This window comes from Monodelphis domestica, chromosome 1 (genome assembly GCF_027887165.1).
Source record: "Monodelphis domestica isolate mMonDom1 chromosome 1, mMonDom1.pri, whole genome shotgun sequence".
Classification (NCBI taxonomy): domain Eukaryota; kingdom Metazoa; phylum Chordata; class Mammalia; order Didelphimorphia; family Didelphidae; genus Monodelphis; species Monodelphis domestica.
Window position 1 is genome coordinate 325033967 of NC_077227.1, and position 72089 is coordinate 325106055.

At 38.5% G+C, this 72089-nt stretch overlaps 1 protein-coding gene across 4 annotated transcripts; it reads left to right on the top strand.

Annotated features, from left to right (window-relative positions):
- Nucleotides 1-2225: 2225 nt before the first annotated feature.
- Nucleotides 2226-37750, top strand: WARS1 (tryptophanyl-tRNA synthetase 1). 4 transcript variants are annotated; one of them, XM_007473575.3, is made up of 11 exons: nucleotides 2226-2488; nucleotides 15340-15538; nucleotides 20111-20324; nucleotides 24174-24282; nucleotides 26331-26450; nucleotides 27352-27534; nucleotides 29280-29380; nucleotides 31789-31901; nucleotides 32729-32902; nucleotides 34639-34779; nucleotides 36835-37750. In XM_007473575.3, exons 2-11 carry the CDS (start codon nucleotides 15425-15427, stop codon nucleotides 36994-36996), a joined length of 1431 nt encoding a protein of 476 aa, XP_007473637.1. In that variant the 5' UTR covers nucleotides 2226-2488; nucleotides 15340-15424; the 3' UTR covers nucleotides 36997-37750. The 4 variants fall into 4 exon arrangements, with proteins under 4 accessions (XP_007473637.1, XP_056667246.1, XP_007473638.1 ...); XM_056811268.1 differs by having other exon boundaries at nucleotides 2261-3210; XM_007473576.3 differs by having other exon boundaries at nucleotides 2362-2506.
- Nucleotides 37751-72089: the final 34339 nt, after the last annotated feature.

Below are 72089 nucleotides of genomic sequence, written 5' to 3' on the forward strand. Positions count from 1 at the left end.
CATAGCCTGGAAGACCTGGATTCAAGTCCTGCCTCTAAAACATACTGGCTCTGTGACCTTGAATAAATCATATGATCTTTCAGTATTCTAGACAACAATATAAAGCTATAAATGGCAAAGAAGGTATAGCATTGATAGAGGGAGTTCCCTATGCCAATGAAATCACAGGTCCAGGCCCTCACCTATCCAAAAGCAACATTGGATTCAAAATACATTTTAATTGACACTTTGTTAAGAGACACTGTGATATAATGGATAGAGTATTGCCCCCCCTAGAGTTCAAATCTTCTCACTTAACAGATATGAACCTGAACAACTTGAAACTTCTCTCAGCTTCAGTTTACTCATCTATAAAATACGGCAATAATAACACCTACTACAGAGTGCTGTTGTACAGACCATAGGAGACATTTATAAAGTGTTTTGTAAAACTTAAAGCCCTATATATGTGCTAAGTTACTATTATTTACCCACGACCTTTTGTCTTTGCCCTATCATAAACCATTAACATTCAAGAGTCAAGATTTAAGGGTGTAGTCTGAAGTCATAGAACAGAAAGAAAATTGACAGGGGATTCAACCTATAATCTAGTTGTTAGGGGGTTTTGTTAATAAAATGAAATTTAATAGGGGTAAATGTAGTTCCAAAATAGGATTTTTAAAAAATCAACTTTGCAGTTACAATAGGGGGGAGGCATGATTAGATGACTGCTACAATGGAAAAAGTTTGGGATAATACTAAAATGAACAACACATCAATAAGACAAATAAAAGTTTAAAAAATTAACTATATAATATGGATTTAAAGCGAAAAATGTCCTTAAAGTTATCAGTCATTTTACAGAGAGGGAAACTGAGGTCTAGGAAAGTAAACTAATTTGAAAAAGGGCACAGGCAACAAGAGGCAGTCGTGATGCAAAACCAGCTCTTGATTCCTTTTTTTTTTTGCATTTTTTCCTATAGACTAATTCAGAGGCATGGAGTGTGGAACAAAGGAAACAAGATTTTTGCTATACCCTAAGCTAGACATCTAGAACATTGTGTTCAATTCCAACTACTGCATTTTATTAATGATATAGATAAAAAATTAAATTTATACTATTTGTGGGAGAAAGGGGTGGAAATTGCCAAGGGGAAGATAGAGTCGTGATGTAAGGAGAAATTTCTTAGCAATAACAGCTGCACAAAGGTAAAAAGGGCTGCTTTGAAGAAGTAGTGAGCTCCTACTCACTAAAGCTCTTTGATCAAAGGCTGGAAAACTTTCAGTTGAAATTGTTGCATAATGTATTCTCAGCCAGGTACATATTGGGCAAAATGGACTCTTTAACCAATGAGGTAATAGTCATATTCAAAAAATTAATGGGATTTAAGAACAGAGAAAGAAGTCTGGCTCAGGTCATTCAGCTGTTAAGTGACTCTGTGGGAAGAGCAGAAGAAAAAAGGTGGAAAAGAGGAAAGCTAAGGAGCAGATTAAGGGCAAAAGATAGGCATGGAAGTAGGGCAAAGACAAGAAGGCAACTAGTGGGAGATGAAACTAAGTCAAGGTGCAAGGAATGAAAGAGAGGAAGCAAGGGGAACACAGGAAGTAGGGAGGAAAGAAAAAGAATAAGAAGGAATGAGAACTGAGACAGGGAAAGGAAACAGGAGAAAATCGGAGAAAAGGAGGTCTAGGTAAGGGACAGAGTAGCATTTATATGTCACTATAAGATTTGCAAATGGTTTTACAATCACGATTGTTTCATCCGACCTTCACAATAAACCTGAGATAGCTATTGCTATCCTCATCCATTTTACAGATGAAAAAACTGAGGTTGAAAAAAGGGTCCGTGACTTGTGCTGGATCACACAACTATTAAGAGTCTGCGGGAGAATTTAAGCTGAAGTCTCCATGCTTATAAAGCCAGGTGACAGAAAAGAGGCCATTGAAAGAAAAGAAAGAAGCTTGAGGGCTCGGGGACAGGAGCTGAACAGGTAAGAGGAACTGGGGCGAGGATAAATGGTTGGGACGGGGACTGGAATGAGGGTCCAGGAAGCAAAGGACAAGGGGCCGGGGCGGGGAAGGGACCCACAGACCACGCCGCCACCCGCTTTCTCACCCTCACCTTAGCCCCTAGCCTCAGACCCAAGGCCCGTAGCCGGATCTCCACTCGCACCGGAAACGCTCTGTCCCAAGGACTCAGGACCCGGGTACAATCCTTACTCTCGAAAGTTGGTTCCGACTGTATACGAGGACGCACCCCACCCAGTTAAGAACCCGTAGATGAGGGAAGAGAGGGCAGGACCCTTCATAAGGCCGCAAAGCCTCTCTCCGGCCAACTAGGCCCCGCCTTGCCCCCACCACTCGCCAAGCCAATCGCCGGCCAAGCAACCCCGGAAACTGTTTCCGGCCGGACTGCAGTACCGCTGCACGCCCGACCCCGCTGTCACTGAGGCGGGTAGCGGCGGTGGCTGCTGCTGCGGTGCTTGGACCACGAGCCGGGAAGGACTGAGTGAGTCGGAGCGGGAAGGTATGGGGAGGCCGGCTGGAATCAAAGGCCGAAGCCACTTGGGTGGGATGCTGCTGGGATCTCTCCACAAGCCGGTCCCGCCAGGATCCCACGGGGAGAGAAAGAAGAGGACGATCCAGCCATGATCACTGCCCAACCCCCGGGGAGTGCCCCCCCCCCCCAGCCCGCCTCCTCTTGGCTGCAGTCCCGGCATTTACCCCCTCGTCCCTTGCCTCTTGCTCTTCCTGTCCCTGCAATTTCTTCCTCATCCTGTGGAATAATCGACGAAACGGGTTGTTGAAATGTCAGCTGTTGAGGTTCCTCCAGCTGTTAAGATTCCTTCTCTTAGCCACCTGGCCAAACCCTAGAATTTCATCATCTTGTAGCGTGATGTAGTGGAACAGGACTGGATTGGAGTCAGAGAACCTGGATTCAAATACTGGCTTTGCTATTGTTAACTTGGAAATAACAAAGAACTATTAAATAGTCAGGAAAAAACAAGTCTTTAATCAGGATAGGGATAAGTCCAATTTGGCCCTTTACTCAGAGTAGGGGCCACAACTTTTTCAGGGTGCAAACCCTGGACTCTGAGGATGTTATCCCTAGGGAGTGCCACAACGCTAGATGACGACTCCGAGGAACAAAAGAATTTGGGGAACCTATATACCACTCTAGATGACCTGGGAGCTTAAGAGTGCGAGGGACAGTTGATTGACTTTACAATGGTAAGAAAGGAAAATGAGGAGTTCCAGACAGGAATAACAGGAAAGGGGCTGATGCCCTACTATGGACACAAAAGGGAAAGATTCAGTCCAGGGCTAGGCTGCCTTGGTAATGGACCTTAGCCTAGGGGGAGAAACCGTTGGGATAAAAGGGATACTTAACAATGGATGGGATTAGCTGCTCCCACCCAAACTACCCGGATGTCCATTGTCTGGTGAAGTGGGACCTTCCCTCTGGGGGAAACCTCTCCTGTGACAAGGTCAAAACCTGGGGTTTCTACCCTCAAACTAAATAAACGGGATTTCTAGATTTCCATATTGACACTATTTACTATCTTGCGTCCTTCGTCACTTTCCAGAGCTGAAGTTTCCCCATCTATAAAACTTTGGGTGTTGAAGCTTCTTCAGCTCTAAATCGGTTTCCAGCCCTTCCTCTTTATCTCACCTCACTCCCTTCCCTGCCCAACATCTTCTCAATATCTTTATTTTTCCTTCCCTGCCCAGGCTGAAAGTTTCCACTGTCTTCAGTACAGAAGCAAATCATTAGATAGTGGGGTTTGGAGTCAGAAACGCTTGATTTGGAATTTTGTCTCAGACATTAGCAATAAGCAGAGTGCCTGGCTCATAGCAGTTACTTAATAAATGCTTCTTTGCCTAATCTTAAGCAAATCTGTTAACCTCTCTCATTTTCCTTACTATAAAGTATGTCAAAATGTGTTTAAATGTGTCAAAACCTGGAGTTTCTACCTCCAAACTAAATAAACTGGGGACTTCAAGATTCCAAGTGGACAAAGGGAAATAATATAATCTACCTCACTCATAAAGTGATTTACAAATTGTATTGGGCTATATAAATACCAGCTATTGTCATCAATTAACATTATCTTTATTATCGCTTTACCAAAGTCTGGAAATTCATCAGTTTCTTATCACTAGATGTTACTTATAGGTCCCTTCCAGCCCTTGATTCTATGACCTTCCATTCATCTGCCTACTCTCTTTTCTTTTTCTTTCACTTCCTTTTTCTTTGTTCTATTTCTATCAGCTATTTCATCTAGGAATTTTATCATTTTTCACTCATTGTACCCTGGAACTTCCTCATTATCTTCCTAGTCTTTATCTTCTTCCCCCCCCCCCACCCCTGGATCTCTAAGTTCAAATCCAGCCTCAGATACTTGATATCTGTATAACTCTTTACAAGTCACTTTCCTCAGCTGTAAAAATAGAAGTAATAACTACACCCATTTCACAGAGTTGTTGAAGATCAAAAGCTTAGTACAGTACCTGGCACATAGTAGGTGCAAATAAATACTTATTCTCTTCTCCTTACCTTTCTCTTTCATGAGGAAGACTTTCTAACAAATAGAATAGAACTGTTCAAGAATGGAATTACCCTTAGATTGTAATAAGTTTCTTATCACTAGTGGATTTTTCCATCAAATGCTACTTTAAGGAATATTGGAGGAGTTCAATTCTGACATAGATTAAATCTGAAACAAAGTGCCAGAGATACAAAGGGAAAAAATGACATTGTCCTTGCCTTTAAGGAGCTTGCATTCTACTGCAGAGATATAGCATTGAACAAAGATAAATTCAATACAAAGTAACTTTAGGAAGAAACAGATACTATCACCTGGTAAATCAGGAATGGTTTCATATGAGGTACAACCTAAACTGAGTCTTGAAGAAAGCTAGGGATTCTCAGGGATGGAGGCAGAAGATGGTGGATTCCAGGCAAACAAGGCAGCCTTAAGCAAAGGGACAGATCTTAGAGATGGCATGTTCTGGAGGCAAGGTGGTACAGTAGAAAGGGCATTAGCTTTGGAGGCAAGAAATTAGATTCAAATCCCATCTTTAACATTTACTATCTGTAATTTTGGGACAAGTCATCATACTTCTCCAACTTTTCAATTTCCTCATCGGTAAATTAAGAGTTGGACTAGAGGACTCTTCAACTAAACAAAAACAGGGCAGTAGATTTGACTTAATATCTCAAAACAGTTGTCTAAACCAGAGTTCATTATCTTTCCTCCATGAATCCTCCTTTTTTGAGGTCCTTTCCAACTCTAAATCTATGCTTCTTTATCAAGTTGGAGTTCTCCATAGTAGACCAGTTTATGTGTAACAGAATGAGTGAAGAAGTGTATAATAGAAAGTGTCTGGAAAAGAATGTGGAAGATCTATCATGGAGGTCTTTAAATGCCAAGCTGACAAGTTCATATTTTTATCCTGGGCTGTAGCAATAGGGAGCCACTAAATATTTTTCAATAGATGAGTGACAAGGTCAGGTCTATGCTTGGGAAGACTATTTTGTTACCTTATAGAGAGAATGGTTCATTGATGAGAAAGACTAGAAGCAGTAATATTTAAGAGACTGAAGCAGTGGGCTAGGGGAAATGTGATGAGGGCTTAAACATGGTTACAATTGAAGACATATGGATGATGAAGATATTGGAGAGGTATGATGGATGGATGGATGACTTGGCAACTGATTAGATGTAGGCAGGGATGAGGAAGACTGAGGAATTGATGATTCTAAATTCTAAAATTTTAAACCTGGGTAACTCAGAGGATAGTAGTACCCCTTACAGAAATAGAAAAGTTCAGAGGAGAAACTAGTTTGGGTAAATAACAAATTCTGTTTGGGAACATTTTAAATTAAGATAATAGGACATTTAGATAGAAACATCCAGCAGGCAGTTGTTAGTGTGGGACTGGAGTTCAGAAGACTTGGACTGAATATATAGATTTGAGAATCTCTGCATAAAGATGATAATTGACCCCTTGGGGATTGATGAGATCCTAATGGGAGGTGGAAGGAGGAAAGGAAATGAGAAGTAGAGCAGCATAGAATCTTGGGGCATGCCCAATCATTAGTGGGCAGGAGGGGAAATAATGATCCAATAAAGGAGACTGAAACAAAGCAGTCAGGCAAGAACCAAAAGTGCCCAGAGTCAAAGAAATCAAGAAAGCAGAAAATATCCTGGAGTTTAGAGTTGTCAACAGTGTCAAAAGCTGCAAAGAGAGATCAGATAAAATGGAGACTGAGAAAAAGCCATTGAATTTTTTTTTTGGTTAAGCCATTGGATTTATCAATTAAGAGATCATTGGTAACCATGAAGAAAGCAGTTGCGGTCCAGTAGTGAATAAAAGGAGAAAAGATAAAGGCAGATTATAAGTAGTTCTTTCTCTCATTTTGAGAAAGGAAGAAGGCAGGTTGAATGGAGGGTTTTTGAGGAAATTGGATAAGCTGGTAAACCAGGATAGCAGTCAGAGAAGGAACCAGAAGATAAAAGAAAGGCAAGGAATAATTGAGAGGGCAAGCTTCTAAAGGAGAGAGCCAGGAATAGAATCGAGTACAGACAGTCTCCATGCTATAAGCCTTATGGCATAAGGATGAGAAGGCTTGGCACTGGCAAGGAGAAGGAAAACCTCTTCCTGAGATTAAAGGAGGAAATAACAGTATAGTAAAGTAAAGTAAAACTTGTCCAGATATTGGGGTTATCCTTGGCATAAAGTAAGTGTATCTCTTCATGTAAGACAGAGTAGAAGGAAGGAAGAAGGAATATTCAAATATGGTTTAGACTAGATAGTCTCCGAGATTAGTTCTAACCATTGATGTTCTTTATTTTCTAATACTTCCCTCCCTTTCCACCTCTCCTTCCACCATTATATCTCCTTTCCTCTTACAAACCACTGGTAGGACGTTTCAGTGGTAGGGGTTAAAAAAAAAAACCACAGGGAGAAAGGCATAAGACCTAGATGATACTGGGTAAAAATAGCTTGCATTTCTTGCATTTAAGGTTTTATAAAGCTCTTCAATCCATAACAACCTAGTGAGCTAGGTAGTGCATTATTTTCAGCATTTTACAGATGAGAAAAATGAAGCTTAGAGAGGTTAAATATTGGTAACTTACTTGCTATATACTAGATCCTGAATTTTATGGTCTAATCCACACAAAAGTGTCATCATCCCTATTTCATCAGCCAATCTAGATCATAAGATTATTTATAAACAGGAAGGGCAGTGCATAGCTTTCATTTTTGTTCAGTGTTTCTCAGTAAGAGGGTGGTTTCCAGTAACTCTTCTGACCCAAGAAAGAGGAAGGCGTGGTTAAGAAGAGGCTTTAAATGAGGAACTTTGGAGGGAATTGGTAGAACATCTCCTGCTGTAGACTTGCATGTGCGGAATCCTCCCTTCTACCTGGGTTCGTATTAACATCTTTACTGGTCATTTTAGCTCTTTTTATTATATTATAATTACCTTTTACCAAAGTGTGAAAGAAGTTATAGAAGGAAGAATGATGATGGGGTGGGGAGTAGTCAGGAGACAGAGTATGTCTCTTACAGCATTAGATAAAAGAATTCTGTATGTTCTGCTAGGTTTTGTTGCTTGCTTAAAATTGTCCTCAATAAGGAGAATATAGAAATTAGCATAATAATATCACTGTGAATAAATATATGTTGTGTCTTTATTTCTAAGACTTTGGGGTAGCTTGGAATTTTACTTCATTTTTATGTGTTCTGATAACTTAGGAGAAAGAGATAGTATTTTAAGTTGAATTTTAGATATTTCAATGAACAGAAATCATTTATATCTCTCACCATCCCACCCCCAATTGTAACATATGCATATTCAAGCAAGATAAATTCCTGTATTAGACATATCCAAAAAAGATATCTCATTCTGCACCTTAAGGCTATGATCTCTCTATGGGAAAGTGACTAGATATTTATCACCATCATCACTCTGGAGTCATGGTCAGTCATTGCACTGATCAGAGTTCTTCTAGCTTTTAGAGTTGTTTGTTTTTATAGTATTGGATAGGGCAGAAGTTTCAGAGAGGATTATTTTATCTCAAAGGAAGAACTCCTAACTGTTATAATCATTTAGACAATGGAATGGGGTGCCTCAGGAAGCAGTGACACTCAGTCATTATAGAGCTTTAATGGAAAACTTGCTATCCACTTGCTATACCTGAAAATTGAATGCATTTTACCTTGAAACCCTAGAAAGTGCTTAATATTTTGAATTAGAAACCCAAATTGTATAGTTTGTTTTCCCTGATTCTGCCTCCTTAGTAAGAAGAATTTGGACAGTGTTACATATACATGATATTGCATGAGTGTAATCTTATATTGCCTTCCAATTATTAGGAATTAATCACTTGTTTCCTTTTATGAAGCATATTTTTATTGCAAAAAACATGTGAAAATAGAACTTTTTCCTTTTTAATGGAAAAATGACTTTTTGCTAGATTGATGTGGAGTGACAGAAGGTATGCTGATCTTCCCAGCAAAAGACTAAGATGGAGCCCTTGTTTTTATGCTTAACTATTTTCATAACCTCTTAAACTTCTCAGATTTTATCTGTAAAATGTAGATAATACTATTAGCACTAACTACCTTAAAGGAATTTGGCAATACAGGTGTTTTATAAACCTTAATGGCCTATAGAAAAATAATTATTCAGGATAACGTGAGTATAGAAATGTTAGCTATCATCATCACTATGAACTGGGATGCTTTGGTGCCTTGCCACCTTCTTTTTTTGGTGGTAACCTGTAATAAAGAGAAACAGGGAATCATGGCTCCATTTGTCTTTGTGAAAGATGAGCTCTTGATTAAGTTGATGTTAGAAATCATTCCCTTGTGCTACAAGTCTAGAAGACAGAAAAATATTGCTTGCTTTCAAAAGGTTAGGGCTTTGGGATCTTTTATCTTTCTCCCTTCTGTAACATCTCTTGGCACTGCCTTTGACTCCATGATGGGGCTGGGATGATGAAGGCAGCTGACCTTGGCATCAAGTAGTCTTCCTGAGGCACCAGTGCTCCAGGTGAGTACTACTAAAGCTGCCCCATACCCCTGTTATATAATTGTTATACTTTGTACATCTTGCTGGGGTGTAATTATATGAAATTCAACCAATTTCCCTGTTTCCCTTCTGTTCTGTGGTCCTCTTATTTTCCCTCAATTCAACAAGCATTTGTTAAGTATTCACTCTCTTCTAGGCACTGGAGATTCAAAGCCAGAAATAAGATAGCCTCTTCTCCAAGAGCTTACATGCTGCTGGAATCAAAATAGCAGGCACACAGATAAGGGAATACAAAATATGTCCTAACTGGGGGGAAATTAGGAAGACTTTCTCAGAGAAGATGACACTTGGGGCTGAACCTTACTAAGGTCTAGAGCTTCCAAAAAATGGAGGCAGAGGGAAGAATCAGGAGTTGGAAAGTCATGGATGCCAACCGCTAGTAGGCTAATTTGGCAGGAATATATCGTGTGTGAGGGGAACTAATAATGTGTTTGGAAGTCTGGAAAGATAGGTAGTAGCCACATAGCACAGAGTTTTTATTCCCTAACAGAAGAGTTTCTATTTTAGCCCCAGGGTGTGAAGCTCTGAAACTTTCTTGAGTAGGGAAGTGACTTGACCAACCCTTAGCAGCATTGAGGTCACTGTGAAGGTACTACTCAGAATTACTTCCACTTTCTCCTCAAAGTCCCAAACTAATAGCTGAACAACTCCCATCATCAACCCTTACGCCTTCTTCATAAACCAAGAAAATGTTGTTCTGCCTTTCAGCAGAAGCCTTCAGAAAGCCTCTATTTTGGATTTAAACAAGATTATTTCCTCAGAATTACAGGTCTAAATTGATATTTTTCCTAATACTTCTCATTTATTAGCATACTTTCATACCATCTACACACATTATTCTCAATAAAGATACTTTTAAAGTATGTTTATAAATGTATTTTAGGATATTTAAGGAGCATCAGTGTGGCAGTTGTGTTGAGATGAATTGGGGGTTTGGGAAAGAGTCTTAATGCAGGGAAATCTTTTTTACTTTTAATTTCATTGGTCGATCACCATATTGACCTTACCTTTTTTTTTTTTTAATAAAACTCTTACCTTCTGTCTTGGGATCAGTACTGTGTATTGGTTCCAAGGCAGAAGAGTGGTAAGAGCTAGGCATTGGGGGTTAAATGACTTGCCCAGGGTCACACAGTTGGGAAATGTCTGAGGCCAGATTTGAACCTAGGACCTCCCATCTCTAGGCCTGGCTCTCAATCCACTGAGTTACCCAGCTTTCCCTCCCCCCTTTCCCCTTTACCTCTAACCAAGAGAAAATGCCCTTTTTGGTTCCTATCTCTTAGGCAGTTACTTTACTTGATCAGTCTCTTAGCTAGTTGACAAAGCTTAAAATCCCTCCTCCCTGACTCCAGGGAGGTTCCAAAATGAAAGGGAAAGAAAAAGAATTTGGCAGTTAGCCCATCCCTCAAATAGAGGCACACAAACATCCATTGTCTTTAATCAAAAGACTTACCAGAAATTGAAAGTTAACTCCTCCTCTGGAAAGGGTAGAAAGATTCCAGCTCCTAAACAAAGGAAAATAGATCCCTGCCCTCATCCCTGGATGGGGTTGGGCCTCTGATGAACTTCTCCCCTTACCTTAAAAGAACTTAGGGGTCAGTAAGAGAAGAAATACAAGGGGATTAAGACCTCTTTTGGTAAATGTCATTTTGTCAAAATTTTATTGTAAAGGCAGTGTTCAGAAATTGGAGTATTATTTTAATTGTTTATTGACATTTGGGAATTAATAAATTAACCCTCTTCTGATACCTCATCCAGGAATGGAGTCAACTCTGTTTACCTGTGCCAACAAAGGAGATCCTATCAAATTAATAACTCTAGCTCATAGTCATATAGTGCTTTCAGGTTCACAAAGTACTTTACCTGCATGATCTCATTTGATCCTCTCAATTAACTCTGTGAGAGCAATACTATTATTATCCCAATTTAAAAATGGAAGTGAGGCTTAGGGTCACACCCACTAAGAGCCATCTTAGATAAGTCTGGCAAGGTTCATCACCAAAATTTGGCCATCAGATGATGACTTTTTGGGCCCCACTTTTTTCTGAAATCATGTAAAAAGGTCTAATTTGCTTATTAGAATGATCTAATAATGATCTTACCAGCTTTTTAAAGTCAGGTAGATAAATGAGTTGGACTGGGTGACTTCTAAAGTCCCTTTCAATTTCAGATACATATTCTTATGACCTATTTGGATGTATATAAAGTTGGTTTTCTTTTGGTTCTCATCAGTGCCTCTCATAGAGGTAAATGTAATATTAATTCATTACTTTAATGCTAATATCAAATCAAGAAAAGAAAGCATGATGTCAATTTTGAAGTGAATAGTCAAGCAAATCCAGCAGCTGAGGAAGTCTCCAGGTATAACGATTTTTCGTGCCAATGGACCCAGGCTTCCACCGCCAAGAGAGTGGGACTGTCTCTGTGCATCGACTTTTCCACTTAAATCTCCTTCACGCACAAGTGTCTTTGTGCACATTCATCATAGGTGAAAACGCACAAAGACAATCGTCATCCTCGGTTACCGAGAGACTACTGTGTGTGTGTGTGTGTGTGTGTGTGTGTGTGTGTGTGTGTGTGTGTGTGTGTATGGTGTATTGTATTCAGATTTGCATGGAATTATTATTCCTTGCTCAACTAATGAATTTATCACTGGGATAATTCCCCCAATTGCCTCTTTTTTTTCTTTTTTTTTTAAACCCTTACCTTCCGTCTTGGAGTCAATACTGTGTTTTGGCTCCAAGGCAGAAGAGTGGTAAGGGCTAGGCAATGAGGGTCAAGTGACTTGCCCAGGGTCACACAGCTAGGAAGTAGCTGAGGTCAGATTTGAACCTAGGACCTCCCATCTCTAGGCCTGGCTCTCAATCCACTGAGCTACCCAGCTGCCCCCCAATTGCCTCTTTTGATAGAGGATACTGAGGAATGGAAGGAGGACCACCTTTTATCCTAATTTGAACAGGAACAGCTGATTTAAGGGGGGGGGCATTTAGGCAGAAAGTTCAGGTTTGGACATATTGAGTTTGAGATGCTACAGGACATATGCTGATATTCAAAAAATAGATGAGGATATAAGACTACAGCTCAGGATAAAGGTTAGGGCTGGATTTATAGATCTGGAAATTATCTGCAAAAATTTAACTGAACAGATGGAGCTTTATGAGGACATATAGTAGAAGGGGGGAAAAACTCCCAGAGAATACTCATGATTCGGATGAAGAACCAGCAAAAGAATGAGAAAGACCAGTCAGAGAGATAGGAGGAAATCCAGAAAGGATCAAAGTCAAAAAACTCAAAAAAACCTTGAGAAGAGTATCCAGGAGTCACTGTCAATGCTGCAGAAATCAGGAAAGCTGAGGCCTGAGATAAAACCATTATATCTGTCAATTAAGAGACTCTGGAGAGAGGGGTTTGACTAATGACCAGGTCAAAATTCAGATTTGCAAAAGGTTTAGAATTGGGTGAGAAGAGATATGAAGGGAGGTGTTGCATGGCCAGTTAAGTGGAGAAAATTTTCTCAGGAAGTTTAGCTGAAAAGGAGAGGAAATATGTATTAAGATAATTAGCAAGGAAGGTAGGGACAAGTGAGGGAACTTTTTATGATAGAGGAGTAATGGCTCTGTTGGTAGGCAGCAGGGAAGAAGCCAATAGATGGGGAAAGATTGAAGATTAGAGAGTAAGCATGCTAGAGGGGGTAATCTGGTGGAAAAGATAGAAAGGGTTGGGATCAAGGATGCATGCATAGCAGTTTACCTTGGCAAGGGAAAAGGTCACCTCTTCATGAGTAATAGCAATGAAAAAAGAGATAGTAGAAGAAGCCACTTGAGTGACTTTGAAGTGAGGAAGAAGGAAGAGCATGCTCTCATCAAAAAAGCCTCAATTTTGTCAGTGAAATTTTTGTTTTTCTTTTTCAAAACATTTCTTTGCATTGTACTTGTGTTTTACAACAAAAAGAAATAAGATAATTTGCTTCTGAAGAAGGGGTCTTGGGCTTGCCTGGAACAACTCAGCAAGAAATATATTCATAGGGCTTCAAGTATTACAAATCTGTGACAATGGAAAAATTCCAGAAGTATCTAAACTGCAGCACTTATTTTTTCTGCATAATATGAATAGGGTCTCTATCAGTCATAGAATGGTAATAATGATTTCTGCTTTTTCAAGTAGGGGGTTAAAATATATATAATGATAATCTCTTTCAAATCTAAATTCCACAAGAGATACCCAAGAGAAAAATCAGCAAATAAAACACAATTTCTGTTCTCTGGATAGAATTTGCTCCCCGGGACTCTCTTACCCAGCATCCCATTTGCATGTTTATGCTACTTACTAACATAGGAAGGATATAAATATTTCCCAGTTTCATTTTATTCTGGTTCCGTGGTACTCGGGAACCTTGTGAGCTGCACAGGACCATCTGTTTGACACCTTTGGCTTTGAGCACTTGATCCAGATTTCTCCTTTGTGACTTTGTAGCATAATCCATGTTGTATAGTTTACTTCTCTGTAGACATCTTATCTTCCCTGTTATATTTTAAATTCCTTGAAGGCAGGCATCATGTTTTTTATCAATATGCCTACTGCAGAATAAATGTAGGCAGAAGTCATGATTGCTTTTCTCATAGCTAGTATATTTACTAGCTTTAAGGTTTACCTGTATTATCTCACTTGATCTTTTCAACAACCCTTTAAAGTTGGCATTATTTTTATCCTGATTTCATAGTTGAAGTGACTTGCTCAAGGTTATACTGCTAGTAAAAGGGGGAGGCTGGGTTCAAACTCAAATTTTCTTGACTTCCAGTCTATCCACAATGCCACCTTGTGGCCTCAGTTGTACACTTCAAAAGGAAAGGTTGGAATTCCACATTTCCCATGATTGTGTGTGACCATAAACCTGTGCATCACTTCATTATGGATCTTTGACCATTCATTGAAGAAAATTACTTACACAAAGTTTCCTTTAGCTTCAGCATAGTTATGACTAATGAGTAAGCCATTGTACTGAATTTCAAAAGCAGGAAGTTTTGAATCAAAAGATTCACAACCAAAATGGTAATTTTATAAGTTATTTTTGCTTTGCTAAATTTTCTTCTGTTCTGCTGCTTCCCACTGGAGTGATGTGGGGAAAGGCCAGTTCACCTCTCCAGGCCTCCATTACCTCATCTTTATTTTTTTTTAAACCCTTACCTTTCGTCTTGGAGTCAATACTGTGTATTGGCTCCAAGGCAGAAGAGTGGTAAGGGCTAGGCAATGGGGGTCAAGTGACTTGCCCAGGGTCACACAGCTGGGAAGTGTCTGAGGCCAGATTTGAACCTAGGACCTCCCGTCTCTAGGCCTGGCTCTCAATCCACTGAGTCACCCAGCTGCCCCCTACCTCATCTTTTAAAAGAAGATGATTTGCAAAATTTCTTTCAGCTCTAATTCCTCTGAACTTGGGCCTTGTCAGCAAACTGATTTACAAATATGTGTTTTCATGAAATTGTAGCATATATTTCTATTAAGAAATTATGCTTTAACATGAGATATGCAATATACTGCATACCCAAATCCTATATAGCTATTAATCTTTTTTTTTTCTTTTTTTAAACCCTTACCTTCCATCTTGGAATCAATACTATGTATTGGATCCAAGGCAGAAGGGCAGTAAGGGCTAGGCGATAGGGATTAAGTGACTTGCCCAGGATCACACAGCTGGGAAGTGTCTGAGGCCAGATTTGAACCTAGGACCTACCATCTCTAGGCCTGACTCTCAATCTACTGAAGACCCATCTGCCCCCTATAGCCATTAATCTTGATAGCCCTTTGATGTTAAAAAATTCAATTCCACACATATGTGCTAAGTAATATATACTAGATGGTGGAGATACAGTGATCAATATAACATAAACCTTGATCTCAAGGTCATAATCTAATAAAGGAAAAATTTAGCAGTAAATATAACTGTGGTAAAAAAAAAGGCAAATATGAGGTAAGAGAAAAAGAGAGATCCAGTTAGACAGATAACTGAGAAATTGGAGAAGGGAGAGATTCTTTGTGGGTTGAGGATATTAGAGAGGTTTTATGGAAGAAGTATCATCTGAGTTGGAAGGCAAGGAATGTCAAGATAAAGGGGTTGGATTAGATTTGAGACTTCTTCTAATTTTAAATATTTTGTGTGTCAATGTGCTTCTTTGATATATATGTAGGCCAAAAATTTGAAATGCAATTATTAAGCCAACAACAAATGAATAATAGTTTTGATGTCTTCTCTCTCTTTTTTTTAGGCCTCTATTTTGTTCTACTGAACTTCTGAGTACAATCAATTGTTATCCTGAAGCACTTTAAATTCCCAGATCTAAGCTGTGGAAAATGGCCGATGTTCTAAATGGTGAACCATCTCCTTCCACTCCAATGGAGCTGTTCAAAAGCATAACAGCACAAGGAGAAATTGTCCGATCATTAAAAGCAGAAAAGGCACCAAAGGTACTTTGAAATTTTTGCCTTTCTAGAATCAATTCATTTCTTTCTAGTTGTTCCAGTGATTGAAATAGGTTGCTGTATGAGTTTGGAATGATTTGCTTCCCTACAATTAACTGTCTGAAATATGAATATTACTTAATATGTAAAAAGAGGCTGTGGTTTTGTTTCTAAATTTCTAAACCAAGGCTCCTTGCCAATGGCTGGTGGAAAGGCTCTGCTAAATTCTAACCACTGAAAATAAAAATAAAGAGAGGTACCAAGATGTGTTGAGAGCTAGCCTAGGAGGCAAGCAGACCTAGATTCCAGTCTTCCCTCTGACAACTACAAGCTGTGTTACTTTGGGCGACTCACTTAACTTCTCTGCATCTCAGGCCTCTTGCTCATTAATATTTTTAAGTAGGAGCAACTAGAAAGCACAGTGGATTGAGCACCAACCCTAAATCAAGAGGACTGGGATTCAAATTTGGCCTCAGACACTTTCTAGTTGTATGATCCTGGGCAAATCACTTAATCCCAGTTACCTAGCCCTTGCTGCTCTTCTGTCTTAGAAGTGATACAAAGAAAGTAAGGGGTTGGGGGGATAAGTTTAAGTTGTTGATGCTTATTGCTGGGGGCAATTTCTAAATCAAGAGTTCCCCACAACTGTGAAATCCAGACTAAAATAAAATAGAGGCACAACTTTGAAAAACACAAATATGTGCAGAATTGAACATTTTTGTTTTGAAAAAATATTTGGGTGTCTTTGCAGTGCTGTTTTTGACTGTTTTGCTACCCTGTCCCACAAATGAAACACAATCAAATTTAATAAATGTTCTTGGTATATAAATGTCTGTAAATATAATTATTTGATGGCTTTAATATCTGCAGATGATGTTGAATGCTTTGCAGTGGAGTATATGATAACTTTATGTAGCTCATTATTATTATATATGTATACTTAATTATACAAATACAGGGAAGCAATCTTTTTTTTTTAACCCTTACCTTCCACCTTAGAATCAATAATCTGCCCACAGATAACTGAGGTGACTTATGATGTTTATTTCAGGAACTTTGAAGATTGATGAACTAATCATGTTCCATTTTAGCCTTTGAAAACAAAAATCATTATTTAGAACAATATCATTTGGATGGAATAACTAAATTTAACCAACCTATTAGAATAGGTATCTATCTAACTAGAAAAGGTGCAATTTAAGAAATATTTAAATGGCCCTTAGTTCGGGTGAAGGTTCGGATAAATGATCTCTTATGGTCTCAAGTTCCTACATTCAAAAATTCTGTATCCTTACATTCCTCTAAAAATAGTCCAAAATTTAAAAAGCACATTATATATTTGAACAGGAAGATTTCTTTTTGGTAGAAACTAAGTTATGTGTATTTTTCTTTTTATAATTTGTGAACTAATCTCTCAAGACCAATTATTTTAAGTGCAACTTTAGAGGCTGACTAATAAATGTGACCTCTATCTCATTGTAGAAGGGGCTTCCAAAGACAATAATGTGATTTCCTAGGGGGAAAAAACTATAATTGATTACCAGAGTCTACATGAGTACATTTAATTTCTCTAAATTTGAGTACCTATCATTAACTTGGAACTGATCTTTGTTCAGAACATAAGGACTTGAAATTTTTGTACCTTTAATGAATTTAAATAGTATGTGTTATGTTACTAATTTCTGGTAGCTGTTATAGAAGAAATTACTACATATCCACAGTTATATGGTCATATTTTGTCCTCTTACTTTGTTTGGAGCAGTGACTTTTTGCAAGATCATTGTTAATACATTCCATGTGTATGCATGTGCACATGCATGCGCACGTGCACGCACACACACACACCCCAAAATGTCAGCATCCGCCCAGAAGACAAGTTGGATAGTTATCCATGAGTTGAACAAGAACTTGAATCCCAGCTGTATTAACTATCATGCATGTCAGTCTTCTCACTGTACATTTATAATATTTTTAACTCAGTTGCCCCATGAATCAGGAAATGCTATGGTAGCATAAGCATCTTTTTACTTTCTCTCAGATCTGTTTGTGGTCCATTGTATTCAAATCATCGTCCACAAATTTTCTAATTCAACACATTTTTTATTAAACACTATTTGTAGAACAATTTTTTAGGTACCAGGTGTCATACCAAGTTTAAGTACAAGGATCTCACAGCCTCCTAGAATTATATAAGACAATCATAAATCACTGTCATAAAAAATAATACATTTCTTGCATTTGAGAGATGCAAAGTTCTCTGAGAAGTCAGAGGAAAGAAGGTTGCTCCCCATTTCAGGGACCAGGAAAAGTCTGATATTCAACAGATGTGTCTTTCAAGTCAGAATTCAGCAAATGGAGATGGGAATGGGAGAATGAATAGAAACAAGAATAAGGAAAGGAGAGCAGCTACTGTGGCTCTATGGATAGAGCACTGGGCCTGAAGTCAGGAGGACTTGGGTTCAGATGTGACCTTAGACACTTCCTAGCTCTATGATCCTGGGCAAGTCACTTAACCCACTTTGCCTAGCCCTAGACCTTCTGTCTTAGAATTGTAACTGAGACATAAAGTAAGGGTTCTTTTTTAAAAGAATAAGCAAAGGCAAGATCAAGACAGGTTCTGGAAGCCATGAGTCAGTTTGACCAGCGCAAACACCAGAGGAGATAAAATGTAGACTCAAAAATCACAGAATGAAAGTTGATCTCCACAATAAGTCTGCCTAACAGATAAAGAGATACACAAACAATAACAATTCCAATTGAAAATCAGATCAGTAACAGAGAAGATTAGACACTTGGGTCATAATCTTAATAGAGCACAGTAATATTTTTATAGCAACAGATACAACGGATAATTTTCTTTCCCTTACCCCTCACACACCCCCTCCCCCATTTTTTCCTCAAAATTAACAGAGGTACTCCGTTGCATCAACAGTAGTTCAGATGAAATAGTCAAGAAAACCTGACACATTTGGAGCAGAAGAAGCAAACAAATTACAATTCATACTGATAGTTATTTCCAACACAGACTGAGATCCTATTAAGGAGATTGATTGTAAGCTTCTTTAATAGTCAGTAGCTTTTTAGATGTCTGCAAATCATTAGTACTGCCCTGAACATCCTAAAGTCTGCTTCTTTTGGCTCAGTGATGATAGTCGGTATAAAAATATATATAAAGGATAAAGTATATATTGCAGCTTAGCTTTTAACTTGCCTTTGTAAAACAAATACAGTTCTAGGATTCATAGTCTTCGGAGATCATTCCCATTTCAATGCCCATGTTGATTCCACAGTTACTGATTGTTTCCCCTGATTTGTTGGACTTCCAAAGATATTCCCATTCCTCACTATTACCTATTCAGTTGGACTTGAATCCAATTCAGCTATTCATTTAGCACCTTCTACTAAGGTAGCTAGGTAATACAATGAATAGAGCACCAGGCCTGAAAGCAGGAAGATTTGGTTTGGAATTGGGTCTCAGACACTTATTAGCTGTGTGTCCTTGACAAGTTATTATTTGCCTCAGTTCCTCATATGTAAAATGGGAACACAGTGAAAAAGGAAATGGTAAGCCATTCCAGTATCTTTGCCAAGAAAACCCCAAGTACAATTCCATGGTGTCAAGAAAAGTCAAACACTCCTAAACAGCAACCACTAGAGCCCTTAATACAGTCACAAAATACTGATAAAATCCAGGTCTTACCTTTAGGATGCTCACAGTACAGAGGGATAAGGCACATGCACAAATAACTATTAGACAAAATATTAATGTTAGTCCATAAGAGATATCTAAGCAAAGTACTATGGTCCAAAGAGGAAAATTTTATCAACTATGGATAGTTGGCCTCAGATACATGATATCTGTGTGACCCTGGGCAACTCACTCAACTCTTCTCTGGCCTCTTATAAAATGGTGGTCATAATAGCATCTATCTACCTCTTAGGGTTGTTATGAGGGCAATGAGATAAAATGCTTTGCAAATCTTAAAGTATTATATAAATGCCAGATATTTTTATTATTATTATATAGGCAGGCTTTCTGGAGAAAGTAGCATTTGAGTTAGATTTTAAAGGATGAATTGGGGGGTGGGGAAATGTAGCTAGATGACTCAATGGACTGAGATGGAAGGTCCTGGGTTCAAATTTGGCCTTGGATACTTCCTAGCTGGGTGACCCTGAGCAAGTCACTTAACCACCATTGCCCAGCCCTTACCACTCTTCTATCTTGGAACCAATATACAATATTGATTCTAAGAAGCAAGGTAGAGGTTTAAAAAGAATGGGGGATTTCCATAATCAAAGATGAAATGTCTGGCCTTTCTGGTCAAGGACTTAAGCAAAAACAGGCAGGAATGCATAGATCAGGTTCTAGGAACAGCTAATAATGGGATATAGGGTTATAAAAAATATAACTGCTATTCAGAAAACATTATTAAGTGTTCATTTCTATTCTAGGTTCTAGGGAGATAAAAAGATGTTGAAGACTTGGTTCTTTACTCACTTGATTTACACACCTGGTAAAAGAGACTTTCTTTTATATAAACATTCATAATTACATTTTTTTATTTCCTTTTTTTCCAGGATGAAATTGACTCTGCTGTAAAACAATTATTGTCACTAAAAATAAACTACAAAGAAGTGACAGGGCAGGAATATAGTGCCGATTCCCCTCCCACAAACTCCAGACCTGACAACAGCGGGGAACCTGGGACCACTGAAGGCGGAGAGGATTTTGTAGATCCTTGGACTGTACAGACCAGCAGTGCCAAAGGCATCGACTATGACAAACTCATAGGTATCCTTCATTCAGCTTCCTCTGACCCCACCCTACCTCCTGCCCCTCTCATCCTTTCTTTTAGAAGAGTGTTTACCTATTTCCAGAGTGTAAATGTTTTTTATTTTGGTGGGGTTTTTGTGTTTCTTATTGTTGATGTTTTTAAACCCTTCCCTTCCATCTTAGAATCAATTTTGGGTATTGGTTCCAAGGCAGAAGGGTAGTAAGGGCTAGGCAATAGGGGTTAAATGACTTGCCCAGGGTCACATACCTGGGGAGTGTCTGAGGTCAGATTTGAACCCAGAGCCTCCAGTCTCTGGGCCTAGCTCTCAATCTACTCAGCTACCCTGATGGGGTTGGTTTGTTTGTTTTTAAATTAAATTCCTCATGAATAATTGTCAAATTCTGGTAATTCTGAGGAAATGAGGAAAACTGCCTTTTTTGTTATTCAGTGTTAAGTTACCACCCCTTTTAGCTCAGCTGGGTCTTGATATGGGACTGGATTTTCAAAGATTAAAATAACAACATATCACCTTTCCATAGTACTTTAAGACTTATTTACAAAGCATTTTCCTCACAACAGCCTTATAAGGTAGTTAGTATAAGTATTATCCTCATTTTATGGTGGAAGGAAATAAACATTTATAAGTAGGGCCTAAGATATGCCAAGCACCATGCTAAGTGCTTTTTATTAATATGTTATTTGATCCAACAACCCTAGGAAGTAGGTGAACATTTTATAATTCAGGAAATTGAGCAAAACAGAAGTTAAGTGATTTGCCCAGGAACACACAGCAAAAATAAGTGTCTAAAGCCAGATTTGAACAAAGATCTTCCTGAGCTTAGCATTCTGTCCCTTGAGCCACCAACTTCCCTAAGAGAAAATTTGAGGATCAGAGAGGTTGAATCTACTGTCACACAGCTAGTAATTGTCAAAGTCCAGGTCTGAACTCAAGAATCTAAGTCAAGCCTTCTTTCCCACTACCTCAGTGTTCCATGCCAATGGAATACAGCCTCCACGAGTATTATTCAACCCAGAAGCTTCAGGGACCAGGCTAGCTAGAAACATCCTGCTCTTTGTTCTTATCAGCTCAAGGTTGAGTACTGGATATTTTTTGTTTTTAGCTAAAGCAGTTTACCAAAACTTCTGCCCAGTTGTGGAGGGGCTTTGGTATTCGATCATTCTCTGGAAGAGGACCCACCCATTCCGACAAAGTTTATGTCCTTGAAGTATTGAGAGGAGTCAAGCACATAACCATCAGCAATAGGCAATCTGGATGTTCTATGAATTCACTTGAGCATTTCTGAGTTTGGACAGAGGATAATTCTTTTTAGTGTACCATGCCAATGGTTTAATCTTTTTCTTCATTCTTAGAAGCAGCGTGGTACATTGTCTAATCTCTCTGCATCTCTTATCCTGTAGAAATGAGGCCTGCAGTAGACTGGAGGGAATGGGGGAGGGAAAGGGAGTTCAATTCCACAGACATGATTGTAACCACTTTATAGAATTCCTCGAATAGCCTGGAGAACAGTCAGAAAAGAATATTTCAATTCCATTCAAAGAGTTTGCCCAGGGTCAACTGATAATCTTTACCTTAGATAGGCCATTCTTCTCTAAGCCCCAGTTTTCTCATCTATAAGACTGAGGATAATGCTACTTGTTCTATAAACTATTTGCTGTTGTTTACAACTATTATGATGGGGGACCCAAGAGCTCAGGACAGTTTTTAATTATAAAAAATCAGTAACATTTTCTTTGATGTCATTCTCAAAACTTTAACTAAACCACAAGTAAGAGGATGCACTCATCTATAGTAACATACTTGATCATGACTATGGTCAACCAGCAAAAGATAATCCTTTAAAAAAAAAGTTTCTGCAAGAAGAAAATTAGACTATGTTCTAGATAGATTTTGCAGGTAGATTTCATATTTTAGTCAATATTATTTTGTTTTACTATTTGATCTCTAAGCAGTATTCTTATCAGTAAGATCCAGGTCATTTGCTAAGACACTCTTGCCAGGTAGAGAAAGATTGTATAAGCCACCAACAGGCAGTCTTCTTATAGTTATTTTCCTAGTAGGTTAGTTCTATTTTTTAAGACCTTTTAAAACTTCATTGGATTTTTGTGTTTCTTTTTCCAGTTTTAAGCTATTTTCTTTTTGCATTTCCCTTCTTTTTCCCATTTTTCTTCAATCTGTCTTATTTGATTTTTAAATTCCTTTTTAAGTTCTTCCAGAGCATGAGATCAATTCCTGGTTCATTTGTTTTGTAAAGTTTTGCTTATAGTTTCTTGAATCTCACCATTCTCTGTTGGTTCTGCCCTTTACTCTTTTTCCTTGTAGAAATTTTAAGTGTTTTTCCTTCTAGAAGTGTTAAGTGTTTTCTCATTTTCCAGACCTTTTTTTTTGGGGGGGGGGGGCTTATAGACTGGTTAACTCCTCAAGCTGTTTGTCAACCCTGTCTCTCTTCTGCTGGTTTGCAGGATTAGGCAGTATGAGCTAATTTGCCTTGGGGCTAAGCCTTTAATGCAGCAGCCCTAGAGGCTTGAAATGGCCCAGCCTGAGGTATTTCTGAACCTCTCTGCAGGCTGGTGCCAGGGCCTAAGATTTAAAGGGCTAGTTCTGAGGCACTTTTTTGCTGATGCATCCCCCATCCCGGATTCCCAAAGTTAGCCTACATCCAGTTGCAGAAACTAGCATGGCTGGTCAGCCAGCACTCCTCTGTGTATAGTTTTGCTTCCAGTTCCCCCTTATCCTGTGGGGAAAAAACTCTCTCTGCCTATCTTTCAAGTTGTGTTCAGCAGGAGAGCCCCCTCACTCCATCTTGCTGTTGGATTTGGATTCCTCTCTTTTTGAAACATTTTTTAAAGATTAGTATGGAATGATAGAATGGTTTCAGCTTTTGCTGCTAGTAAGATGCCATCTTGACTCCAGCCCCCTTCTTATAGTTATTGATGGCAAATTTCCAAATTGAACATGTAAAGTTATGGGACAACAATGTGATAATAAGAAAGAGACCTGTTAAACCTGCTTCCTTCTAAAACCATCTAAAGAACAGCAAGACAATATACCAAAGGAAACTAAAGTTCAACCAGCAAAATAGATGAATGAAAACTATCCAGAGTTAGGTAGGCCTCTCAAATACTGACTAGGAAATGTCAAACTAACAAAAAAACAAACCATAGGGAATCCAGGCTTTCTCTGAGACAGTGCAGAATTAGAGGGATAGAGGAAAAATTATTGATTATTATACCTTTTACTCTTCGCTAAGCCTATTTGGAGAAAGAGGAGTTTTCATGAATGAGTTAGTGTTGTAAATCCAATATAATGTCTAGGTCAACCTTTAATCTTTCCATACTAAAAACCCTCCGGCATTGTGGGGTTTTTCATCATTAGATTCACAGTTCTTAGACAGTGCCTTGTAACATGAGAATTCAATAAACATTTGTTGAATGAATCTGAAATATTGTTACTCTGAAGGCTATTCTTTCTTTCATAACTGCTAATAATTTCTTCTTAATGGTCAAGTGCTTATTTTAAGAAATTAGTTTTAATGTGTAAAACAATATTTCTTTCAGTTGTAGAAACAAAAGTAAGGAAAGTATATAGATTAAATGCAAAGACAAATGGCTTCACATGCCTTTCCTATATGCTTACATAAACAACATTCATATTCAAACTGTAATAACTCATTCAGGTAGTTTGCTGCTACTTAGCAACAACAAAAAATTGCCAGTTTCTTGAAGTTTGTGATAGCATTATTTTTAATATTTCTGTCAACAGTATTTTTCACATAATTGACTTGATTTGATTTCTAGGCACAGTGCCAGTTAAACAGGATGAATTTTTCTGCCTTTTTTTTTTCCAGTTCGGTTCGGAAGCAGCAAGATTGATAAGCCACTGATAGATCGAATCGAGAGAGTCATAGGACAAAAAGCTCATCATTTTCTGCGTAGGGGTATCTTTTTCTCTCACAGGTGAGATTTTATGTTCCCATGCTCCTCTTCATCCTTCCTGTTTTCTCCTATAGAAGTACAATTACATAAAATATCTGTGTCATTGCCCAAAGTTAGTATTTCCCATATAATACCGAATCCTTGTATGCTTTTTGCCCTATTCTATGAGTTAGATAAAATACTTAAAGTAAAAAGTATGGAGAAAAAGAGAAACAGCATTTCAGTTATAGTGACTTGGGTGGTACTAATTATTACCTCTCGGCCAGTATGTTATTGGGTTGAATCAGTAGAACTCCACCTAAAAATTCCCAAATTCCTATGTAAGGAGGGAATTTTCTATAGAAATAGTGTTGTGTTTTCAAAAATCTTATTAAGCCAGGATTTAAGTTTGAGTGACAATATTATTTCTCAATTCTATATTCTTACCAGTAATGATCAATATGTTGCAACTTTTTAAAAATTGTAACAGAATCACTAGAGACCCATACACTGAAAAATAACTGAGATGTCAGTGATCTTTAGCCCCAGCCTCTTTACCAAAGAGACCAAAAGGCCTGCATTTACAGAAACTTGGAGAGAGGAGCTTGTTTAGGCCTTTTCCCCAAAGGAATTAAAATTTCTGATTGGACTAAATATAAGAGAATGTGGTCACCAATAAATGACTTTTTATTTAGCCACTTTATTTACAAAATAGAAAGAGTCAAGTAGAGAAATGTAAAAGAGTGTAGAATAAGTGGTCTAGCTTATCACCCTAATGTTTCTCCCATGCCTGGCTCAACTCAGGGCTAATTAGCCTTCCTGGAGAGCGAACTGTTTAGCCAGAGAGCCCAGTGTTTAATAACCATGTGGCCTCCCCAAAATGAGGGCCTCTCCAGAAGCCAGGAAAGGAGTCAGCCTTTTCACTCACCCATGTTGTAGTCCAAAGAGAAGATCCAAGAGCAGTCTTACCAGAAGTAATCCAAATGTCAGAATCCAAGCTGGAGTTCCTCCAAAGTCAAGTCTGAAGAAGAAAGTGAGTTTGGACAGGAAGTTCAGGGCTTTTATAGTGCTTTTTCCACATCCCTTCCTGTCCCTTCCTCAACTTTACGGGTACCAATTGCAGTCTTTAAATTTGCTTGATTGTGAATTTTGTCTGACCCTGTGAAACCAGCCACCTGCTATTTACCCAGACGCCTAGCCAGATGTCCTACCCCCTCCATATCTACTACCCTAGTATTTCAATTGACAAGCCACCACCATATAGATACGGTTCTGAGTTATCATGGGGCCCTCTAGAGTAGAACCTCATCAGCTTCTTCTTTCCCCATTCTGTGATTTACAGGCTTCTTACTTCACTAATGCCTTTGATTCATAATCCCAACCAGCAATACCAACAGTGTTAGTATTAGCCCTTGCAAAAGACCTATTCTGGTGCCTCTTCATGCATGGTTTGGAGATGACCCTAGGTTCTCAATGGCTATGGTATCACAGTGCAAGCTCCCACGTGTTCTCCCAGAAAGACTAGGGCTATGGGCCCAATGATAGATGGTGTTGTGTCTTATCCAAGGAAAAGTCTAGCCAAATACAGAGAAGCTCATCACCAAGTTTACCTCAAGTGATAAATTTTTCCAGCAAAAAATACTCTCCAAAATGACCAAGTCATTAGAGAGATTTCAGCCAATATAGAATGAATACACACACTCACAATCCTAGATCCTTGAAGCATTAAAATATTGTGATTTATATGGGTTATTTCCCCCTACTAAACTATAAATTCCTAGCACACAGTAGATGCATAATAAATGTTTATTGAACTGAATTCCAAATGAAGACAGTGGTCAGCCTGATTCAGAACCACATAAGAAAAATGTCCGTTAAATGTCAATTCTATCACTTACTTCACCTTTTAGGATGATTAAAAACTATATCTTAAGTCATTCTTTTGAAAGAACCAATTAGAAAGGAAGCCATTTAATTAGAAACTACATGATGTTCATTTATTTGTTTGATTTCACTTTCAGATGCAAATTTGTTGTCTGATATTTTTTCTGAGAAAGTCACACTGTTTCCTTTGTTCTCTTCTCACTTAGGGACATGAGCAATATTCTTGATGCATATGAAAATAAGAAGCCATTCTATCTTTATACAGGCAGAGGGCCCTCTTCTGAAGCAATGCATGTAGGCCATCTTATTCCATTTATTTTCACAAAGTAAGTAGCACCATCTTCCAGATCTTTTAAAAAATTATTATCTCTATTATGTTTTTATTATCATTATTATCTAATAGTATAAATTATAATTATCCTTTATTATAATTTTAATATTCAAGCAATGTTTAAAACAAATATGACATTATTATTTTTGTCAATTTGCCTGGCAACCAAATTGTTAGGTGCTAGAAACATAAAATCACATAGTTGGACAAAGCCTAGAATGTTAGAGGGGGAAGTGACATAAGAATCATGACACCGCATGAACTCTAAGCCAGAATAAAAGAATGTGAATTATAATAAACCCTATAGGGCATCTAGATTAAGCCTTACCTGAAGCACCAATGTACTCAACAAATCCCCAAAGTAGTCATCCTATCTCTGCTTTAATATCTGTAGTGGTAGTTAACTCACCATTCATTTTCCAAGGTCCCTTTTTTTTTTTTTGCTTCTCAAAGGCTTGTTTTAAAGAAATGAAAGTCTTTGTGAACTTTCTTAAGATAAAGATTATACAGCTCAGAAGGGAAGTACATGCTAATTTGTAGGTAAAGCGGTCTTAATGCTTTTATTCACACCATTCACTGAAAAGTCAAATGCTAAAGGTTAAATATTCTTTGACCATGTAATAAGAAGATCGAACTCATTGGAAAAGACTCTGATATTGGGAAAGAATGAAGGCAAAAGGAAAAGGGAAGGGTGAGGTGGACAGATAGGGTCATGGAAACAATGAACATGAGTTTGGGCAGACTTCAGAGTTGAGGATAGAAGGGCCAGGCATGTTATAGTCCGTGAGGTCAATGAAGAGTTGGACGTGATTGACTGAACACAACAAAAATGATTCTGTGTTCAAATACTACTTAGGAGAGAAAGATAGTAATGATTTGGGGTCTCTGTTTTTTAGGTGGCTGCAAGATGTGTTCAATGTCCCTCTGGTTATCCAGATGACTGATGATGAAAAATACCTCTGGAAAGAGCTAACACTTGAGCAAGCATATGGCTATACAATAGAAAATGCAAAGGATATCATAGCCTGTGGTTTTGACATAAATAAAACTTTCATCTTTTCTGACCTGGAATACATGGGGTACGTATAAAAAAAAAAACTTCCCTGTCTTTTTGATACCTACACAGTCTCTAACAGATTACTCAAGGACAAATATGCCCAGGCTCAAAACATGCCTAGGCAACATATACAGAAGGTTGCCCCAGCCTTGTGGTCCAAAGACCTGAATTTGGTCTTTGCTGAATGGTTTAGCCCTTGACAAGTCCCTCCACTTCTGTGAGCCTGTTTCCTTATCCATACAGTAGAGATTATAGTATTTGCATGACCTCCCTCATAGGGATCTCTAGGAACAGTACTCTGTAAATACTAGAAACTGGAACTCTCACTATTATTGTTACTACAATCTGTTTTTTCTGGATGACTTCTTCACCTTATTTAAAACTTATACTATTTTCATCTATTTTTTAAATTTGACTACAAATTCCCAGTCTTTAAAACTCTCTTAACAAATCAACCCCCTTTTGCTGGTTTGTTGTTGTTGTTTTCCAAATAGTTAAGTCTCATTATAACAAAGTTTAGAGAACATCCAAATGACTTTTAATGGAATGGAGTTTTGTTATAAGTATGTTGCTTAAAACATAACCCCAGGAATCCAGAATGGTCATGGGGAATTGAGGGGAAGAGAAAGTTTTCTATAAAGCCTTCAGGACCTAGTAAGGAAAAGTGAATAGTTTTCAACTACATACTGATTCCTCCCTCTATTCTCCTTTATTATCCTAAATCTGAAATTTTGAGAATTCAAGTGGATTTTTTTCAGGTAGAAGTGATTGGCTTTGGATTTAGAATCTGAGGTTCTGGGTATGAATATCAGCTTGGCAATTTACTTACTAACTTTAAAATGTAAAATGAAACATTTGAGGTTCCTTCTGCCTTTTTTTTTTAAGCCCTTACCTTCCACATTGGAGTCAATAGTGTATAATTGGCTCCAAGGCAGAAGAATGGTAAGGGCTAGGCAATGGGGGTCAAGTGACTTGCCCAGGGTCACACAGCTGGGAAGTGTCTGAGATCAAATTTGAACCTAAGACTTCCCATCTCCAGGCCTGGCTCCCAAACCACTGAGCCACCCAGCTGCCCCATCCTATGAGAAAAGGCTTCCTTCCCCAGGTTCACATCGCTATTAAGAACCAAGTGATTCATCAGAGATATGAGCTTAATTAATTTTTTTCTTTAATTTACCCAGTTTTCTGTGAGTCTAAGAAGAAGAACGCCATGATGGAATATGGAACAATAGAAAGAGTGCTAGGTTTGGAGTTAAAGGAACTGGATTCAGATCTTGGCACTGCTACTTAATACTTGCAATAATAATTCACTTAATCACTCTGAGCCTGAGGAAACTTCAATTTCCTTGTCTGTTTAATGAACAGGTTGGACTAGATTACTAAGCACCTTTCCAGTTTTAAATCTATAGTCCTTCCTGTGATTCAGGTTGTATTATTGAGTGTCTGCTCTGTGCCTGGCACATGCTAAGTGCTACAAACGGATGGACAGTAGATCTATGAAGACTGAGAAACAATTCAGCACTTACATGTTCTGCTGACATTAATCTCAGGAATCTGGAGTCACCTCCATGCCATGGCAAAGCATCTGAGGAGGACTTGAGTTGAGGTGACCTCTGCATCTGACAGAATCAGGCATCCCTATGTCTCAGATGATCACTATATAAGCCTCAAACTTCATATTTGCATGTTGATGCTGCCTAGATAGCAATTTCTAATCTGGAGTAACCCCCTAAGACCAGAATTTTACTTCCTGGCTTTTCTTTGCAGGTCAAGTCCAGGTTTCTACAAGAATGTGGTCAAAATCCAAAAGCATGTCACTTTTAATCAAGTAAAAGGCATCTTTGGCTTCACTGACAGTGATTGCATTGGTAAGATCAAATTCAACTCTTCTGGGTTTTTTTTTAAGGAGAAAGATAATCTAATTATGTAAATAAAGTTAAAGAGAATTAAATAAGAAGGTATTTGTTGCATACTTTATGGAATAGTGTTCTTCCTGAAATTTCTACAATGTCAGCTTATCTCATTAATTCTTACACACAGAGATGAGTAATGCTAGAGCATAAACAGCTGGTATAATGCCTTTAGTCAGGTCCATTTGTTCTTATGTGACATTTTACTTCATTTTGAATGTATTGTTTGACTCTCTAGAAGCTTCATCCATTTTATTAAAAAGAAAATTGAGGGGGCAGCTGTATGGCTCAGTGGATTGAGAGTCAGGCCTAGAGATGGGAGGCCCTAGGTTCAAATATGGCCTCAAACACTTTCCAACTGTGTGATCCTGGGCAAGTCACTTGACCCCCATTGCTTAGTCCTTACCACTCTTCTGCCTTGGAACCAGTACACAGTATTGACTCTAAGACGTAAGGTAAGGGTTTTAAAAAAAAAAATTGAGTTATTGTGTAGTTCCTACTTCTTTATCATAAGGTCAGTGAGGTAGAGTATCTAGAAAACACTCTATAAACTATAAAAGCAAGTTACTATTATGCTCCTATAGATAGAACAAACTTGGGGAATCAAAGAATTATAGACAAGTAAAGTCAGAAGAAAACACAGAAATCAATTTCAATACTTTGAATCCTATCATCATTTCAGCCCAATGTTTTCCTATTCATTAAAATTTCCACATTTTTATAAAAACTGAAACTATCGTTTATACTCTTAATTTTTATCAGTAGAATAAACCCAATCCGCCACTCCTTCATTTGAAGCTGAGTAAATGAGTTGAGCAGATAGCTTCCATGGATTTTGGAAGGAATACCTGATGTCAACCATCAGTACACTTGTAATCATTTCCCCTTTAGTCAGCTCATGCCTTTGACCATCTACATTGAAGGACAGAGATTTTAAAATCATAGTATCACAGAATTTTAAAATTGAAAGAGACCTCAGAAGTCATCTACTTCAACATCTGTTCCTTCCCAAGAAGATTCCTTCTTAGTATTTTAAGTAATGTAAACTAGTTTCTGTTGATTTCATTACAATGAATTTGAGGCCATTTGACTGAGCAGTCTAAAATATCTTTTATCAAACAGAATAGTTGGTCTTGAATTTGAATTTTGGTTCTACCAACAGTGTGTATCGCTTCCACCAAGAATGCCCTTCATTAAAGCATAGTTTACAGAAAGGAAATGTAAGACCCTTGGGTCCTGGCCTTTCCATGAACTAGCTCTATGACTTTGGCCAAATGACTCCTTTCCACTGGGTCTCAATTTCCTCCTTAGTCAACTAGGAGAATGATAGGCTAGGTGATATTTTTGGAACAGGTCAAACAAAATTATATGATGGTTGGATAGTAAGGAAAAGGATCTCAATTGGTGAGGAAAACCATCTTGTAGGGGGGGGGGAGGGGAAATAGCTTTTCCTCCCAGTTGATAAATGGTCAAAGGATATGAACAGTTTTCAGAAGAAAAAATTGAAGCAAACAAAATCATGGAAAAATGTTACAAATCACTGTTGACTAGAGAAATGACAATAAAGACAATTCTAAGGTACCAACTCATACCTATCAGTTTGGTTACCATGACAGAAAAGGAAAATGACAAATGTTGATGGGAATATGGAAAAATAAGGACACTAATGCACTGTTGATGAAATTGTGAACTAGTCCAGCCATTCTGGAGAGTAATTTAGAACTGACCAAAAGGTCTATAAAACTATGCATACCCCTTGATCCAATAATACCTCTGCTAGGTCTGTATCACAAAGAGATCACAGAAAAGAGGAAATGATCTATTTGTCAGCTCTTTTGGTGTTGGCAAAGAGTTGTAAATTAAGAAGATGCTCATCCATTGGGGAATGGCTGAGGAAATGTGGTTATGATTATGATGGAATATTATCTCAGAAAAACTTGAGAAGATTTATATGAATTGATGTGCTGTAAAGTGAGTGGAACTAGGAGAACATTGTACATAGTAACAACAATATTTATCAACTATAAAAGACAAACTTAGCTACTCTTATCAAATGAATTTTCAAATAAAGTATATCAAAGCTAAAGTAAAAAGAACTATCCTATCCTGGTGCTTTAACTACAAAATTTTTAAATGAAGAAATGTCTGCCTCTTATTTTAAATACAACTTCAAGAAGAATTTATCCAACCACGATCTTGTGGAATTCTGTGAGCCAGAGCCTGTAGGTTACTGATTTGTTGAAGCCTAAATACCCTGATACAGTGGCTAGAAATTCATAGCAGAGTTAGTTCAGAGCAACACTAGTTATCCTGAATTGAAAAAATATATGTATTTTTTTTATTTTGCCATTTTTGCCCTCTTACAGGAAAGATTAGTTTTCCTGCTATCCAAGCTGCTCCATCCTTCAGCAACTCATTTCCACAAATTTTCAAAGACAGGACAGATATTCAGTGTCTTATTCCATGTGCCATAGACCAGGTGAGAAACCATTGCATCTCACTTTATTTAAGCAACTTTACTTTTGATATAATGTCAAGATTTTAATTGGAAGAACCTCTCAACTATTGTTTATTTATTAAGTCTGGGCCTAGGCATGGGAAGTCTTCTGTAATCAATGCAGAGAGAAATAAGTAGAACCAAAGAAAGAATATATCTAATGGCTACAATGGCATAAAGAATCAAAAAGCAAAGAAAAGAATGCTATGTGATTATAATGACCAGGTTGGACCCAGAAAAACAGTTGAGAAAAATAGACCTTTTCCATAGATGGGACTGTGAATGTGAAGCATAACATGTACTCTCAGATTTGATTCAAGTTTTGTTTCCTTTTGTTGACTTCGTTTTTATTTTTTCTTTTTCAAAAGGATAAAGGAAGATGGGGGGATATATTTGAAAATGAAGGTGATATAAAAACAAAGGGTACTGTTTGTTTTTAATCTGAAGCTGAAATACAAGAATAGAAAATGATCAGCAGCCTGCTGCAGTAGAAAGAACACTGGCCTTGATCTTGGGGTCCCTGGGTTCAAATCCCAGGCCTCACATTCTAATTTCTAAACTAGATACATATCTAGTAGGAAGTGCTTTGACCTAGGATTCAGAAGACCTTCATTCCAGACTTACTTTTGGGCGAGTCTTTTTACTTTCCTTAGCCTAACTGTCTTCGTCTGTAAAGTAGGGATGATATTTTCACTCTTTCTGTCAGGGTTATTATGCAGGAAATGCTTTGTAATTCTTAATGTACTATGTAAAATAAGTTATGTCATTGTATGCCTCATATTATCTTGGTGTTTATTCTCTTTTTTTAGGATCCTTATTTTAGAATGACAAGAGATGTGGCCCCAAGGATTGGCTATCCCAAACCAGCCTTGCTTCATTCAACCTTCTTCCCAGCTCTGCAGGGAGCCCAAACTAAAATGAGTGCCAGTGACCCCAACTCTTCCATCTTCCTCACTGATACAGCCAAGCAGATCAAGAATAAGGTAAAGATCTTTCTCAGCTTAAAAGCAGTCTATAGGAGGAATTTGGGTGGCTCAGTGGATAGAGCATAGGGTCTCAGGGAGACCTGAATTCAAATCCAGCCTCAGACAGTAGCTGTGTGACCTTGGGCAGGTCAGTTAACCTCTGTCTTAATCCAATGGAGAAGGATAAGGCAAATCACTCCAGTATCTTATGATGATCCGTGGGATCACAGAAAGTTGGACACAACTAAACAGCAGCAACAGTGTTTGAGAAGCATTTACTTTACCCCCAGTGAATACTTGTTGCTCTTTACATATTCGCCATTGTAATAATTCAGAAAGGACCAGCATGACTGGTGCAGGGACTTGCCAAGCCCTTTCCAGGACTGCTCATATGCCTAGGGTTTCTACCCGTCCCCCAACTCTCACCTGTGGCTCTAAGAAACTGCAGTGTGAGTGGTGGCCACACACCACACAAAAACTGTCCTGGCAGACAGGCTAACCCAGGTTCAGAGAAGCCTCAAATAACCATGAAGCAGCCGTATCAGTCAGACATGGAAGAGCCAAGGCCATCGTGTCATCCCTGGTCATTGCCAGTCAGCTTGACTTTTGTCCTGCCACTGTATAGGATGACTCTAGAAAAGAGTGAGGCTGGCTAATTTGTGCAACTCTGTCTCATTTAAACCAATTCACATGAAAGTCAAGTCATCGCCCTTGATGGCATTGGTCCTCTTCAGAAGCAAAGGATCAACAGCAACTGGAATAACTTGTTACTGTAACTTCCTTTTCTCGTTTGATTTGGGGCACTGGATATGATTCCTAGAAATCTTGCTAGGCCATGTCAGCACCCATATCCAAAAATGCATTGGATTATACATATGTGTATGACATATATTCTCATCTTTGAGATTCTTTTCCTGCTCCCTTTTTAAACACCCCTTTTCTAAGTAGTTCATACACTTTTCACAGTTCAAAGGGAACTGAAGAGGTGATTCTAGGGACTCAAAAGTGATGTTGAACAAAGTCCCTATTCTGTCAAACCCCACCAACCTGGAAAACTACTGGGCGTGGAGAATGAGTTTATCTCCAGACTATGTATTTATAATCCAAGAACTGGACTAAGTATTCATCACCAAAAAAAGGAAATGATTTTTTCAGAGACCATTCTTGGAATATAAGCTCCTTGAGGGAAGGAATTATTTGTTTGTTTTTTGTCTTTGTGTCCATGATGCCTATATTAGTAGTGCCTTATAGATTATAGACATTCAGTAAGCTCTTTATTGCATCTAATTGACTCTCTGAAGGAATACATCCTTCAGAGGATCTTTCTTGGAGAAATCCCTACACCAGTGAAATCTTGAGTCCTTGGAATGTTAAAATAGCATCCATGAACATTCAAAGGACCTGCTGTTTTTGTATTGGCTTATATGTTGATTTGTGACTGAGTATCCCTATCTCACTGAGGTCAGAAGTGTAGGAACCACTCACAGTGGTTCCCAGTTCCCAGTATTAGCTGGTCCAGACTCTTTGGCTTGCTCCATTTTCCCAACCTAGGCCAGTCTGTGCCCCCTTAGGTAAGTGCCAAAGCACATTGGTACCCATCTTAATAGAGTCACTGGTTGGCTATAAGCCCCACTGCAGCTTCGGCCTCTTCCAGAAGCAGGGGCTACAAGCATGTTCTAGCATCATCACCTCAGCATTTTTATCTAAAAGTTTTCATTTTTCCAAACTGTATTTTCATGAATTTTGTTCTATAGGTCAACAAACATGCATTTTCTGGAGGTAAAGATACCATAGAGGAACACAGACATCTTGGAGGCAACTGTGACATAGATGTGTCTTTCATGTACCTCACCTTCTTTCTAGAAGATGATGACAAGCTCGAGCAGATAAGACAGGTAATTCTAGGGGCATTATCCAAGGCTGCCTGCATTCTGTCGGGCATTCTGCATAGCTAGAAAGCTGTTTGATTTACACAATCTTACTAATTCAAATAAATGGACAAAACGCATCGTTGGTAATGTGTTTAATATTATGTTTTTGACAAATTCTTCTAAAACATTTATTGTGTACTGAATCTTATGGGGAGAGTTTCAAAAGTTTAGATAACTCACTATCCCTGCCCTCATGAAGCTTTCAGTTGGACAAATAGGACATGTAAATAGATAACTACAATACCTGATAAGTATGTAAGAGACAAAAGCAATGTGCTGACACCTCATAGAAGAGCGGTCATTACCCACTGGCAGGGAAACCCTTTTTGGAGATGGTGGCCTTTAAGCTGAGTTTAACAGGGTATTTAGAAATTCAAGGAGAAATTATGCCATAGGGATCAAGATAAACAAGAACATAAAGGAGCAAGAGAGGAATGCAAGTCATACTTGGATGTCTAAAAGTAGGGAAAGGTAGCACCAAATTTGGGAGAGGTTTAAATTTCAAGATGGGAGGTTTGAAGCTTTCTCATTAGGCAATAGTGAACCAACTTTAAAAAGATTTTCAAAAAATAGGGGGAGCCAGGTGACTCAGTGAATAGTGGGGTAGATCTAGAGAAGGGAGGTCATGTTTTCAAATCTGGAATCAGATACTTTTTAGATGTGTGACTCTGGGTTGGTCACTTAACCCTTTCTGCTCTTCTGCCTTGAGACCAATACAAAGTATTGATTCTAAGCCAGAAGGGAAGAGTGTTTAAGAAAAAAAATCAGAGCTCATTAATCTGATATTCACAAATATTCTTAAAAAATATCGATCACCATATTTTAAAACAACTTGATTTCCTTTTCAGTTTCTAATTGTTTAGAAATTTTTCCTTACATTAAGCCAAATTCTATAATTCAATTTTTATAATCCCCATATAACTTTACAGATCATTTCACCAAACATCTTATTATGTCCTTAATAACCTAGTACACAAAGATGAAAAGTGATAAGGATAAGCAGCATTCTGAAAGCTTACAGGATGCCTGGAGGAATATGGCATGTGCACAAATAATCAACTGACAGGCTGAAAAGGTGGGAGGCAGATTGTGAAGAGTTAGTATGTCCTGCTCTAGGCCATGAAGATCCTCTGGAGTTTTTCAGGGAAAGAAGGTGATAGATTCAAAGCTGTGTACCAGGAGGATAATTGTGGCAGCTCTGGAAAGGGCTAAAAAGAGGAAAGGCAGGGTCACCATTTATAAACTATTACAATGATCCGGACGAGAGGGAACAAAGGCCAGAATTAGTGTGGTGGCATTGAGAGTGGAGCAGAAGGAGGTATGTTAAACATGTTATTATCGTAGTGTTGCAGGGGCTGTGGCAACTTACTGAATGAAAAGCAAATTTCCCTATATTTTTATATAGAAATACCTAAAAACACTGTCACATATGCCTTCATCTCATTGTTCTTACAGTTAAGTACACTCTTCCCAGCTTATTAGATTCTAGGCATATTTGTGGGATTGTATTCTTGGAGTGGGGAAATACTGTTCTTGCTATAACATTTGAGTAAATAGTTGCTGTGGGAGGAAAAAAAGCAATATGTAACTCTGACTTAGTAGGAGTAATAGCATGGGCTTTATTGGTATATGTGGACCAGAAAAAACTCATGTCCCAGACCTGTCGCTAACCATTGCTGTGACTTGAGACAAGATGATTGTGCCTCCCTTTCTACTTTCCTACAGTGTAGGTAATTGCCATTCCTGTATGTATCCTCCTCTTTTGTTAAGGAAGAACAGTATTTCATGGATTAGGACCACTTATCAGGCATGTTGTGAAGGGGATTCTTGCTTCAGGTTAGGAGTAAATTAGACGACTTCTATAGTCTCTCCTCAAATCTCAGAGCTAGAGGGAACCTCGAGAGCTGTCTAATCCAAATCATACCAGGACAACAATACCCTCTCCGCCATTCTCAGAATGGGCATATAAATTTCAGGGCACAGTCATTTTTCATTATGATTTTGTTCTCTTTCTGGCAGGATTACACAAGTGGAGCTATGCTCACTGGAGAGCTAAAGAAGACACTTATTGAAGTCCTGCAGCCCTTGATTGCTAATCATCAGGCCCGGCGCAGTGAGGTTACAGAAGAAATCGTGAAACAGTTTATGACGCCAAGGAAGCTATCCTATGACTTTCAGTAACATATATCATATATACATTTGGGTTTATATACACAAAACTCTATCAATAAATATCAACCTGATTAGGGTGTTATACTCTGTCTATCAACTGTTAATTATCATATGGTTGACTGAGAGCTGGAAGGGACCTCTCATGAACTGTCTACAGCATCCCTGACAAGTGATGATTTCAGCTTACTTTCTTGTCTGTAAGCCATATGTTACCACTGTTTTTCTTCCTGTGAATTAGTGTCTCTCAGCTTAATGTAGACAAAAACAATGTGGAAAAGTCCATAACATGTAATAGCGTATAGGCAAAATAAAGAATTCCAGAAGTTGATTTTCTACTACAAAATAAATCAAAGAATCTGGATCCAGTATTTGAAGAAGGTTGATCATCCACTTAAATTCTCACAGTTTATTAGGTGGACAGACCCTCATATTATACCTACAATACATATGGGTGTTCTTAAATTTGGTACAAGTACAAAAAATATCCATTTCCAATCTTCCTCAGAATTCTAAATCTATTCTTTTATTTCCACTTTGGGCAAAAACATAAACTTATGTATAGCTAAAATCAAATGCCATTCCTGCTAAGCTAAAAAGCTGCTTAGGAAAACGATACTCATGCTTTCTTAACTATGATTTTCCAGCATTTCTAAACCAAAGAATCAGAGAAATTTCAAACTCCAGTTATGACAAAGGAAATATGAAATGGTTTTGTCATTTTCATTTTGATACTGAAAATAAACCCACCTCTTGCCTTTTTTAATCATTGTCTTAGTGCTTGACTGGCTTAGAAAGCAGTAGGAGAGCAAGACAAGATTTCTCTTAACTTTCTGAATTCTGAAGGACAATAAAAGTAGCTGGAAAGTGCTGAAGTAAACCAAGTTGATAATATGGATCTGAAAATTATGTTACATAGCTTTATAATGAGTGAAATCAGCTACCTGAATCAGCCTCTGGTTTTCTACATCCAGTATTCCAGAGTAGGGTAGTCCTTCCTAACTGAATGTTTGCTTAATCTGTCTAGAAGAAAACACCACTCCTCCTCCCATGTTCTCCTTTGCCAACAACCTTTGGAAGGGCCTTGCTTGATTTAAGAACACTAAAGAATCTTAAGAAAGTGATTAAGATGAACTTTCAACCCATATAAAGATTTCAGGACACCCAAGCAAGCATATGGCACCAGCAGAGCCCCAGGAGGAGTGATTATGGCACATCAAAATGTAGGGGGTGGGAGAGAAGGAGAAGCTAGGTGGCTAAATGATTAAGAGCCAGGCCTAGAAGACAGGAGATCCTACATCCAAATCTGGCCTCAGACACCTCCTAGCTGTGTGACCCTGGGCAAGTCACTTAACTCCCATTGCTTTGGAACTAATACACGATATTGATTCTAGATTGGATAAGGGCTTGGGGTTGTTGTTTTTTGTTTTTTTTTTAATGCAAGGGAAAGAGGAGGTCATCCCTCCTTTCTAATACTGTCACTGGCTGACTGAACTGTCCTTTGAATCAGACCAGCCAACGTCGGTTGCAAAACCAGTCACTGAGTTGTTTGACAAAGAAGCAGCTTGGAATAACTTAGACTTATAGTCAGGGGTTCAAGTCTACTGAAGCCACTCTATATATATGACCTTTACTATTCTTTTCTGCCTCTTCTTAGTCCCATGCTAATTGAATATAAAAAGACTGCAGCTGGCGTAGGGCAGCTTAGGATTCTTTGGAGGACTGGCTACTACAAGAATATGACTGTCTTTTCTGCTACTACAGATATCACCCCCAAAATCCTGCACTAGATTGTTAGCGTTGTCCAGCTGGGAAGTCTTAAAGCTAAAATTTGAACCCAAGGTCCTAGGATAAGTCTACAGCTCTTTCCTCCATACCTGGTCTAATCCAGTTCTATGAGACTTACAAATAAGACCCTGCCTTTTGCCATAGCAGGCTCTGATACTAAGAGCTTGGATCACACCAATTTTTTAAAATTTTATTTAGAATATTTTTTCATGGTTCATGTTCTTTCCCTCCCCCCTCCTGGAGCTGACAAACAATTCCACTGAGTTATACATGTATCATTGTTCAAAATCTATTTCCATATTATTAATATTTGCAATAGAGTGATCTTTTAAAGTCAAAATCATCAATCAAGTGCCCATCAAACCATGTGATCAATCATATGTTTTTCTTCTGTGTTTCTATTCCCACAGTTCTTTCTCTGAATGTACATACCAGTTTTATTAGGAGAATTAAAAATTCCCATTTCTATAATACTCTATGGTTGCAAAAGATGTTCATCACAATATTATCTTCATCTTTTCATTTTATAGAGGAAGTAGAAGAAGTGTTAAGTGCTTTGCCCACAAGGACACAATAAATGATTAAGGCACGATTTGAACACAAGCCTCCTGACTCCCTGAACTAACCACTACACCACATTCCCTTTCAAGCCAGGGGCAAAAAAGAAGCAGCTTTTTCACCACTGTTTTTGGGTGTGTTATTTTGTTTGTCATTGTTATTTTAACATTAATCAATGTTCTAGAGAAGCCAAATTTAAATTAATAAATTTGTTCATTGAACAACGTTCAAGTAACAATGTTACTTGAAACATTTGCTTACCTTGGATTAGTTATTTATTCACTAAGCCTCAGTTTCCTTGTTTTAAATGAAGAGCCTATTCTAGGTAGTGCTAAAGGTCTCTACCAACTCTAAATCCTATAATTACATATATCCAAGTTCATAAACTCTGAAATTCTTCAATCAGGACATCTTTTATCATTCTATAATAACCACGTTCTTCATCGTCATTGGGATCTCCAATTCCTCCACCCATCCTCCCCGCACCAAATATGCTCTCCTCCCTACTTCCTTTGGTGAACCAGTTTCACCCTACTCCATCCTCTATATTCAAGGCCCTTGCCCCTTTATTCTATTGCCAATCATGCCTTGGTTTACTCCCATTTACTGCCTTTACTTCTCTCCATATACTAGTAAATGGATTTGAAGAAACTGATGCAACTATAACTGAGTCCCCTACTAAATTGTTGCATAATCTCAACTTGGTCCTCATTGCAGCAAGGCACCCCTATTACACCTCCCCAATGAGTTCTTCATGGCCTTTCCAAACCTTTTCATCCCTTCTCAAGCTTCCCACTCTTCTATCTTAAGCCACATTCTTCACTGAGAACCTAATCTCATGCTTCACTGAAAAAAAAAAGGCTATTTCCTTATATTCCCTCTTCTCCCTGCCTCATCTTTCATCATTTAGCATCCTCCCCCCACTCCCCAATTTCACTGACTCAGTCTAAGAAACGGTCCTTCTTACAAGGAGATCCCATCTGGATACACCTTTGATCCCACTGCATGCCATCCTCTCCAGCACATTGCCAGCTCTATCATCCCCACTCTCACTAACTTTCAGTCTCTCCCTGTTGACTGACCATTTCCCTGCTTCCTACAAATATTCTTTTTTTTTTTTAAACCCTTACCTTCCATCTTGGAGTCAATACTGTGTATTGGCTCCAAGGCAGAAGAGTGGTAAGGGCTAGGCAATGGGGATCAAGTGACTTGCCCAGGGTCACACAGCTGGGAAGTGTCTGAGGCCAGATTTGAACCTAGGACCTCCCATCTCTAGGCCTGGCTCTCAATCCACTGAGCCACCCAGCTGCCCCCCTACAAATATTCTAATATCTCTCAGATTCTTTTTTAAAAAGGGGAGGGGGGGGGGAAGATCCTCACTTGGAGCAGAACCAGGAGAAGACCACATAGGAACAAGCAATATTGAAACTGATCAGCCTTAAAAGGCTAAACTACTCTGGTCCCAATGACCCAAGGCAGTTCCAAAGGACCCATGATGGAAAATGCCATCTACCTCTAGAGGGAGAACCGATAAACTGAATACAGATTGAAGCATGTTTGGGTTTTTTAAACCTATTTTTTGTGTTTGTGTGTGTGTGTGTGTGTGTGTGTGTGTGTATGTGTGCTTGTATGTGTATGTTTTCTTTTGCAATATGGCTAATATAGGAACGTTTTGCCTTCATCATCTTCTCTTCTCCAGAGTTAAGGGAAGGGAGGAAGGTAAAGAATTTGCATTCAACTTTTTGAAAAATGAATGTTAAAGGGGACAGCTAGCTGACTCAGCGGATAGGCCCAGAGAAAGGAGGTCCTAGGTTCAAATCTGGCCTCAGATACTTCCTAGCTGTGTGACCCTGGGCAAGTCACTTAATCCCCATTGCCTAGCCCTTACTACTCTTCTACCTTGGAAGCAATATACAATATTTATTCTAAAATAGAAGGTAAGGGTTTGTTTGATTTTTTTTATTAATAAATAAGTATTGGGGGGAAATTTTACATGTAATTGAGAAATAACAAAACAAAAAAAATATATAAAAAAGAAACCTCCTGGAGGCAACTGGGTGTTTTAGTGGATTGAGAACCAGGTCTAGAGTTAGGAGGTGGAGGGTCCAAAACTGGCCTCAAACACTTCATAGCTGTGTGACCCTGGACAGAACACTTAACCCCCATTGCCTAGCCCTTACCATTCTTTTTTTAATTTTTAAACCCTTACCTTCCATCTTGGAATCAATACTATGTATTGGCTCCAAGGCAGAAGAGTGGTAAGGGCTAGGCAATGGGGGTTAAGTGACTTGCCCAGGGTCACACAGCTAGGAAGTATTTGAGATCAGATTTGGACCCTCCACCTCTTAACTCTAGGCCTAGCTCTCAATCTGCTCTCGTAATCAATACACAGTATTGAATCTAAGACAAAAGGGGAGGAAAGAAAGGAAGAAACAAAGAAATCTCTCATTTGCTCTGTGAAAGGGAATTCTTTATTCTCTTTGTCTATTTTGAGCTAATACTTAACGCCCTACTAAACACTTTGTTATCAAGTAAGAGAATCCACGAGTCACTTACTTGGAGAACTCCACCCTTTTGATCAGAAGTTTGTGAATCCTTTGATAAAAGATGACACCTTCAGAGGATGAGAGGTGAATCCCACAGGCAATGCCCCCTGGGCAGTGCTAGGCAATTTGGAAGCTGTGATTGGCCCTTGGGAAGAAGAGAAGGAACAAGAAATAACTATAAAAAGTCCTGAATTTCCTTGGTTTGGGGTCATCTTCAGCAGGTCATCTTCAGGAGGTGACTTGGACCTCAGCTTTGACTTGGGACCTTGGCTCTTGACCTGTTTCTTTTTTTTTTTTTAAACCCTTACCTTCCATCTTGGAGTCAATACTGTGCATTGGCTCCAAGGCAGAAGAGTGGTAAGGGCTAGGCAATGGGGGTCAAGTGACTTGCCCAGGGTCACACAGCTGGGAAGTGTCTGAGGCCAGATTTGAACCCAGGACCTCCCGTCTCTAGGCCTAGCTCTCAATCCACTGAGCTACCCAGCTACCCCCTTGAACTGTTTCTTAAGTGAGTGAGAGCTGGCTTTCCTTTCCTGGCTTCTCCAGAGAGACTAGCTCTGGAGAGACTTTCCCCTCCTAGAGGAGGAGGCTGAGTGGGTGGAACACCCTGTCCTCCTGTCAAGGGTTAACCAGCCCTCCTGGGCTGAGCGGAGCACTACAGCAATATTTAGTATAATAGGCTAGATATCTTCTCTACCTTCTTTTTGTATTTCTCTACTTTCACTTTTTCCACCTCTGTAAATAAAGGCTATTAAAAGTCATTTTGATTTGAGCTATAATATTTTAAATCAGCAACCACCATATTATTTTAGATATTTCACATATTTAGTCATGAATTCCTTACAGCTCCAAGCATCCTAAGGGCAGATCCTTATCACCTCATTCTTGGATTATTGCATTAACCTAGTGGTGGGTCTGCTTGCCACAAGTCTCTCCTCTAGTTGCCAAAGTCATTTTCCTAAAGGACAGGTCTGATCATGTAACCCCTCTACTCAACAAACTCCAGTGACTTCCTATTGCCTCCAGGTAGATTTTGTCATTCAAAGTCCTTCATAACCCTCTCTCTCACCTTTCCAGTTTTCCTATATTTTACAACCCAGGAATTCAGGTTACGCTTGGTATTCAGACAATGAGACATGCTACCTCTTGGTTCCAAACATTTTCTCTGGTTGTCCCCCAGGGCTGAAATGCTCTTCCTCTTTCCCTTCATTTCCTGGCTTCTCTGACTTCCATCAAGTGACAACTAAATCCTACTTTCTCCAGGAAGTCTTTCCCAACCTTTCTTAATTCTAGTGCCTTACCTCTATAAATTATTTCCTATTATCATATATACACATACAGATGCACACACATATATAACAAGCATGTAGATATCCGTTTATTGTCTCCCACAATTAGATTGTGAGCTCCAGAGCAGGGACCATCTTCTGTCTCTCTTCATATCATTATCCTTAGCACAGTGCTTAACAGACTGAGATAGAGAAAACAAATATTATCTGTATTTTACAGATAAGAAAACTGAGGCTCAGAGAGGCTAAGTGACATCCTTGAGATCACAAATATACATATTTGTGCTAGGAAACATCCTTTGAAATTGCTGACAAACGTGTCAATGAGAGTTCAGGCTGAATCACGGATATCACAGTGAAATAGCAGAAAGAGATGTAGGTGAGAGACCTGACTTTCAGTCCTGGTTTTGCCATTTACTGTTCCCGGGAACTCACAAGTCATTTCTCCTCTTGAAGCTTTGATTATCTCATCTATAAAATGGACTTGAATCTCAGCTATAAAATAGACTTTACAGAGTCTTGAGAATCAAAGAAATAATGTCCATTAAAGAGCTTTGTACATAGGAGGTATGAAAGGTATTTGGGGATAGTTGCCAGAGTACTTAAGAATTCTAATCTGGTCCTAACAATAAGGAAATATGTTTTGCATGATTATACATGTATAACCCATATCCAAATCACCTGCCAGCACTAGGAGGGGGAAGGGAGGAGAAGGAGTTAAGTTTCATTATATAATTTAGGAAAACTTGTGTGGAAATTTGTTATTACATGTAATCAGAAAAAAAATAATCTGGTCCGACCACTTACCAGCTCTATATCCTCAGCCAAGTCATTTCCTGTGTCCTATCCTCCGTTTCCTCATCTGTGAATTGGATATAATAACACAGGCATCCCTGCCACATTTCAGGGCTTAGGGTAGCAGCTCCTTTATGATCTGGTAAAAAAAATTTGCCTTCCCTTCATACCAGAAAAGAAGTCTGAATTTTTTTTCTTTTTCTTTTATGGGGTATTTGAAGCAACTTATTATAAAATGTGGGTTAAGTATCTAGTCATAGATTATATGTAGATGAATGTTAAGTAAAAATACTATATGAAGGGGATATCTAGGTGGATTAGTGGATTGAGAGTCAGGCCCAGAGTAGGGAGATCCTGGGTTCAAATCTGGCCCCAGATACTTCCCAGCTGTATGACCCTAAACAAGTCACTTAACTCCCATTGCCTAGTCCTTACCACTCTTCTGCCTTGGAACCAATATATAGTATTGATTCCAAGATGCAAGGTAAGGGGTTTAAAAAAAAGATATGAAAAAAATGTTATACTAAATAAATAGTAATCATATATTTTATACTTTCCTGGGTTTCTAAACTTTTTTCTGTGTCATCTGCTGGCCTTCATGTGTCATCTCTTGCTTCCTTAAAACTCTTCAAAAAATCCCCAATGAATTTCTTTTGCTGACTCACCATATATTGAAACCATAATGGGGAAAGTCATGATGTGGAAGAGATACCTATACTTTCTTTACCTATCTTACAGAGTTTAAAACAAGCTGGAATGGAGTTATGAAACTCTACGTACACGTGATGATAGTGAGTTCAAAGGAGCATAGAATTATAGATCTAGACCCAGATGGTACCTCACAGGCCATCTAGAACAACCCACTCCTTTTATAGATGAGGAAACCAAGTCCTTTGAAGTTAGAGATGTTCATTTGACTATATATGACATGTTGTAGAAACCAATGAAAAAAGAGCCTTTGTTACTCTGCAATCTTATTATGGCAGTGCTATACCAAGAGTAGTAGTACACTATGCACTGATAGTGTTTGTCTTATATCATGATAAAACACTGACTTAGACCCAGTAGTTAAAAATGTTACCCCACATGTAAAAAAAGCAACAAAAAAGAAAACTGTCTTCAAGTGGAGGCTGGATGCTAACATGTAAGAAATTTTGTAGAGGAAAATCTTACCCAGGTACAGTTTGGCCTAGAAGACTCCTCCAGTCCTTCAAACTGTGGGAATGATTAGTATATTTTCCTTCTCAGCATCATTACTCCAAGCATCAAGGGTGTATGGGGTGTGCAGAAAGGGCTAGAACTTCTGGTGTAATGACTGTCCAAGCCCTTATGTCTCCTTGTCACCCAACTCTTGACTGTGGCTCCAAGAAGCTGTGGCAAGTAATGGGTCACATTCCACCTAGGTAGATGGGCTAAATCAGGTTGAGGGTAACTGACCTCAGATTCATTGGTGAATAAGGGAGATGTCTACCCCAAACATGTGAAGACTTCCCCTGGGAGAATGGGTGAATGAGAGCAATTTGTTCCAACAACCATAAAGAACTTAGACAACATCCATTGTATCCACGGCCATCCCCAGTCATCCTAACTTTTTTCTTTTCATTGATCTTGGATGACTCTGGGAGAGAGAACGAGGCTGATGACTTTGTGCATCTTTGTCTCACTTAAATCTAATTCATGCTCAAGTAAAGATGACAATAATGATATCCTTGATCCTCTCTGAAAAAGGAGGAACAACATTCAAAGCAATCAGAATCCTAACTAGGGTAGGAGATCAGGGACTTTGCCTTGAGGAAATGAAATTGAAAGAGTGATATCAACGGTGGCATTCCTTCTGCAGTGTATAGAAACAAAGGAGTTTAGCACCTTGAGAGCAAAAATAGTTAAAACAGTAAGTTACAAGATGGGCAATTTCCCCCGCCAACTCCACCCCACCACAAGGTCCCAAGTGATCTCTTCTCAATCCCCACCACAGAAGACCTCTAAGTATCCTTAGGGATCATTCTCCTTCCCTTCTTCCCATGGAGAAGTGTCCAAGGTCTTACCTCCCCTCAACTAAATTTGTTTTAGAAATCACTGAAGGACATGCTTCTTACTGCTTCCCCCTGGGAACCAAAATTGCTAATCAAACTACTGACAGCACTTTTCCTAATTATGGCATAATCTTACAAATCAATAGACATCTCACAGTAGTGACTTGTCAGTATGCCAGCAGTCAATTATTTCTTCCTAAATTAGCACAATTTTCATAGCCTCTAAAAGAATATAGACTAAGACTCATATCTGTCATTTGATTTTTTTTTTAATTTTTTCTGACTTTCTGACTTCTTCAATGAATTCAGGTTGTGAAAACACTTTCCATATCCTTAATCATGATCATATGATGGATCTATAACTCAGAGGAAGAGAGACAAGATGAAGCACTAGATTTAAATCACCAAAGTGTTTCATTGTTTTTCAGTCATGTCCGATTCTTCATGACCCCATTTGGGGTTGTCTTGACAAAGATCCTGGAGAGGATTGCCATTTTCTTCTCCAGCTCATTTTACAAATGAGGAAACTGAGACAAACAGGGTTAAGTGACTTGCCCATGGTCACATAGCTTGGAAGTGTCTAAGGCCAAATCTGAACTCACGAAGATGAGTCTTCCTGCCTCCAGGCCTGGCATTCTGTCCATTTGTGACCTGAGTTCAAACTCTGCCTCAGGTACTTATTAGCTGTGTGATCCTGAACAAGTCACTTACCCTTTCTTAGCTTCACTATTCTCACCTGTGAAATGAGAACAAGCATACGATTGCTTTGAGAATTAAATGTGATATTTGTAGAGCTTATATACCTTTAATTGCTATATACTTGTTAATTATTATTAACTCAATTTTAGAGAATTGCCTTGATCACTTAGAACTGGTGTAACTAGGTCATACAGGTGATATATATATATATATATCAGATATTGGACTTGTGAATTTTAAAACTATTCCACCCTAATCAGACCATTTTTTAGAAGATCTGACTTAGCTATTTCCTGATCGATGACAATGGAGATACTTGGAATAACAAAATCAAGTCTTGGAAACTTTACATTCTCCACCCGTCTTAGTTTAACAAGATTAGGAAGGTCTGCATCAAAGTCAAGATAAATTATCTGAGGAAATGGCCTTCAACGGACATGTGCAAACAAAAGGACTCTGGGCTGTCCTAAGTCAAGCTAAGTCATCATTGGTACAGATGAGACGCAGGAAAGTGATGTAAAAATTGTCTATATAAGGCACATCACTTCCTGTCTCTTCCTCTTTCCCTGGAGAGGCAACTCTGGCTGGCAGTGTGCTAGGCTTTCCAACATCTTGGGAGTAGAGGCAGTTATTTGTCTGGGTTTTGGCTGTGAGTTTTGTCCTTGACCTGATTCAGGTTCAGGCACCTCAGCTGAGCCCCTTTGGGAGTTCAGGTTGATTCCTTCCTCCTTCACACTCCACACCCTTACTTTCTAAATCTTCTAATCTTCCTGTCCAGTACCAGGCAGGCAGGGGGAGAAATCCTTCACCCTTGCCTTCTCCCTTCTTCTTAATCTTCTCCACTATATCAATTAAATCACCATAAAATTCCTAGCTGACTTGGGTATTTTATTATTTGGGTTTTTTTTATTAGGATTTTATAAGTAAAATCCTTGGTGAACAAAAATAATTATGCATTCAGTCTCAGCCATAATTTTACCCTTTACAGACTTGAACTAAGATCTTTTTGACTCTGTCCAGCCCTCTATCCACTATTGAATCAAATAAAAGTTTTATAAGATGTCTTTACACTCTAAGTTTGATTAGTCCTAAATATATCAGCTCTTTCACTTTTTTATTATTAAATTTTATTTTATTTTTCACTAATTGTATGTAAAAACAATTTCCAATATGTTTCAAAGAATACTGAGTCTCAAATTCTCTCCATCCCTCCTTGTCCACTCCACAACCCCCAGTGAGATGATAAGCAATCTCATACAGATTTTGCATGTGCAATCATGCAAAACATTTTTCCATATTAATCCTTTTGTGGAAGGAAACTCAAATAGAACAAAATTTAAGAAGGAAAGTGAAAAAAGTTTGTTTTGATCTAAATCCAGACTCTATTAGTTCTTTTTTCTCTGGAAGCAGATGGCATTTTTTATCATGAGTCCTTCTGGATAGTTTTGGATCATTGAATTGCTAAGAATAACTATTATTCACAGCTGTTCATTGTAAGGTATTCCTGTCACTGAATACAATGTTCCCCTGGTTTTACTTATTTTACTCTGCTTCAGTCCATGTAAGTCTTTCCATGTTTTTCTGAGCTCCTCCTGCTTGTCATTTCTTACAGCGCAATAGTATTCTATTACATCATATACTATAACTTGTTCAGCCATTCCCCAATTGATGAGTGTCCTTTCACTTTTCAAATCTTTGAAACCCCCTCCCCCCAAAAAAGAGCTGCTTTAAATATTCTTAAAAATTTAAATATTAAATATAGGACCTTCTCTCTCTCTCTCTCTCTCTCTCTCTCTCTCTCTCTCTCTCTCTCTCTCTCTCTCTCTCTCTTTAAAAATCTCCTTGGAATACAAAGATAGTAATGGTATTACTGGGTCAAACATAATGTACTGTTTTATAGCCCATTGGAAATAGGTCCAAATTGCTCTCCTGAATGATTGAATCAGTTCACACCTCCCCAATAGTGCATTCGTGTCCCAGTTTTCCCATATCATGTCCAGGTTTTGTCATTTTCCTTTTCTTTCATAATAACCAATCTGTCAGGTATGGGGTGGTACCTCAGAATTAGGTCTTCATTTTGACTTCATTTGCATTTTCTCTAATTAATAGTGATTTAGAGCATTTTTTAAAAAATTACTAAAGAGACCTTTAATTACTTTGTCTAAAATTGTCCATTCATATCCTTTGACTATTTATCAATTGAGGAATGACCTGTTTCTTTATGTATTTGAGAAATTAGGCCTTTATTAGCCTATAAATAGGCCTTTAGAGATGTAAAAACTTTTTACACCATTATGATTACTATGTATTACCCTCCATCCTATTTCCCCTGTTTATTTTCTGACCTTCACCTCCCCCAATTCACCTCCTCTTTTTTATCAGCTCCACCCCACTTCTCTTATTCCTTTTCCTCCTACTTTCTTGTAGGGTAAGATAGATTTCTATACCAAATTGATTATGTATGTTCTTCCCTCATTGAGCCAATTTCTATGAGAGAAAGATTCACATACTCACCTCCTCCATCTTCCCCTCCACTGTAAATGATCTTTTAGGACTCTCTTATGTGAGATAATTTACTCCATTTTATTTTTCCTTCCCCCTCCCCCCAATGCATTTCTCTTTCTCATACCTCAATTTTCCATTCAGTTCTGGTCTTTTTATTAGAAATGTTTGAAAGTCTTCATTGAATATCCATTTTTTCCCTGAAGGATCATGATCAGTTTTGCTGGTTAAGTGATTCTTGGATGAAGTCCTACCTCCTTTGCTCTAGAATATCATATCCAGACCCTCCAATTCTTTAATGTATAATTTAATGCTAAATCTTGTGTTATCCTGACTGTGGCTCCATGATATTTGAAATTGTTTCTTGTAGTAATATTTTCTCCTTGACCTAGGAGTTCTGGAATTGGGCTATAATATTCCTGGGAGTTTTCCTTTTGAAATCTCTTTCAGGAGGTGATTGGTAGATTCTACCAATTTCTTTTTTTCCCTCCGGTTCTAGGATATTAGGGTAATTTTCCTTGATGATTTCTTGAAAGATAATGTCTATGCTCTTTTTTTGATCATGGTTTTCCAGTAGTCTAATAATTCATAAATGATCTCTCCTGGATTTTTTTTTCCAGATCAGTTGTTTTTCTAGTGAGGTATTCCACATTTTCTTCTATTTTTTTTATTCTTTTGATTTCATTTGATTGTTGCTTGATATTTCATGGAGCCATCAGCTTCTACTTGCCCAATTCTAATTTTTAAAGCATGATTTTCTTGAGTGAGCTTTTGTATCACTTTTCTCATTTGGCCAATATTACTTTGTAAAGAGTTCTACTTTTGCTTATACAAAAATATTTATAGCCCTGTTCTTTGTGTGGCAAAAAATTGAAAAATGAAGGGATGTCCATTGATTGGGGAATGGCTGAACAAATTGTGGCATCTGTTGGTGATAGAATACTATTGTGCTAAAAGGAATAACTGGAATGACCTCCAGGAATTGATGGAGAGTGAGAGGAGCAGAGCAGGAGAACATTGTACACAGACACTGATTGATACATTATGGCACAATCAAATGTAATGGACTTCTCTACTAGCAGCAGTGCAATGACCCAAGGCAATTCTGAGGGACTTATGAGAAAGAATGCTATCCACATCCAAAGAAAGAATTGTAGAAGCAGAAACACAGAAGAAAAACATATGAGCAATCACATGGTTCAATGGGGATGTGATTAGGGTTTTGATGTTAAATGATCACTCTACTGCAAATATGAATAACATGGAAATAGGTTTTGAACAATGATACATGTATAACCCAGTGGAATTGCTTGTCAACTCCAGGAGGGAGGAGGGTAATCAAGGGGGATAATCATGAGTCATGTAACCAAAGAAAAATATTTTAAATAAAAAATAAAATAAAAATAAAAAAAGAGGTCTACTGTTTCCCGATATCCCAATTATTCTACCTCACTTGCTTGATTTTTAAAATTCTTCTTAGCTCCTCCATTAATCCTTTTGGGACTTGAGAGCAAATCTTATTTTTCTTGGAGGCTTTGGATGCAGCACTAATTTTGTTGTCTCCTTTGGAGTTTGCATTTTGGTCTTCCCTATCACTAAAATAATTTTCTATACTGAATTCCTTTTTTGTTGTTCTCTCATTTTTCATTAAAAAAAAAGTTAACATTGGGCTTTTTAACTGTTGGTGAAGAGAGCACTGTTTCAAGCTTCAGGTTCTTTGCACAGCTGCCTTCAGAATTGGCAATGGAGATCCATCTGCTTTCAGGTCCTCCAAGGTGGTGTTCACATAGGCATCATACCCCCCCTCCCCAGAAACTCAGGCAAACTATTATCAGGGAAATTCCTTTGCTCCCTTAGGCCCTCCTAACAGCTGACCTTGAAGATCACTCTCCTTTGATAGTCCCAGAGAACTGAGATGGACAAAGAGACACACTCCATTCATTTATCCTCCAAATCATGATTTGGAGGAGGAAACCACCCCATACCCTAGGGCAAACCTTCTCCCAATCCCTTGTTCCAGTCATGTCCTCACTACTATAAAGAGTATAAAATCCCCAGAATTGATGTCCTCTGGGGGACAGCTTTTCCATCCATGCTGTCCTCCCAAGGAGCAGCTTTTCCACCCATGCTGTTCCACCTAGGAGGCAGGCTTCCACCTCCAAATTAACAAATTTCTCTTTTTATTTTTAACCTAAGTTTCAGAGTCTTGCATTCTTGTAAAAGGTTCCTTGGGTTAGCTGGGTAGCTCAGTGGATTGAGAGCCAGGCCTAGAAATGGGAGGTCCTAGGTTCAAATCTGGCCTCAGACACTTCCCAGTTGTGTGACCCTGGGCAAGTTACTTGACCCTCATTGCCTAGCCCTTACCATTCTTCTGCCTTGGAGTCAAACATAGTACAGTACTGACTCCAGGAGGGAAGGTAAAGGTTTAAAAAAAAAAAGATATCCTTCCTGAACCCTGGGGGGTTCACCTCTGCACCCAGCAACAGTGTAATGTCAGAAGAGGTGTGTTTAATACTCTCCCAGCCTTGCTCTGGTCTGTGAGAAACCCTAAGCATTCTTTTCCCATTTCGGACTGTGACTAGGGTCCCCTGCTCCTCTGTGACCACAAGCACTGGTACATGCTAGAGCTCCTCCTCAGTCTGAAACCTTGCCCCCAAACTGCTTCCTGGACCTATGTATGGGCAATGCACAAAGAGTCATACACCCAGAGCCAATAAAGGGATCCCTATAATCTCCTTCTAAGCAGTTGTCCGATGACACCTCCTTTTAGCATCGGGCCAAGAGCTCTAGAAGCCTTTGCTGCTGCTTCGCCTGTACCCAGGGCCCATTGCCATAGCAGGGCCTGCCCTGGCACCCTCTTTGCACTCCACCTCCATCCTGGTGCACTAAATCCCTCATCCCAGCCTTCTAAGTTATTTTTGGCTGAAAAACTGCATCACCTTTTCTTTGTGTGGGTTGTGCTGCTCCAGAATCTCTTCTGAGGTATTATTAAATCGTAGTTTTTTGGAGGGTAATTTGGTAGAGATCAGATGGGTCTGTGTACCTTCTGCCATCTTGTCTCCTCTTCCCCACCCTTTCACTTTCTAAGAAGAAAATTTTGGAAAGCACCTTCCTGAGGCACAAGAGGGACTTCAGAAATGTATCTGAATCCAGCTGTTAGAAATCCTAATGGACTCAGTTCTGGGCATAGGACATGCTACACCCAGTACAGGGGTTCAAGGGCAATTATTCCATGGGCAGATGTCATTTTCTGAGGCCTCCATCTTGCTGAAGAAGTGGATGTATAGTTCATTAACCTCAATGTTGACCCACAGTTACCCTGCACAGCTCTCTAATGATCCTAGGGCTGCTATTTATATCACTTAACCAAGCACTTTACAGATTTATCTCCTTTAATCCCCAGAACAACCTTTTGAGGTAGGCAGGGTAGTATTTATTTTCCCCTTTGTAAGGAGTCAGAGAAAGGGAAAGATGTGTCCTATACGGTAACCTAGCTTGTAACCTACACTCCAGTCCATCAGGAGAGCAGAAAATACTAAAGTTAGGAGGACTTTATCCATCCTTCATCTTATAAATATACTTAGGGGGTCATAGAAAGCACATAGACCATGCTTTCTTCATCCCAAGGAAACTGAGGTAAGAGAAGGTGAGTGATTTTTCCAACTGGCAGAACCAGAGCTCAACTTCTATTCTCTCCCCTCCAAATTGAGGGTCCTTTCCAACACCCCACAAATGTACTGCTCTAAGCCGGAGCTCAGGGTTGAGAACTTGAAAAAAGGAATGGTCTCAAGTTGAAAGCAAATGAATAACATTTATAGCTGAAGATGGGACTGTCTAGGTACTGATCTAGTTTGTGGAAGACTCTCAGTGAGAGATATCAAAAGTAATTCTATTTTTTTTTTTAAATGGGGGCAGCTGGGTGGCTCAGTGGATTGAGAGCCAGGCCTAGAGGCAGGAGGTCCTAGGCTCAAATCTGATCTTAGACATGTCATCCTAGCTGTGTGACTCTGGGCAAGTCACTTAACCCCCAATGCCTAGCCCTTACCACTCTTCTACCTTGGAACCAATACACTGTTGTTGTTTTTTAAATTTTTTTTAAAAAAAGAAATTAGAAAGATATCTGATTCTGGTCTGCCTTAAAGTTACCCTTTAACCCCGTACCTAGCTGTGAAATGTTTTGTTACCCATCTCCTGAGTAATTCTGATTAATTGTGAAAGCTGATCAAAAGCAACAATGATTCTCTTAGCTGGTCATCCCACAGGTCAGGGCGAACTAACCTCCGGATCACCCTGTCTATGTCATTCATCTCCATCAAGAATATCTCTGTTGTAGCAACATAGTAAATGATCACAGTATGTTGATTAAGTGATTTGTTGATGTGTGACACATCCAGTTACCTGCTAGAAATCATGTATGTTGAAAAATGATTGTGTGCCCAGAAACAGATAACCACTGAAGCTATATAATAAACACGAACTCTGTGCAAGTTGAAACAACTTGGTGAAACTTAAGCACAAAGGTCTGAGCACTGAGTTCATCTCCCATTCATCATTCGCCTGAGTGGTCCCACCTAGCCAGAAAAACAACCCTCAGCTTCGGAGTCTGCAGGTCAGCATGCGAAAGGGTAAGAGCTACACTATCTACAAAGATCAAATTGCCTGCTGAGTAGAGAAAGAACTAGAAGGGGAAGACACTCAAGAAAGGGAGCCCAACCAAGTGGGCGATGAGAAGAACCTGCATCAAAATGGCAGCATCAGAGGTCAAAAGAGAATATTTACAGGAGATATTATGAAAGGAGAATCAACAAGACTTGGTAACAGATTGGATATGGAGATGAGAGAGACTTAGAAATTGAAGTTTTGAGCCCAGGGGACCTGGAGAGTAGGAAGATGTCTTCCATATTAATCGCAAAGTTAGGAAGAAGGGAAGGCCAGGGGGCTTAAAGATAATGAGTTCAGTTTGGGACTTGTTGAGTTTTATGTGTTTACAGGCCATTCAGGTCAAGATGAGACCAAAATTAAGAATTAAAAATGGTTTAAAGAAATAGAAAATAAAAAATAATGTAAGAAACACACACTGATTACAAGCATACAGGACAGAGGAAAGGGGGGTTTAAACCTTCATTGTTCTTTGGAAGATCTCCCCAAGGGCCAAAAAGCAACCCTATAAATCCTTAGATTTTTTTTTTTAATTGCTAGAACAGCAAACAGAAGAAAGAACCCTAGCCAAGTCAACACCTCTCCAGGTTAGTTGCCAGAACCCACAGTTCCTCTTGCCCCAGGGCTCAGTTTAAAACTCTCCCACCATTTAAAGCTTGTTTTCCAAACAAAAGGAACCCACATTGTCTTTTTAGACTTCAGTTTCCATAAGTCTCTGAAGTCTAGTGTAAGCACATTTTTTTTTAATTAATAGATTTCAGTATCTCACCCTCTTCTTCTCCTCCCCACACCATAGAAGATATCGTCAGGCAAGCAGAAATGTATATATAGATTAGATCTTTCATGTTTCCATTCTCTGGAGGTTAATAAGTTATTCTTCAAATATTAAATCTGTAGCTATATATAATGTTCTCTTGGTTCTATTCATTTCATTCCATTATCTCATATAGTTCTTTTCAAACTTTTAAAAAATTAATCCTCTCATTGTTTCCTATGGCAGTTTTATTCCATTAGTCATATACTACAATTTTTTGTTGTCGTTCCCAAATTAATGGATATTCCCTTGATTTCTATTTATTTGCCACCACAAAGAGAGCTGCTATAAATATTTTGAAACATATAACTTCTTTTCCTTTTTTCCTGATCTCCTTGGGAAATAGACCCAGCTGAGTCTAAGGGTAAATTGCTCTCCAAAATGGTTGGATTAGTTCACAGTTCCACCAACAGTGTATTGGTGTCTCCACTTTTCCACATTCCCTCCAACATTTGTCTTTTTTATCATTTTTGCCAATCTGATGGATGTGAGACAATACCTCAGAATTGTTTTGGTTTGCATTTCCCTAATCAGTAGTGATTTAGAGCATTTTTTCATATACATATACTTGCCTTTGCTTTTCATATCTTTTGCCCATTTATCAATTGAGTGATGGATCTTATTTCCATAATTTTTTTAAAAACTCTTACCTTCTACCTTAGAATCAATACAATGTATTGATTACAAGGCAAAAGACTGGTAAGGGCTAGGCAATGGGGGCTAAGTGACTTGCTCAGGGTCACAAAGCTGGGAAGTGTCTGAGGTCAGATTTGAATCCAGGATATCCCCATCTGTAGGCCTGGCTCTCAATCCACTGACCTACCCAGCTACCCCAATTTCCATAAATTTAACAAAGTTTCCTGACTATTTTAAATGAGACCTCTACCTAAGATATTGACTATGAAAATGTTTCCCCAATTTTCTGCTGAGAGGAACAACTGTCTACTGTGAATCTTAACATTTCTCAGACTTGTGAATGTTAAAAATTCTCAGACCCTACTTCAGAACACTTGATTAAGACCATTCCCCATTTTAAACAATGAAGGGACTTAGTCAGGAATATGTGAACTCTACTCCATCCATACTTAAGCATACTTTAGGGAAGATAAAGTTGTCTTTACTGAACAATGAAAAAGTACTTAACTCATACTTATAGTGAAGCAAAAGCCTTAAGCTAAGTCTATTTTTAGGAAGGTGCTAAGTACCTATGAAGGTCAGGCAACTTGCAAACTTGTAAGGGGCAAAGAGGTATGAACTTACTCAAAAGTTTAGTCTACTCAGGTGTGAATTAAGAATGGTCTGTCCTTTGGAAAACGTCTACTGTGATTGATAGATGTGAGAACTTGGGGGAGGTGACATAGGAGATAATTCTCTTTAAAAGGATGTCAGAAAAGGCCTCTGAGAAATTCAGTTTGCCAAAGCTGAATTGAAGCTCAGACTAGTTGGAGTAGCTGGGTCTCTCTGAACACTAGAATCTTGCTTGGGACAGATCTTGTGGTGAGTGATTAAAGACTGACTGATCTCTCTCTTAGGGATTGGGCCTAGGCTGGCCTACGCTGGCCTGGGATGGCCTAACCCTTTTCTCATTGTTTCCTCTTACTCTCTCTCTTTCATTAATTCCTTATCTGTATTCATTAAAATCTCCATAAAAACCCAGCTGACTTGGGTATATTTAATATTTGGGAATTTTTCCCTGGAGACCACTTTATATTTGATTTAACTCAAGACAATGTCTTGAAACCATATTTTTGCGGTCACAGTTTAAACCAAACACTCTTTTAACTGTAACAATTTATTACACTACTCAAAAGAATCTTGAATTTGGCTCTTTTATTTTATCCTTGAGAGAACAGATACTCAATGAGCCAGTATTATAAGTGTTACAGTCAGCAAATAAGTACAAAGAATGGGAGCAGGCAGCCTTCTTTTATCCTAGGCCCTGATACCAAGATGGCCTTTCCCCTTGTTCACCATTGGTTGGTTACTTGAGAGTTACAATCTTATCCTCTAATCTGAAGGTGCAATTTACAAAACCAACTATCCTAATTATTCAAGCAAGTTTTAACCAATTAAAAAAAGGACTGTTTCAATTCCATCTATCTTCATATCCTATAGCTGGGCTGGTGAATCTCTGGCACACATGCCAGAGAGGGCATGTAGAGCCCTACTGTGGGCACCTGCACCAGAGTTTGTTACTAGAAAGCCAGAGGGACTTAGGGCAGAACTTTCCCCTCCCCCTCGCCATGTGCCTGAGGATATTACTCACTCCCCCCACCCCTCTGTCCAGTAACCCAATGGGAACACTTCTTTTTTCTGGGGTCTAGAATAAGAGGGTGAGGGGACGATGCAGGCACTAGGTCTCTGGAGGGGACACAGCACTCAGCCTCTAAAAGGTTCACCATCACTGTCCTATAGCATTTTATCCAATCAAAACAAGGATTGTTTTAGCCCTATCTATCTGAACTATGGCTTAGGTTGGGAACACAAAACTTAGCTTGTTTTGATGAAAAGGCTCCCTGACTCCATCTTAGGGATTCATTGAGAGCAGTCCACCAGCTTTCTGAACTTCATCTCTCACATGGCTTTCCTACTGATCTTGGTAATGTTTGTTTTATTTGTTAAAAAAAAAAGAAAAAAACTTTAAAATTTAACGTTTTTCATTTTCTAAATTAACATTTTTTAAAAGTTTTTGATACCCTTATGTTTTTTACAATTTACATTTTCTAAGAGGTAACTACATACATGTCTCTCTGAGACCCAGCCTCTAAGCATGGAAGCTCCATCTCTCACACATGTGACTCTGGGAAAGTGACAAACTATGTGTACCCCAGAAAACTTCCTAAACCTATGTATCACAGCAAATACTATAAAGGTGATCCTTTATAGGTCCAGATTTAAAAAAATTTTTTTTTCTGATATATCCCCTTCCCCATTAAAGAATTTTACCAACCTCTTATAACAAAGAGAAACAGTTAAGCAAAATCAAAGGGCACAATGACTTCATCTGTCAATCAGTGTACCCAACATTTAGCAGCTAGGTGACATGATAGGTGGAGTTTCTGGCCTGAAGTCAGAAAGACTCATTTTCCTGAGTTCAAATCTGGACTCAGACATTCACTAACTGTGTGACCCTGGGCAAGTTACTTAACCCTGTTTGCCTCTGTTTTCTCATCTGTAAAATGATCTGGACAAGAAATGGCAAAGCCCACCAGTATCTTTGCTAAGAAAACCCCAAATGGGGTCATGAAGAGTGTAACAGTTAAATTAGTCTCTAGTAATAAAAGCATTATATTTTTAGAGGTTTATTAAAGATTATTAGAAGTCAAGGATAAAGAAATACAAAATAAGAAAGCACGTGCCTAGGGCACAAAGCCCATTCACAGCCATTTACATCTTGCCTGCCAGGTAGAGAGAGGCATGTGTTTAGAAGCAGAAGAAGAAAGAGCCCGAAGTAGGTGGAGAGCCCCTTTAAATAATAGTTTGTGGTCTCTCACTCAGGTGAAGACTCAGGTGAGATTATAGGGAATTCTTGGAACTACCAAGGACTTCTGGGGATTGAAGTTTGAGTTTCAAATCTCCATTTTTACAAGAGTCAGACATAACTAAAATTACTGAACGATGGTCCTTTTCCTTTCTTCCCACCAAACCCACGCCTCTTTGAAATTTTCCTTTATCTGTGAAAGATACATCCTTCTAATCAGCCAGGTTCTAAACCTTAGAATCATCCTTAACTCTTCCCTCTCAGCTTCCCTGGACAATCACTTGCCAAGCCTTAGTGATCCTATTTCTATTACCGATAACCCTTAGACATGTTGTAGTGTTCCTCCAGAATATACACAGCTTGAGGGCAAGAACTTTCCCTTAATAAACAGTCAAATTGACTTGATTCAAGGTGTGTTTGAGTGTTCCTGGAATATTGGCAATACATTGAACCTGAATCCAGTTGCCTTTCTGTGTTGCTCTTACATTAGTTTAGCAAGTATATAAGCTCTTTCCCTGGTTCTGCTTTTTGGTTGATTTGTTTATTTTGAGTCATTTCACATAATCTGCATTTTAATATAGGTCAGTTTTTTGTTTGTTTGTTTTTTCTTATCTTGGGTCAGGTTTTTTTTTTAAACCCTTACCTTCTTAAAATCAATATTATTAATTTATTTCTAAATCTTATTTGGTCAATTTCAAACATTATTCCTTGGTTACAAAAATCATATTCTATCCCCCCCTCTCCTACTCCCACCATTCCTGTAGCCGACACGCAATTCCACTGGGTATGACATGTGTCCTTGATCAGAACCTATTTCCATGCTGTTGATGTTTGCATTAGGATGTTCATTTAGAGTCTACATCCCAAATCACATCCCCTTTGACCCATGTAATCAAGCAGTTGTTTTCTTCTGTGTTTCTACTCCCACAGTTTTTCCTCTAAATGTGGATAGCGTTCTTCCTCATAGATGCCTCCGAGTTGTTCAGAATCACTGCATAGCCATTAATGGTGTAATAATTAAAATAGTGGAAGACTTAAATTGTAGTAGATAAAAGAGTGGATGAGTAAATTGTGACTGCAGAAAATGTTTTTCAAGAGAGTGTCTTGTTTAAATCAAATATAAGGTGATCGCCAGGGAAGAATTCCCAATTATTAAATATACCCAAGTCAGCTGGGTTTTATAGAGATTTTAATTAATACAAATGTGGAATTAAAGAAAAGAAGAGAAAGAGAGAAAAGGGGAATAATGAGAAAAGGATAGGCCAGCCCAGGCCAGCCCTGGCCAACCCAGGCCTAAGCCCTAAAAGAAAGATCAGTCAGTCCTTAATCACTCACCACAAGACCTGTATAAGCAAGGATTCTAGTGACACCAGGCCAGCTTCATCTCAGCTGACTCCACCAGCTCAATCCTGAATCTGAATCTGAATCCTCATCTGAATGAATCTGAGCTCCTATGTAAAGGGAATTTTTCTCCTATGTCACCTTTCCTAAGTTCTTCCATCTACCAATCACAGTAGACGTTTTTCAAAGGACAGACCATTCTTAATTCACACCTAAGTAGTCTAAACTTTTGAGTAATTCATGCCTGATAAGTTCTCACCTCTTTACCTTTTGCAAGTTCACAAGCTGCCTGACCTTTATAGGTACTTAGCACCCTTTTGTATTAGTTCTAAAAATAGGCACAGTTTAAGAACTTTTTGCCTTATTATAAGTATGGGTTTAAGTACTTTTCATTGTTCAGCAAGGAGTTTCTTCTCCTAAAGCAGGCTTAAGTAGGGGTGGAGTAGAGGTCTCACATTCCTGATCTAAGTAGAGTTCTCACATTTCTGATCTAAGTTCCTTCATTGTTTAAAGTGGGGAATGGTCTTAACCCAACCTTATGAAGTAGGGTCTGAGAAATTTTAAGGTTCACAATCCTAACCTTATGAAGTAGGGTCTGAGAATTTTTAAGGTTCACAATGAAGAAGTCCATTACATTCAATTGTACCACAATGTATCAGTCTCTGTGTACAGTGTTCTCCTGGTTCTGCTCCTTTCACTCTGCATCAATTCCTGGAGGTCATTCCAGTTCAAGTGGAATTCCTCCTCTTTATTATTCCTTTGAGCAATATTCCATCACCAACATATACCACAATTTGTTCAGACATTCCCCAATTGAAGGGCATCCCCTCATTTTCCAATTTTTTTTGCCACTACAAAGAACGCAATTATGAATATTCTTGTACAAGTCTTTTTCCTTATTATCTCTTTGGGGTACAAACCCAACAGTGCTATGGCTGGATCAAAGGGCAGACAGTCTTTTAGAGCCCTTTGGGCATAGTTCCAGATTGCCCTCCAGAATGGTTGGATCAATTCAGAACTCCACCAGCAATTAATTAATGTCCCCACTTTGCCACATCCCCTCCAGCTTTCATTACCTTCCGTTGCTGTCATGTTAGCCAATCTGCTAGGTGTGAGGTGATACCTCAGAATTGTTTTGATTTGCATCTCTCTGATTTCAAGAGATTTAGAACACTTTTTCATGTGCTTATTAATAGTTTGGATTTCTTTAACTGAAAATTGCCTATTCATGTCCCTTGCCCATTTATTAATTGGAGAATGGCTTGATTTTTTGTATAATTGATTTAGCTCTTTGTAGATTTGAGTAATTTGACCTTTGTCAGAGGTTTTTATAATGAAGATTGTTTTCCAATTTGTTACTTCCCTTCTAATTGTGGTTACATTGGTTTTTGTTTGTATAAAAACTTTTTAATTTGATGTAATCAAAATTGTTTATTTTACATTTTGTGACTTTTTTCTAAGTCTTGCTTGGTTTTAAAATCTTTCCTTTCCCAAAGGTCTGATACGTATACTATTCTGTGTTCACATAATTACTAATAGTTTCCTTCTTTATGTTCAAGTCATTCACCCATTCTGAGTTCATCTTGGTATAGAGGGTATGAGGTATTGAACCAAACCTGATCTCTCCCACACTGTCCTCCAATTTTCCCAGCAGTTTTTATCAAAAAGTGGATTTTTTGTCCCAAAAGCTGGGATCTTTGGGCTTGTCATAGACTGTCTTGCTGAGCTCACTTACCCCAAGTCTATTCCACTGATCTTCCTTTTTGTCTCTTAGCCAGAACCATATTGTTTTGATAGCCACTGCTTTATAGTATAGTTTGAGATCTGGTACTGCAAGGCCACCTTCCTTCACATTTTTTTTTTCATTATTTCCCTGGGTATCCTTGATCTTTTGTTCTTCCAAATGAACTTTGTTATGTTTTTTTTTTCTCTAATTCAGTAAAAAAGTTTTTTGGTAGTTGGATTGGTATGGCAATAAATAAACAAATAAGATGGGGTAGGATGGTCATTTTTATTATGTTAGCTCATACTACCCATGAGCTGTTAATGTTTTTCCAATTGCTCAGATCTAGTTTTAATTGTGTGGAAAGTGTTTTGTAGTTGTGTTCATATAATTCCTGTGTTTGTCTTGGCAGATAGATTCCTAAGTATTTTATATTGTCTAGGGTGATTTTAAATGGATTTTCTCTTTCTAATTCTTGCTCCTGCGATGTGTTGGAGATATATAGAAATGCTGATGATGTATACGGGTTTGTTTTGTATCCTGCAACTTTGCTACTAAAGTTGTTGATTATTTCCACTAGCTTTTTAGTTGATTCCCTAGGATTCTTTAAGTAGACCAACATATCATCCACATAGAGAGATAGCTTGGTCACCTCACTGCCAATTTTAATACCTTGAATTTCTTTTTCTTCTCTAATTGCTACTGCTAGTGTTTCTAGTACAATGTTAAATAATAGAGGTGATAATGGGCATCCTTGTTTCACTCCTGATCTTATTGGGAATGCATCTAGTTTATGCCCATTGCAGATGATGTTTGATGATGGTTTTAGATGTATACTGTTTATTCTTTTTAGAAAAGACCCTTCTATTCCTGTAATTTCTAGTGTTTTCAATAGGAATGAGTGTTATATTTTGTCAAAGGCCTTTTCTGTGTTTATTGAGATAATCATGTGATTTTTGTTGGTTTGCTTGTTGATATGGTCAATTATGTGGATGGTTTTCCTAATATTGAACCATCCTTGCATTCCTGGTATAAATCCCACCTGATCATACCTCGTGATGACTTGCTGGAGTTTTTTTGCTAGTATCCTATTTAAGATTTTTGCACCTATGTTCATTAAGGAGATTGGTCTATAGTTTTCTTTCTCTGTTTTTGAACTGCCTGGCTTTGGAATCAGTACCATATTTGTGTCATAAAAGGAATCTGGTAGAACTCCCTTTGCTTATTATGTCAAATAGTTTATACAGTATTGGGATTAGCTGTTCTTTGAATGTTTGATAGAATTCACTTGTGAATCCATCAGGATCTGGGGATTTTTTCTTAGGGAGTTCTTTGATGGTTTGTTCAATTTCTTTTTCTGATATGGGAGTATTTAAGAATTCTATTTCTTCTTCTGTTAATCTAGGCAGTTTATATTTTTGTAAATATTCATCCATATCACCTAGATTGGCATATTTATTGCCATATAATTGGACAAGAGAGTTTTTGATGATTGCCTTAATTTCCTCTTCATCTATGATACTGTTAATTTGGTTTTCTTCTTTCCTTTTTTTAATTGGATTGACCAGTGCCTTGTCTATTTTGTTTGCTTTTTTCAAAATACCAGCTTCTAATCTTGTTTATTAGTTCAATAGTTCTTTCACTTTTAATTTTATTAATTGCTCCCTTAATTTTTAGGATCTCTAATTTAGTTTTTTCTTCTGGGGATTTTTAATTTGTTAGCTTCCAAGTTTTTTGATTTGCATGTCCAAATCATTGACCTCTGCCCTCCTTAATTTGTTAATATATGAACTCAAGGATATAAATTTTCCCCTGAGTACTTCTTTGGCTGTATCCTATAGATTTTGAAAGGATGTCTCATCATTGTCATTTTCTTCAATGAAATTATTAATTGTTTCTATGATTTGTTCTCTAACTGATTTTGGAGAGTTGTATTATTTAATTTCCAATTAATTTTTAATTTGGCTCTCCATGTACCCTTACTGATCATTATTTTTATAGACTTATGATCTGAAAATGTTGCATTTATTATTTCTGCTTTTCTGCATTTCTTTGCCATGTTTTTATGACCTAGTATATGGCCAGTCTTTGGGAATGTACCATATGCTGCTGAAAAGAAGGTGTATTCCTTTTTGTCCCTATTTATTTTTCTCCATATATCTATTAACTCTAATTTTTCTAAGACCTCATTCACCTCTTTTACCTCTTTCTTATTTATTTTTTGATTTGATTTATCTAAATTTGATAGTGGTAGGTTCAGGTCTCCTATTAGTATAGTTTTACTATCTATTTCCTCCTTCAATTCCACTAGTTCCTTCTTTAGAAATTTGGATGCTATACCATTTGGTGCATATGTGTTGATTACTGATATTTCCTCATTGTCTATACTCCCTTTTATCAGGATGTATTTACCTTCCCTATCCCTTTTAATTAGGTCTATTTTTACTTTGGCTTTCTCAGATATCATGATTGCAACTCCTGTCTTCTTCCTATCAGTTGAGGTCCAATAGGTTTGCTCCAACCTTTAATTCTAACTTTGTGAGTATCTACCCACCTCAGATGTGTTTCTTGTACACAATATATGGTAGGATTTTGAATTCTAGTCCACTTTCCCATTTTTTTTTCGTTTTATGGGTGTGTTCATCCCATTCACATTCAAAGTTATGATTTTCACTTGTGTATTCCCCAGAATTTTGATATCCTCTCTTAGTTCTGTCATTTCTTTTTTTTTTTTTTGCTATATCCTTTTAAAACAGTGGTTTACTTCTAATCAATCCCCCTTATGCTTCCCTTAATATGCTTCCCTTTCTGGCCCCTCCCTTTATGTTCCCTTCTTGTTTTTTTAGGGTCTATTAAGTTCCCTCCCACCTCTCTTTCCCTCCATTTTTGTACCCCCTCTCCCCTACCCCCCTTAGTTTTCCCTTCTCACTTTCCCTATAGGATAACATAGAATCCAAGACCCCAATGGATCTAGATGCTCTTCCCTCTCAGAACTGATTTCACTAAGAGTAAGGTTTAAGTATTACCTATTAGCACTCTCTTTCTCTCCTTTTTACAAGAGTATTCTTCCCCCTCCCCTTCCCATGAATATCTTTGTGTGATAAAGCTAATCCTATTTATTTTATTTCTTCAAGTATCTCTTGGTGCCATCCTTGATTCTCCCCCTCCCTTTTTCTTTTTTTTATATCATCTTATAGCACTTATTACCCCAATCTCTTCCTGTAAATGATTCATATAATTACTATAATAGTAAATATAATTTTTGAGAGTTACAAATAACATTTTACCCATATATTAATATATACAATTTGATCTAATTATAGCCCTTAAAAGAAGAAAATTTGAACAAAAAACATTTTTCCCCTTTTCCCTCTCTTATTTACCTTTTCAGGTTTCTCTTGATCTTTGTGTTTGGATATCAAACTTAGTTCTGGTATTTTCTTTACAAATACTTGGAAATCTTCTATTTTGTTGAATGCCCATACTTTCCCTTGGAAGTATATAGTCAGTTTTGATGGGTAGGTGATCCTTGGTTGGAGACCCCATTCCCTTGCCTTTCTAAATATCATGTTCCAAGCCTTGCGGTCCTTTAGTGTGGAAGCTTCCAGGTCTTGTGTGGTCCTGATTGGTGCTCCTTGGTATCTGAATTGTCTCTTTTTGGCTTCTTATAGAATTTTCTCCTTAGCTTAAAAGCTCTTGAATTTGGCAATTACTTTCCTAGGAGTTGTCTTTTGAGGATTTAATGTAGAGGGTGTTCTATGAACTCTTTCAATGTCTATTTTGCCCCCTTCTTCAAGAACATCAGGTAAGTTTTCTTTGATGATTTCTTGTAGTATAATGTCAAGATTTCTATTTATTTCTGGCTTTTCAGGTGGACCAATGATTCTTAAATTGTCTCTCCTTGCTCTGTTTTCCTGATCTGTCATCTTCTCAGTGAGATATTTTATATTTTCTTCTATTTTGTCAGTCTTTTGACTTTGCTTTATTACTTCTTGATGTTTTGCAAGATCATTGTTGTCCAGTTGCCTAATACTGGTCTTTAAAGACTGGTTTTCCTTTTCAGTTAGGTCTATCCTGTGAACTTTAGATTACTCCACCCTACTAAATCTAACAAAATCAGGAATGTCTACACCCATACTTAAGGATTAAGTATTTAGGAGGATGGCCTCTGACAGACATGTGCTAGCAAATGACAAATCAGAAACAACTGACAGACTCCTGGGCTATCCTAAGTCAAGCTTAAGCTACCATTGGTACATGTGAGACACAGGAAAGTGATGTAAAAACTGTCTATATATTTCGTGTCACTTCCTCACTTTCTCTCTCCAGCCACTTTCCTCGGAGAGATGGCTCTGGCAGCAGCTTGCTGAGCATTTCAGCATCTTGGCATGGTGGCAGCTATTGTCGGGGTTTGGCAGTGAGTTTTCCTTGATACTATGCTGGGAGAAGCTTAGTAGCCTAGTTCAGGTGAGGCATCTTCACTGAGCTCTCTCGGAGTTTAGGCTGATTCTTTTCTCCTTTACCTTCCAAACACTATCCTCTTAGAAAATCCTCTAGAAGCCTCTAATATTCTCCAGAAACCTTGTGGTGGAGGTCTTTGAACTTCCCCTGGCACAGGCCAGGAGGGAGAAATCCTATACCCTCTTTCTCTCTTTTCTCCTTAATTCCTTCCCTCTATATTAATTAAAATCACCATAAATTTCCAAACTGACTTGGGTATTTTTGGGGGGATTTTCTCTGGTGACCAAATTTATTTAGATTAAGTCACAACCCTAAAATTATCCTTACAGTCTGGCTAATCCTCAAAGGGTGTGACTAGGACCCTCAAATTTCTGTGAAACCTCTTTCCTTTCTCTCTTTATTACTTCCTCAAGTTAGCTTTTTAAGCAGTTTGAAACACAGCTGGGAGATCAGGTGAATATAAAACTTTTTTTCTCTTTTCCCCTTAATTTGAATTGAAAATAGCCTTTTTTTTTAATCTAAAACAGCAGGACTGGATAAGTTGTTTACGTATGAATTCCCTTTCCCTTAGGGAACAAACAACCCAATTAAGCAACCCTCACTGACAATACTGTATAGATTACTCTTAATTAGCACTGAGAGAAACCTGGAGGAAGGTTAGGTCTTGTCCTGATCCCCACATATCTCTAGTTTTAAAATTAAGTGAGGAGTAAAAAAAAAGAAAATGTGAGACCCGCTAGGAAAATAAATATATATATATATATATATAAAGTGAATACTATATTCTATGACATTTCTATGGTGGTTGAAGAATTAGGGACACTAAAGATTTCAGAATACCTCCAATTTCTTATGTTATTAGGTAATTTCATTTTTATATTCCTAAATACTATGATGAGAAATGCTAACTTGAAAAAATCTGATGCTAAAATACAGGAAAACCTGCAAAAATTTGAAGCTAAAATACAGAACATGCAAAACCAATTGGATAAATTTAAAATGCTTCTTACAGGATCAATTGGCAAATATTTACCCCACCAAAAATATGTCTGAACCTGACAAACCTGTTTCTGAACCTCTAAATGAGGAAATTCCCTCCCCTGAAATGGAGATAGAAAACACCACTCCTACAGCTCAGCTAACAGACTTGTTCTCTCCTGGTCTGCAAATCTTGGCTGAACTTAATCCCCAAGAGCCTTCTCCTGAAACCCAAACTTCTGAAATCCCAGTTCATCCTGTTCCTTCTCCTTCCCAAAAACCAATCCCAGCACCAAGGAAATGTCCTCCTACCCAAAAACCAATTCCAGCCCCAGTTCTCATCCTTCTAAAGAAACTCATTCTAGTTAAACTGACCCACAGGTACAAAATTCAACTAGAAATCTTTTTTCTTTAAGAGAAGTACCTGACAGCAAAGGAAAGTAATAAATGCTGGAGGGGATGTGGCAAAGTAGGGACATTAATTCATTGTTGGTGGAGTTGTGAACTGATCCAACCATTCTGGAGGGCAATTTGGAACTATGCCAAGGGCGACAAAAGAATATCTACCCTTTGATCCAGCCATAGCACTGCTGGGTCTGTACCCCAAAGAGATAATGGACAAAAAGACTTGTACAAAAATATTCATAGCTGCGCTCTTTGTAGTGGCCAAAAACTGGAAAACGAGGGGATGCCCATCAATTGGGGAATGGCTGAACAAAGTGTGGTATATATTGGTGATGGAATACTATTGTGCTAAAAGGAATAATAAAGTGGAGGAATTCCGTGGAGACTGGAACAACCTCCAGGAAGTGATGCAGAGCGAGAGGAGCAGAACCAGGAGAACATTGTACACAGAGACTAATACACTGCGGTATAATCGAACGTAATGGACTTCTCCATTAGTGGCGGTGTAATGTCCCTGAACAATTTGCAGGGATCTAGGAGAAAAAAACACTATTCATAAGCAAAGGATAAACTATGGGAGTGGAAACACCGAGGAAAAGCAACTGCCTGAATACAGAGGTTGAGGGGACATGACAGAGGAGAGACTCTAAATGAACACTCTAATGCAAATATTATCAACATAGCAATGGGTTCAAATCAAGAAAACATGTAATGCCCAGTGGATTTACGTGTCGGCTATGGGGGGTGGGGGAAGGAAAAGAAAATGATCTATGTCTTTAATGAATAATGCTTGGAAATTATCAAATAAAATATCATTAAAAAAAAAAGAGAAGTACCTGAAAAAGCACGGAATGGGGATGCGGTGACTCTAAGGCACAATACACCATTTACTCCCCAAGAAATAAATGAATTCACATGAAATGTTTCCACATACGAACAAGATCCCTTTCTGGTAACAAAAAAGATGACAGACATATTTTTTTTCAGTATAATCTGCCTCACAAAGACATTGAAAATTTGCTACAGGCTTTTTTAACTGAACATGAGAAGAATAAAATAATTTCTCATGTCAATAAAACCTGGGGGTGTAATGCAGTACACTGGCCAACTCAGGATCTCGATGGGACTATAACTACTGTGAGGATTATTTACAACTATACCATTGTAGGGAGGCCATCTTAACAGCCAGGAGAGAGTGTGCAGACAGTACAGATAAGTGTAATTTCAAAATTCAAATAAGAATTTGAAAGAATTAAGCAAAATGAGGAAGAGACACCCTCAAGATTCATGGACAGAATAATTGAGTTTGGGAGTCGATACCTGGATTTTGACCTTTCTAAAGAAAATTGCATAAAACAAATAAGAAGGCATTTTGTCAATAACTCTTGCAGTGATCAGGGATTATTTTAGAACATATTGCCCAAGATGGCTGGAGATGGACCTTGAAGAATTGTGAAAAATGGCTCTATATGTTTCAAAGGGAAACAAAGAAAAGGAGGAAGAGAATAATGATCTCATGGAGAAAATGTTAAATATTGACATATTTAACAGATAAGATTGCTAAACTGGAAAGATGGCATGATACTCAACCAATGGCACTTGCCCCTCTCCAGGAATCTAATTATCAATCCATTACCTGCCAATTCTGTGAGAAGAAGTACCACAGAATGATAGAGTGTAGAACTTTATTCAAGGCAATCAGAAGGAATATGTAGTTTAATAACAACTCCAGAAATGATAATTATAGAAACAATTATAATAATGATAATGGAAATCACAACTTTAGAATGATAACTATAGAAATAGATATTGGGAAAATGATAACTCAAACCAAATGACTCCAAAACAATATAACTTAAATGGTACTAGTCCAAAAAATACTCAGGGTACTAATGCCCCTCAAGGGGGTGCCCTTCAGGGGGGTGCCCAAGGAACTACTATAAACCTTAAAATTTCACAGACTTATGAATGTTAAAAATTTTACTCCACATTGAGGAATCCTCCAATTCTCTACTTGAAGTAATTCCATACCAGATAGTGAGAACTCTACTTGAATGTGAAAACTCCTTGCTATGGGAGGATCTCTATCCCATCCCTACTTGGGACTGCTTTAGGGGAGAAAAATCCTTGCTATGGGAGGACCTCTATTCCACCCGTACTTAAGAATGCTTTAGGGCAGAAAACTCCTTGCTAAACAAAGAAAGTACTTGGATCCATGCTTATGGTGGGGCAAGGAGTTCTTTGAGCCAGGCCTGTTTTTAGAATTGATACAATGGGATGCTAGGTACCTAAAAGGGTCGGGCAAGTTTTCTCTTGATGAGATTAGTTGACTCAGCTGTGTTTTCTCTCCTTCAGACTTACTGAGGAGATTGGTCGACACAGCAGCATTTTTTCTGGTTCAGACTTACTGAGGAGATTAGTTGACTTAGCAGGAATTTAGATGGGCAGTCCTTTGGAAAGCGTCTACAGTGATTGATAGATGTAGGGACTTAGGGGAGGTGACATGGGAGAAAAACCCCTATATAAGAAAAAGCAGAATCTCTTGAGGAGATATCCTTTTGGAGAAATCCTTTTGGAGGATCTCTGATGAGGATCGCTTGGGAAGAATCTCTTGAGAGAGGCTCTGGAGAAGGGAAGCTCTTGGAGGACAATCTCTAAGGAGGTCTCGCTGGAGCTCCTCTAAGGAGACTCTGTCCCTCTGGAGGTCTGGAGAGAGGCCCTTTGGAACAGTCTCTGGCTGGAAGGCTCTCTGGTGAAGTCAGCTGAGATGGAGCTGGCCTGGTGTCACTAGAATCCTTGCTTAGGCAGACCTTGTGGTGAGTATTAAAAGACTGACTGACTGATCTCTCTCTCTTAAGACTCAGGTCTAGGCCATGTTGGCTTAAGGCCCTTCATACTTATTTCCTTTTCCTCTCTTTCTCTCTTTTCTTTAATTCCACATTTGTATTAATTAAAATCTCTATAAAACCCAGTTGACTTGGGTATTTGAATAATTGGGAATATTTCCCTGGCGACCACCTTATATTTGATTTAAAAACCAAGACACTGTAGTGAAACATATTTTCTGCGGTCAAATTTACTCACCCTCTCTTATATCTATCACAATTTATATCTTCCACCATTTTAACTCACTACAGTTTATGGGCTTTACTATTTTAAATCTCACACTACCCAAATACTATGAAGGTGTCTTGGGGGGGGGGGGCTGGGGCACAGGAATCAGAGTATCCTCTTTGATTTTCTGGGCCCTGATGTACTACTACCTGTTGTCCCTATTCACTGCTCCCCCATAGTGATAAGCCCCATGTTATCTTAAAGGTGGGTAACACCTATTATGATTGTCTTTTGGACACTGGAGCTTCTGGATCTGGATTAAAGAGCACATCTGATTTACATTGCTATTCTATTGACTCAGAGAATGTAATGGGAGTATCAAGAATACCCCAAAGAGTTAAAAGACTTCCCCCTAGATGGTGTCTGTAGGACCCCTAGAGGTACAACATTCCTTCCTTTTGATGCCTGACTCCCCTTTAAATTTGCTGGGGAGGGACCTTCTATGCACACTCAGAGCCACAATAACTTGCTCACCAGATGGTTCCTTGTCATTGGAAGTACCTGAGGAATCTTTAAAATCACTCCCTGTGGTCAGTCACTTGTCAGCGCTGACCCGAGCTTGAGATCACACTGCTCCTGCAGTCCAGGTGCTTTTATTACCTGCAATTGGACTTTGAACCACAGGAGCCATGAGCAACTACAATGTATCCTTGGTTGGCCCAGCTCCTTGGGGGTTTCAGCTTCAAGGTGGCAAAGACTTCAATATGCCTTTGACCATCTCTAGTGTAAGCATATTTTTACAGCTTTTAAACAGATGTTAATTGCATCACATAGTACTTAATTGGTAAAGAGAAGTTTTTCTGTAAATGAAACCATTTATTAAATGCATCCACCACTTGTATGTAGAAGGTTTGTCTCTTTTTACCTGGACAAAAGCCCAGTTCATAGCTGTACAGAAAGAATGATGAAGTAAAAGAAGTATATGAATCTTACCATATACATCTTAGACCATTTTTTTTAAACCCTCACCTTCCATCTTGGAGTCAATACTGTGTATTGGTTCCAAGGCAGAGGAGTGGTAAGGGCTAAGCAATGGAGGTTAAGTTACTGGCCCAGGGTCACACAGATGGGAAATGTCTGGGGTCATATTTGAACCCAGGACCTCCTGTCTCTAGGTCTAGCTTTCAGTCCACTGAGCTACCCAACTGCCCCCATCTCACACCATTTTTTGATGATCAATTTCTTTCTTTTTTTTTTAAACACTTGCCTTCCCTCTTAGAATTAATACTATATATTGGTTCCAAGGCTGAAGAGCATTAAGGGCTAGGCAGTGGGCGTTAGGTGATTTGCCTGGGGTCACACAGCTGGGAAGTGTCCACGGCCATATTTGAACACAGGACTTCCTCCCTCTAGGCTGGTTTTCAATCTACTGAGCCACCCAGCTTCCCCCAAGTGATCAATTTTAATTTTTGTCCCTACGCATCTTATCTGAGATGAAAGTGCTACTTTACATAATGGGAAAAACATTGGGCTGAAAACAGTGTTAGCCCCAACTTTATCACTAATGAGCTATTTGACTTTGATGAGTTGGTCTCTGTACCTTAGTTTTCTCATCTATAAAAAGAGAAACTAATTGAATGAGATGATTTTTGCAGTCCCTTCCTGCTCTCAAAATTCCAAGTTGGTCACTTGGAGAATCACAGAATTTTGGAGCTGGAAAGGCAAACTATTAAATCCAACTGCCCTCATTTTCTAGGTGGCGAAGCAGTTGCTCATTTCACTGTAGTGTATAGTCTCTATTCCTGATGAAGATGATGATAGTGAAATGATCCAAACTTAGCCACTCTCCTGAGAAATGCTTGCTTTTTCTAATGATATAGGCTTATTTCTTCTTCATATACTTTGGCTACATTTTTTGAGAGAATATTCCATTCTAATATTTTGTTGCATAGAGTTTTGATACATTGCTACAATATTAG

Bases quoted from the DNA above. Each gene is read 5' to 3' on its own strand.
- WARS1 (XM_007473575.3), top strand. From the start codon at position 15,425: ATGGCCGATGTTCTAAATGGTGAACCATCTCCTTCCACTCCAATGGAG. The intron at 15,539-20,110 runs GTACTTTGAAAT...CTTTTTTTCCAG, and splicing joins AAGCAGAAAAGGCACCAAAG to GATGAAATTGACTCTGCTGT. The intron at 24,283-26,330 runs GTGAGATTTTAT...CTTCTCACTTAG, and splicing joins GGTATCTTTTTCTCTCACAG to GGACATGAGCAATATTCTTG.